At 41.8% G+C, this 52,181-nt stretch overlaps 1 protein-coding gene and 2 long non-coding RNA genes across 6 annotated transcripts; 1 reads left to right on the top strand and 2 right to left on the bottom strand.

Annotated features, from left to right (window-relative positions):
* The first annotated feature begins 1,979 nt into the window (after positions 1 to 1,979).
* On the top strand, positions 1,980 to 7,570 carry LOC122046594 (G-type lectin S-receptor-like serine/threonine-protein kinase B120). Of its 3 annotated transcripts, none has more exons than XM_042607368.1 (9): positions 1,983 to 2,214; positions 2,279 to 2,426; positions 4,608 to 5,777; positions 5,858 to 6,019; positions 6,132 to 6,250; positions 6,331 to 6,541; positions 6,642 to 6,854; positions 6,977 to 7,136; positions 7,223 to 7,569. In XM_042607368.1, the coding sequence occupies exons 2-8, from the start codon at positions 2,342 to 2,344 to the stop codon at positions 7,051 to 7,053; spliced, it is 2,037 nt and encodes a 678-aa protein (XP_042463302.1). In that variant the 5' UTR covers positions 1,983 to 2,214; positions 2,279 to 2,341; the 3' UTR covers positions 7,054 to 7,136; positions 7,223 to 7,569. The 3 variants fall into 3 exon arrangements, with proteins under 3 accessions (XP_042463305.1, XP_042463302.1, XP_042463303.1); XM_042607369.1 differs by having other exon boundaries at positions 2,313 to 2,426; XM_042607371.1 differs by lacking the exons at positions 6,642 to 6,854; positions 6,977 to 7,136 and having other exon boundaries at positions 1,980 to 2,214; positions 7,223 to 7,570.
* A 166-nt stretch (positions 7,571 to 7,736) lies between these two features.
* Positions 7,737 to 8,777, bottom strand: LOC122046601. Its single transcript, XR_006130322.1, has 2 exons — positions 8,687 to 8,777; positions 7,737 to 8,043 (listed from the first exon to the last, which is right to left on the bottom strand). It is a non-coding gene; the product is annotated as an uncharacterized LOC122046601 (long non-coding RNA).
* A 210-nt stretch (positions 8,778 to 8,987) lies between these two features.
* Positions 8,988 to 21,147, bottom strand: LOC122046599. Of its 2 annotated transcripts, none has more exons than XR_006130319.1 (3): positions 21,109 to 21,147; positions 9,255 to 9,373; positions 8,988 to 9,138 (listed from the first exon to the last, which is right to left on the bottom strand). It is a non-coding gene; the product is annotated as an uncharacterized LOC122046599 (long non-coding RNA). The 2 variants fall into 2 exon arrangements; XR_006130318.1 differs by lacking the exon at positions 21,109 to 21,147 and adding an exon at positions 12,254 to 12,281.
* Positions 21,148 to 52,181: the final 31,034 nt, after the last annotated feature.

The raw sequence follows: 52,181 nt of genomic DNA on the forward strand, positions 1-52,181 counted from the left end.
AGCTAAATCCGTATATCATATTGTTACAGGACTATGATTCGAGATTGGGCGTCTCGACATCGGATTGGTTCGATTCGATCTATACCGGAGGCGGGTACCTCTTGACTTATCATTTATGATATTGTCTTTGGATATGCATAGTACTTTATAACTGCAAGCAATGAACATGTTTGTCTTTGGTATGTCACTGTTTGATATCCATAGCATGTTAGGTTTGTCGCCTGTGATGTGTCCATGCTTATATCTCGTGATTTGTTGCCATGAGTATCTTATTGCCATGAGTATCTTAGTTTCTAGAGTGACATACCATGCTTTACTGAGGTTAGGACTAGGTTCTGGACTTTTGGTTTCAGTCATGTGTATCGAGATTATCTGATACTTAGGTTTTATGCCATGACTGGCTTGTGTACCTCTATTTGTATATCATATATGATTCGTGTACCTAGACCTTGATTCTTGATATGTGCATATTGTTGGTACATATGTTATGGAAGGAGATATGTTTAGGATCTAGATTGCTATACCATAGAGGACCTGTATGCCCTAGATCCGTGGATTTGACCTACTGATACTGTGGTACCCATATTATATATATATGGATTTTTCTATGCTGATCAGGTTATACCATATTTGTTATGTTCGGGACATATGTTTTGATATTCTATCTGACCTGTGTACTCTAGATTTGGTATGTGACCATCGCTTTTACAGTACCCATTTTGTATATATGGATATGGTTATGTTGATCAGTTTTTGCTATGCATAGTGACATGCATCATGATTGCATGCTGTGCGATTGTCGGCTCCACTATGGTTGAGCCCATCGCCAGTTACATGTACTGCACACACCCCCACTCATGGTTTAGTGGTATATCAGGCAGGTGTGTGGCGGTTCTGCTGTTTGGCTCCGTTGGTCTGATGACTCAGCGTGGTAGCCGGCAGACAGTTCCGCTCTGTTTGGCTCCGGTGGCAGTGTAGTAGCCGGCAGACGGTGGACTCTGTTTGGCTCCGTTGGTCAGGTGACTCAGCGTGGTAGCCGGCAGAGATTTCCTCCCCGTCATCGTGTACCGGGAGATGAGAGCATTGAGCTCCCCCATTTATGATTTGGGGTCACAGGACAGGAGTACTCCGACAGCATCCCGTCCACTCGGTCACTCATCAGGAGTAGTGACGACAGAGTGCACGGTTGTCACAGCCCTACCCACTCGGTCTCGCCATTTGTTTGTGAGAGGACTGACTGGCGTCAGGGGTGACCAGGACGCATCATTAGCATCATATGCATTGATTGCCTTTATTAGTTTGTGTTTGCTGCACTTATATGCTGCATTTTGGTGGATGCATTTGTTTGACATGCATACAGGAGACATACTGCGTATCGTTTTGATGACCCTTAGATCAGGATAGGAGTTCCTGGTGAGTACAGCTTCCTCAGTTACCTTTCAGTTTTGCATATTCCCTACATATGATTAGGAAGCTGTATTCCATGTTTATTGCTGTTAGATATATCTTACTACTCATGTCTATTGGTATTCGCTGAGTTGTTGAACTCACCCCCGTGGACTCTATATTTTTCAGGTACCAGGTTGTTATGATGTCGCTTGGAGTATCCTGTCTGCTGGTCCCCACGTCACATCAGAAGACTTATCGGTTTCACGTATGTTTTGTTTGTTTATGTATCAGTTTGTTTAGCTCTGTACTCCGATTTTGTTTTTTGAGTGTTGATGTTGTTATGTGGTATTTTGTTATGTTGTTGGTTGTGTAAGCCTAGCCGGCTAGCAGTTATGTATTTTGAATTTCTATCGTTTTTCTGCTGTGTTTTATATTTTGTTCCAGCCGAGTGGGCTGACGATATATATATATAACTGCGTGGTTGTGTGTATATTCCAGCCGCCTGTGGCTGATGTATATTGTGTATGTAGAAAGTTTTCAGATTGTCCGTCGTACAGGGAAGGTGTTGCCGAAATTTCTTCGGACAGGGACTCCTCTGGGGCGTGACACAAATTGTCCCAATGCTCCGTGGCCGTCTTCCAAACAGTGAGAAATCCATTGACTAGAGATTAGAGTCTCTTGTTCTATCATCATCTTCTGTGTTGCAAATGGTGGAATTAGTACTATGCCAATTTGCAGCCACACACTCCTTTGAAGTATTCCAAACAGAGACAAATCAGTTGACTAGAGACTTCCTGCTCTATCATCGTCTTCTAATTTCTAAAGGTGTTTATTTTATTTATTTATTTTTGTCTTCTAAAGGTGTTAAATGTTATAACATAATTTGCAGCAATTCTGCGTAAAGAACAGAACAGTAATTGCAGGTGCAGACAACGCAAATCCTTAAACTTCCATGGGGCGGATGCAGCTCTTTCTTCTACAGTTCCTGGAAATAGTACTAGTAGAGACATTCTTTCTACTTGGTCAATCCTCATCTGGTATGTTTTTGAAAGAAGTTTTAGTCCAGAATTAAATTAAATTATAAAACCGCAGGATTTTTGTCCATTTTTTTATCTGTTTATTTATTTGGCATCGTCAAAGCCTCAGGCTCTATCAATAAGTTTACCATAAAGTAATACTTTAATGTCCTTCATTTCACCTCGTGAATAAAGATTTTAAGCTTACGAGAAGGCACATGGCACCTGAAGCGTAGAGTTATTAGGGTATCTTCAATAGTTGGTTAGAGTTCTAAATAAATTTTTTTCAAGATGTCAATATACCATATCAATAATATGAAAATTTATTGAAATATCCTCAATCTATTAAAGTTCTAAATGAGTTTTTTTTATGATCCAATTCATAATATAAGTTACATAACTTCATGTATATTACATCAAATTCAAGACAAAAAAATAGATTTATATTTTTACTACTATTCTTAAAGTATAAATCTCAAATCTCACTTTTATAATGATTCAAGACTTTTTATTCAACTTTTTAGATTTTAAAAACCTCTCATAAATTTTACATTGAAAATACCCTTAATTGTGCCTGGTTTGTTAGTTAGGACTGATGATACTCCTAGAAGGGGAATAAATAGTGATTCAAAATTTCATCATTCATTGATTGTCGTGCTTGACTACCAAAGAGTTATACGTAGTAGGAAATACAAATCAAATACACAATAAAATAAGCACAAGAAATAAATTATTTTTATGTGGTTCGAAATCTTGGATATATTTACTTTACAGTGTAGTCTAGCCATACTCTATTAACTTTCTCCTTATCATGGAAGGCAAAGAAACATACGTTCTTGTACCAATAATACAAAAAAAAATAAAGAGACAATAGAAAATATAAATAATACAAATGCAATGTTTTACAATAATGAATCTTTGTTTGGATCGTTGTTAGTTGCTTAGGATTGTCTCATGGACAGCAACACTTACTCTTACAAGTTTTTAAGGACTAGCATTGAAATCCTCCACAAAACCCTTCCTTTATAGTTTTTAGGTTGGGATTGATTTTTACCTAATAATTGATTGCTAGAATTCACCAGCCGATTGATTAGTTGAATTCGAATGTTACATTTGTAGAATAGTTCTTTTAACTCGGCTTTGTATTAATCAATAGACTATTCTTGTATTAATCAAATTTCCAACTCAACCTAAAATCATTCTGTTCACTATAATAGTATCAACATTCAACTGTTATTGCTCATCAATCAATTGATCCCAATCAATTGAATTGATCAACTAAGTTTCAAATAATATGTTTGCTATAACAATACCATCAATTGAGTGTTTATAAGTCAATTAATAAAACACATCAATCGACTTATAAAATTGTATCAGCCATGGATTAATCAACAACAAACTTCTTCAAGCCTCGAATTTAGGGTTTAAAGGTTAATTAGTGGATTGATATCTCTGTTTCAACTTTACCATAGTTAAATTCTTGTCTTGCTTAATATCGAGTTGATCCCAATTTACCTAACATTCAATCAACATCTGGTCGACCTTATCTTGTCGGGATTTTATTGTTGCCTAAAATCCAACCAACCTTTCTCGTCTCGTATATGACATCCGATCAACATTAACTTGTCATGACTTTTCTCATTATAAAGTGTTCAATCAACCATGATCCATTCGGACTCCATGTATCATGTCAACTCTTTGTATTTAAGTAGCTGTAACTCACTTTCACTTCTCTTTTGTCAATTCCTTATTGAACTTTTGATTACCTAATATTCAATCAACCTTGATCCACTTATATTTTCAACTCCCTATTAGACTTTTGATTATCAAGTGTTCGGTCAACCGTGATCCACTTAAACTTCTCTATTGTCAAGTATCCAATCAACCTTAATATAATTGACTTAGCACACAACCAATAAAATCAATCTTAATCAACCTGATTCAAGATTGATTGCATCGATAATCTTCCTTTCAACAAACTCTCCTATTACTTGGCATATTGCTCTCGTCAATAAATGTCAATAAATATATTGATTAAACATCGAAACTTAATTCAAACTAACTCGAAGTTGATAAATCGAGCTTGGTATCAATTTAGATCCGAAATATATTGCACCAACATCGTTAAAATAATATTTTTTGCCCAATTAAATAAGTGTACTTCATCGATTTGGAAACCTGATAGATCGTCCTGTTTAATAGGAGAACTTGTAGCACAATTTGATATAATGGCGGGGAATAGCTCACTTATCAATAACCAAACATTGATCTCGGCGGGGAGCATGTTCCAACTCGGCTTCTTCAGTCCAGTTAATAATTCTGCGACTGCATACATAGGAATTTGGTACTACAATCACCCACCAAGAGAAAACAAAGTAGTATGGGTCGCCAATAGGGACAAGTCTGTCGACGCATCCATGGCATCGTTAAACCTGACTTCCGACGGAAATCTAATTTTATTTGAGGAAGGAACAAAGGTTTGGTCGACGGGAACATCTGCAGAACTCAATTCTGCACGCTTGCAGCTTTTAGACTCTGGAAACCTCGCGCTAACTGCAGGCAACTCTAACAGAACTGTATGGCAGAGCTTCGACCATGCGTGTGACACTATTCTCCCTGGCATGAAGCTGGGATTCGACTTCCGGACCAACACTCCGTGGCAGTTCGTGTCATGGATGAGTGCCACGGACCCTTCTCCGGGCAAGTACATCGTCAAGATGGAGACATATAAGGTTCCGGACTTTTTGATACTGAGTGTGAAAGGATCTGCCAAACTCGGCCGCACTGGGCCATGGAATGGGCAATGGTTAGTCGACCTTCCAATGCTGAGGAACGTCCTAAACTTGATATACGTGTCCAACCAGAATGAGACCTACTACATCACTGAATATCAGATTCGATCTCCAGTCTTAGTGCGGATGGTACTGGACGCCAACGGAAAGAGATACCTTTTGATTTTTGACGGGCGAGAGTGGAATTCTTTCTTGTCACTTCCCAGAGACGACTGCGATAACTACAACAGTTGTGGCAACAACAGTGTTTGCACCAAGGGCTACTACTCGATCTCCTGTCGTTGCTTGGAAGGGTTTGTGGAGATCGGAAGTGTCGTCGGGTGCAAGAGGAAGGAACCCTTTCGTTGCTCATCGAACCAGTTTCGGAAGGAGCCGAGCGTCAAGGTGCCCGACACTGAGAACGCAACCTCACGAGGCAAGATTAGTCTGGAAGCGTGCAATAAATTGTGCTTGGATGATTGCTCCTGCGTCGCTTATGCGGTGATCAATGGGCCTTATGGCTGCATAACTTGGCGCGGTGACCTGTTGGATCTCAGAAGTTTTCCCGATGGAGGAGACGATTTGTACATTCGGCTTCAAGGTAGTCGAGTTATGCATGCATGAAATTGGATAATCAGAGTACCATTTATTATATATTTTCATTCGTTTTCTTTCCTGTAGAATCATCAACGTCCAATCGGAAGGAGCTCATGTTGGCGATAGTAGTCATTCTGGTGTTGCTGGGAATTTTTTTGCTGTGTTTTGTAGGTGTACTCGTCCGAAAGTGGAGAAACAGAGCATCAACATGCAGATTGCAATTGCAGTTTCCAAACATGGAGAAAGGTCTTGCACTATGTTTTATATACTGATACTGCTAGTTTTCAAAGTTACTTCCGATTTAAAAAGGATTGAGTCAAATTTATTTAGATTAATCACTCAGTGATCCTTGTGCCAGGTTCGATCAGCGCATTGGATGTACTTCCTTCATATGATTTGCATACTATAAAAATTGCAACAAATGATTTTTCCGAAGAAAACAAACTTGGGGAAGGGGGATTTGGTGCTGTTTACAAGGTAAGAAGACTTTCAGTATCAGAAAAATAAATATAGTCTTTCAAACCTGTAAAATTGAAGGAAATGATAAATTTTGTCAGGGTCAATTGGATGATGGACAGAAGATCGCTGTCAAAAAATTATCAAGATACTCCTCACAAGGTCCAAACGAGTTCCTGAATGAACTCTCCGTGATAGCCAAGTTACAACATACAAACCTGGTGCGTCTTCTAGGCTACTGCATTGAAGGAGATGAGCGAATTATGATACTTGAATACATGGAAAATAAGAGCCTTGATGCCTTTATTTATGGTCAGCATATTTTCTCACGTTTCTTAATTTTATTACCTTCACAAATGGTTAAAAACTAATCACAACACATTTATCTGAACCTGTAAATCTGTTTCTCCAGATAAAGCTAAAAGTTCATTATTAAATTGGCAAAGACGTTTCGATATTATAATTGGAATCGCTCGAGGACTTCTATACTTGCATCAAGACTCTAGATTAAAAGTCATTCATCGTGATCTTAAGCCAAGTAATATTCTCCTTGACAAGGATATGAATCCAAAGATTTCAGATTTTGGCATTGCTAGGATATTTAAAGGAGACCAGTCGGAACCTTGTAAGTCTTTTAGATTGAGTTCACTTGATTTAATTAAATATATAAGGAAAGATTGGGTGGAAAAGTAACAAAGAAATATTAAGTTCTCATTTTTTCTCACCCTATCCTTTTATTTTTTGTAGTGGTTACATGGCACCTGAGTACTTGTCACATGGAATTTTTTCATTCAAGTCAGATATGTTTAGCTTCGGTGTCATAGTACTCGAAATTATAAGTGGAAAGAAGAATAGAGTATTCAGTCAAACTAGTCAAACTGATACAAATTTAAATCTTTTAGGATATGTAAGTATTAATTTCAATATAAATAATCTTTCGTCTCTACATCATACTATCTAAAATTTTAAAGTATGTTTCCTATAATATTGCAGGTGAATAAACTTTGGAAGGAAGGAAGATCTTTAGAGATTGTTGATGATATATTAAATCAATCATATCCAACCGAAGAAGTTCTACGTTGTATCCAAATGAGTCTTCTATGTGTACAAGATAATAGTAACGACAGGCCAACAATGATAAAAGTGATGGCGATGTTAACAAGTGAGGACCAACCCTTTAGTCCGGTTGTGCAATCTGCTATAACATCAACTAACAGTGAAGGTGGTTCCACTACTAACGAAATGAGCTTCACACTTGTAGGTCGATGAAATATGTATTGAGTTCTTATCTTATCAATATTTGGCATCATCAAAGTCCTGGATCACTATGTAAAGTTTACTATAAAACAATACTGAAATGACTAAGTTGCTATATATACATAGTTAGAGAAAAAAGTAGCTATTAACATTTCACCTTGGACAAACCGTCATCAATACAGAAATAATATAAGATGATACTGAATTAAAATTACAGAATGAGAAAACATCAAAATTATAAAAGAAAAGATAACTGAAAATGCTGGTCAATCATTAATATTCAAGATATTCTCTGTGATCGTGATGATTTCTGTAGAAGTTGATTTTTATGAACTTTGACATGACAAAAGTATAATCAATAAGAATCAAAGGAACTCATTTCACCTCATCAGCCTGTCACACAGGGAGACTCATTTCTTCTATAGTTAAATCTCCTTCACTGATAGTTGAGGTTGATGTCATTAATTACAGGTTGCTTTAGCTGGGTTAGAAGTTGATTCTCACTTGCCAACATTATTCATCACCTCTACCGTCGTTGGCATATCTTCACAGTTGCCCTGCACACATAAAAGAGCTATTTGGATGCACCGTAGGATTCCTATTGTTGGGTATAAGCAATCTAAAGAATCATCAAGAATTTTCAAAGATCTACCTTCCTTCCAAAGTTTATATGCCTACAATCAAATAAAAACTAAAATTTGAGCTCTAAGAAATATCTGTATACATAAAGGTTTATATATTTTGAAACTACGCTTACATGTGCTAAAAGATTTAAATTTGTATTTGTTTGACTGAAGACTCTATTCCTCTTACCACTTAAAATTTCTAATACTATTACACTGAAGTTAAAGACATCCGACTTAAATGAAAAATATACATCTGCTAAGACTCAGGTGTCATATATCTGCTGCAATTAAGAACTTAAGGGTGCGTTTGGTTTGTCCCATTTTCATTTCATTTTCTGAAAAATACGCGTTTTTCGTTTTTTAGAAAATGACTTTTCCGCATTTTTCATTTTCTTAGAAAACGCTCTCTCATTTTCTTAAAAATGAACGTGGAAAACGTAAACCAAACACGTTTTCTATTTTCTCATAAAATGAAAACAGAAAACAACATGGAAAATGCAAACCAAACGCCCCCTAAATGTTTCACTATTTTAATTTATATAGTAGTAATAGTATGATCTTGATTTCAACTTACAATGTTCCAATTGTCATGTAGTTGCATTCTCAAGCATTTCATCCACTTCAACTATTCTTGCAATGTCGAAATCTGAGATCTTTGGACGCATGCCCTCGTCGAGGAGGATATTGTTTGGCTTAAGGTTACGATGAATGACTCTTAAGATGGAGTCTTGATGCAAGTATAGAAGGCCTCTCGCAATCCCGATTATGATCCAATTTAGCAATTAGCTTTTGATTTTATCTGGATCAAGTTATGAATAGTTTTTCATAGCATTATCGAACAATATATAAGAATTAATATAAGCAAACCTACTAACCAAAAAGGAAAGCATCTAAGCTCTTATTTTCCATGTATTCCAAGATAATAAGCCACCCATCTCTTTCAATGCAGGAGCCCAACAGACGAACAAGGTTTCTATGTTGTAACTTGGCAATAAGTGAGAGCTCATTATGGAACTCATTTGGGCCCTGTGACAAGTACATGGACAATTTCTTGACGGAAATCTTTGATCCATCTTGCAAACACGATATTATTTCTAACTTTATAGATTTGAAAGATCTTTGGTGATTCCAAAAGCTTTTACCTTGTAAACTACACCAAATCCGCCTTCCCCAAGTTTGTTCTCGTTGGAGAAATCGTTGGTCACCAATTTTATTGTATGCAAATCATAGGAAGACAGTGACCCCAATGCTTAGGTTGAACCTGACGCAGAGATCGTAATAGTAATTAGTATAAAACAATGAACAATCAAGAACAGAGCAAACGAATATAGTCACATGCGAAGCAGTGATGAAGGGAAGAATGAACTAGCTAATTCCTCGGTTATTATGTGAAGCTGAGTGTTCAGAGTCGATCATGATCAATCTTAGCTCTCATGCACCATCATAAACACTATGATCAATCAAGAACAGAGCAAATAAAGATAGTCACATGCAAAGCAGTGAAGGGAAGAATGAACTAGCTAATTCCTCGGTTATTATGTGAAGCTGAGTGTTCAGAGTCGATCATGTTCAATCTTGGCTCTCATGCACCATCATAAGTACTATGATCAACACCTTTAAGGCCTCGGGACATAGCCGAGTTGGTTATCATATGGCAAGTTTGTAAAATTAAGCAAGAGTTGAATCTCAACGAAGACAGAAAAATTACCCCCTCATTTGATGGTTAGTTTTGGTTTCTTGATTTACTTCCTACCAATGGTGTGGGCAATCATAGGGGACCGCCAGGGTGACGGATTTTACCTTTTGCATAAATGATCAACACCTTTGAGTGGGAGAACAAACACCATTATCGACACTATTTTCTCGCAAACAAAAGACAGTCACACACAAAGGATATTCATTAACAAGACTGAAGAAACCAAGATGAAACACACCTCTCGATATCAAGGTCTAATCGCTCATAAGTGAGATGTTCGGTAGTGTTCTGGCCAAATACCATGGATGGTCAAGCCTCCAGTTAATGAATGGGTTGACGTGCTCTTCGGGGGTCTTCTACTAAGAGGATGAGTGAATCTAAGGGACACTCGAAAAGAGGGTTAGACTAGCCCAGGTATGCATCCCGGGGCACTTTGACACTCAGGTTAGAATTTGAGTGAGGTGGTATGTCGAATAGAGAAGGAGAAGAAAGGTAAAACCTCATGGAGTTGAAGAGAAATTGGACCCCCTTTGTCGTTGTCTTTGTGAGTGTCTATATAGTTGTCATGAGAGCATCTCCACATAGAACAAAACATCATCATAGTGTAGGATCGAAAAGCACTAAAGGGGAGTGAATAACATGTGTTTCTTTTTCACAATTTTTTGGAAATTTGAGAAATAGCAGCGGAAAAGGAAAATGAAATCAATATTAACACTGTTTCTTTTTTACTTGGTTCACAACTTATGCTGCTAGTCAAAGGTTTGCTATCGTTGATCGTTTTCGTTGGGCAATCCACTATCAATTCATCAAATACAAGAAATCCAATTCCAATAAGGAAATAGCACAAATTAAATATACAGACAACATCAAGCAAAGTGTAGACTTAGACATTGTTGTTAGAGTTGTGTTACAGTGTCGTAGTCGAATTTCAGAGCAGCCTAGAAGGTGTCTTTTATAGCTCATTCCAGGCGTCTAGACCAGCTTCAGGCACCTCCACTAAGGCCTATCCAATCCACCTTCATCGCTGAGTTATCCAACTTTAGGTGCATGGACCACTCCCAAGCACCTGAATCGCTGACATGGCTGCACTAGAGCAAAGAAAATCGGATAGGCCTCAATCCAAGCGCCTGGTGGTAGTCCAAGCGCCCGAAAGTGCCTATAAAAGGAGCTTCTAACAACAGCCATAAACATCAATTTTCTACTCTCTTCATCGATTGTCCAGCTGCTCCGACTTCATACAAACTACTATGCTACTATCATGCAACTACTCTACTTCATCCAACCGTTGCTGGTAGACCAACACTAACACACGAGCACTTCTACTTTGACATTATCGTGTTTGGCAACGATTTAATTTAAAGTCATTTACTTTATTGCTAAGGAAATGTAGGGTTGTTACACTCTTATTCTTCTCTTTGTACTTGATTACTCTACCGAGAGTTTACTAGTAGAGAATATTAGTGGATTGTCCATCGATAGGTCCAAGAGACTTGGATCTTAGAGTAGGAGTCGCTGAAGGTTCCAAACCAAGTAAAATGACCGTGTCATTGTTTTTGATTTTCCATCTCTATTTTTCTTGTTTTATTGTTTTCTTCCGCTACACACTTGCACTAGTTTTTAAAGTTCAAAAAAGACAAGATTTTTTAAAATCACGTGACTCACCCTACCCCTCTCACATGCATATGATCCTACAACATCAAGCATAGTCTAAGTTAGAGTATCCTACTAAATCAAAGGTGCTTGTTCTAGAGTATTAAATTTTTATATTTAGTATGCCTTTAATATACCTAAATATCCTTTTGTAATTGTTAAGTATGATTCTTTTGCACAAGATTAGTACCTAGCACACATACCAACTGTAAATATAATATTAGGTTGACTTGCAATTAAGTATAACAAGCTATTTATTGCACTCTTATAATATTTTAAGTCTATTGATTTTCCTTCTGAATCATTATCAATTTTTACATTTATTGTCATTGGAGTATTAATTTCTTTAGAATTTTTCATTTCGATTTTTTAAATTAATTCCTTAGTATATTTGTTTTGAAAATCATAATTGTCTTCTTTAGTTTGTTTCATTTGTAAGCATAAGAAGAAGGTTAGTTCACCTATTAGACTCATTTTCCATTAATATAATAAATTCTTTTAGGAAATTTGTCACGCCCCCAGAGGAGACCCTGCCAGACAAAAATCCGGCAGCATCTCCCCTGTACCGGTGACAATATGAAGCATACATACATACATCACACTATATAAACATAAACAACATATTCATCAGCCCACACGGCTGGAACATACATAAAATAGAAACAACATAACCACAAAATGTATCAACTATATGTATATGTCATAGTTTTCATAAACTACAATTACTATACAGATAAACGACATCTGTAACAAAATTGCAAAATGTAAATACAGCGAAACAAAAGTAAAACAAACCAGAAAATCAGCACGTCGAGATCTCTGAACAACTCTATGAAAGTCCAAAATCAACTATAATATCAAAAGGATCCCCGTGTCTGCAAAACTGGAGACCAAGGAATGTAGCAAGTTAGCCAAATGGCTAAGTGGATACTCAAGAAAGATGTGCATGAATTTAATCTTATTGAAGAAGTCAAGGAAGTAGAATAAATCATCATCTTTTGTTACAACTTTAGGATTATTCTTAAAGTTCTACATTTATACATATATATGTATAATCATCTTCTCATTATCTATAATCAGGTAAAATTTTTAGATTAGAGTTTAGGATCTTCACCTTATCATCACTTGTCATCATTAATAAAATCAATTCTTCAATCTTATTATTTAATCACTCAATTATAAGTTATCATGGTAAGATCAACATGAATATCAATAGTCTGAATCTGATAAATCAACTAAAAAGTGAATCACTGGAGCCAATATCATCAGAGTGAAATATCATATGGATAGGCTAAAAGCCTCCTAAGAGTATAAAACTGTCGCATACGTCATCTGACGTACGGGCTATCAGCCCTCACCGGTGGAAGACATACTAAACACTGACCGATGGCTACATCACGCCAACACGCCTCGGGTGTACAGTCAGGTACTCTGGACCGCGGCCGCCGCGCTACCACAATAACATGTGGGCGGTCCAGTACTCTAATATAGAGCTCTGGTATAAAGCTAGGCTCATAGTCTTCACTTTTTAATTCTTCATTTACTATCTTTATTATTTCACCTTTATGATTATATTCATCCATTTATCATGATTATTCTCTTTTCATATTTAATGGTCAATCAAGGTAATATTTTCGTATCAGGTCTGTTAATTTATTATTATGGGGTTCACAGATTAAAAAAAAAAACTACAAGGATCAACATATAGAGTATCAAAAGCATGAAGTATGAAAGGTCAAGCAAGTCAAAAGAGATAAGATATCAACAGAAGAGTAATTCAGAATATTTCTTTAATTTTAAAAACAACCCTTCCCATATTAATCCCAATATGAACCCATATATGAACAAGAAATAATATCACTTATTTACCCTCCAATGATTTAATTATTTAATACTCATTTCACTATTTAAGTATCATTTTAATTCCCATTTTTGAAAACAATGATACAACATATACATAATACAATTTATATATTTATTCATGCACAAGGAAATATACAAGAGTAGATGTATCCACCTTATGTACAGTAAAATCTTTGAGTGTCGGCAGGTCACCGTGCTCCACTCGAGCTCGTATCTACAAAATATAATAACTCAAATAATTAAAAGGATAATAAAATCATAACACAAAATCTGAGCATGATTTACAACTCGAAACCACTAGATCATTATTTTTTTTATCTCGTTATCTCGTACCACTTCGCATTCCTAAATGAAATCGTTGTTCTAATCTAGATAGCCCTCCTAACTACACATCAATTAACACAAAGTATAAAATATACCTTCTAAGGAGTTTGTGTAGCTGCTGGAAATGAGGACAGCAACTAGGGTTATTTTCCCTTCGTCGTTGGCCGCCTCAGCTAGCTCCGGCGAGCTTCGGTGAACTCCGGCGATGCTGCCAAGAAAAGGACAGCAGCTAGGGCTACTGTTGGAGGAAACAAAAGGTGACTAGGGCAGTTAGGGAAGGTTGAAAACAAGGAAAGCTACTGGGATAGTGAAGGGGCAAGGAAAACCTTTTCCCCTCTTTCACCGGTGGTCTCGGCGAGCTCCGGCGAAGGCCACAGTTAGCTCGGATGGCTGTTGTGTTTAGCTAGAAAAGAGAATGACAACTAGGGTTTTGTTTCCCCTCTTCTTCCGGTGGTTTGGCGAGCTCCGACGAACTCCGAGGAGCTCCGACAGTGCTGCCGAGAAGCAAGACAGCAAAGAGGGGAAGCTTGTTGCCCTTGGAGAAGAGAAACGAAGAAGAAGAGAGGGGGAGGGTTTGAGGCTTCGGTGGGGAAGGGAAGAAAAAGGAAGGGGTATGGGGGAGGGTGTGTGCACGTGGATGGGTGTGGCTGTATTTGTTTTTTTTTTTTCATACTTAACATTCTCCCCCACTAAAAGAAATTTGATCCCCAAATTTAAGTAATTGAGACGCATTGATACCTGAGGTAAATAAATGAGGATATCCGATACGCATATCCTCCTCACGCTCCCAAGTTGCTTCTTGATCAGAGTGGTGTTGCCACCCAACCTTTACGAGACGGAGGCATTTGTTCCGCAACCGATGTTCCTTGCGATCCAGTATACGAACAGGGAATTTTTCGTATGTCGCATCAGACTGTAGAGGAACTATAAGATCCTTCAAGACATGTGTCGGATCCGGAACATACTTCCGCAGCATAGAAACATGAAAGACATTATGTACTCCTGCTAAATGTGGGGGTAACGCAAGTCGATATGCAACAGCACCAATTCGCTCAAGAATCTGGAAAGGTCCGATAAATCTGGGTGCTAACTTCCCTTTTAACCCAAATCTCTTAACTCCTTTTATGGGTGAAACACGAAGAAATACGTGATCACCTACTGTGAATTCTAACATTCTTCGTCTTTTATCTGCGTAACTCTTTTGGCGACTCTGAGCAGTCAACAATCTCTGTCTAATAGTTCGTACTAGTTCAGCATCCTGCTGAACACTCTGAGGGCCCAAGAGTTGACGTTCACCGACCTCATCCCATAAGATAGGAGATCTACATGCTCTGCCATAAAGTGCCTCAAACGGTGCCATTTGAATAGCAGAGTGGTAACTGTTATTATAAGCAAACTCTACCAAATGTAGGTGGTCCTCCCAACTACCCCCAAAATCTAGCACACAAGCACGCAACAGATCCTCTAGAGTCTGGATAGTGCGCTCTGACTGCCCATCAGTCTGAGGATGAAAAGATGTGCTAAAACGTAGCTCGGTTCCCAACGCCTTTTGGAAACTTTGCCAGAATCTCGAAGTAAAACGTGGATCTCTATCAGAAATAATACTGAGGGGGATACCATGGAGTTTAATAATCTCTCTGCAATATAACTCTGCTAGACGATCTGGAGATTCTATCTTACGAATCGGTAAGAAATGTGCAGATTTAGTTAACCGATCGACAATCACCCAGATTGAATCATGTTTCCTCTGGGTCCTTGGTAACCCCGTGACAAAATCCATAGTGACATGCTCCCACTTCCACTCCGGCACTGCAATCTTCTGAAGTAACCCGGCCAGTCTCTGGTGTTCTGCCTTAATTTGCTGGCAAACTAGACACCGAGCTACAAAGTCTGCAATATCTCTTTTCATACCTTTCCACCAATATGATCTCTTCAAGTCTTAATACATCCGTGTACCACCAGGATGAACTACAAATCTAGATCGGTGGGCTTCTAGAAGGAGATCCTCCTTAACAGGATGTACCTCTGGGACACATAATCTGCTTCGGAACCGAAGAGATCCATCCATATCACGTGTGAATTCTGGCTTGGGGCCTAACTCCAACTCACTAACTATAGATCTGAGATACTGGTCTTCCATTTGACTTTCCTTAATCCGCTCCACCAATGGGGACTGTGCGATAAAGGAGACCAGTATACCACGCTATGTTTGCCCTACTTCAGTTAAATCTAACTCTGAAAACTGTCTGACTAGATCTGTAACTGCCACCCTGTGAGTTGCCAATACTCCTCTAGACTTCCTGCTCAATGCATCTGCGACTACATTAGCTTTTCCAGAATGGTAGTTGATAGTGCAGTCATAGTCTTTTAGAAACTCCATCCACCTTCTCTGTCGAAGGTTTAACTCTTTCTGAGTGAAAAGATATTTCAGACTCTTGTGATCGGTGAATATCTCAAAGGTAATACCGTAGAGATAATGTCTCCAAATTTTAAGGGCAAAAATGATGGCTGCTAATTCTAAATCATGCACAGGATAATTCTTCTCATGATCTTTTAGCTGACGAGAAGCATAAGCTACTACTCTATCATACTGCATCAAAACTGCCCCTAATTCTTGAATAGATGCATCCGTGTAAAGAATGAATCCATCATCTCCAGAGGGAATAACTAATACTGGAGCACTCACCAATCTCTGCTTGAGCTCTTGGAAGCTTGCTTCACAAGCCTCAGACCAAGTAAACTTGACTCCTTTTCTAGTCAATCAAGTCAAAGGTGCAGCAATACTAGAAAATCCTTCCACGAATCTCCGATAGTACCCAGCTAATCCGAGAAAGCTACGAATTTCCTGCACTGACTTTGGTTGTTCCCATCGGTCAACTGCTTCAATCTTCTGGGGGTCTACTGAAATCCCTTTGCTAGAGATTACATGCCCTAGAAATCCCACAGAACTCAGCCAAAAAGCACATTTACTGAACTTAGCATATAAGCGTTCCTTCCATAAAGTTTCTAGAACTATTCTGAGATGTTGTTCGTGCTCCTCTTCTGATCGCGAATATACCAAAATGTCATCAATAAATACAATAACAAACCGGTCTAAATATTCTAAGAATACCCGGTTCATTAGATCCATAAATGCTGCAGGAGCATTGGTAAGCCCAAACGGCATTACCAAAAACTCATAATATCCATACCGAGTACGGAAGGAAGTCTTCTGAATATCTGTATCTCTAACTCGTAACTGGTGATAGCCTGATCTTAAATCAATTCTTGAGTACACACAGGTACCTTTAAGCTGATCAAACAAAACATCTATTCTAGGTAGAGGATACTTGTTCTTGATAGTTACAGAGTTTAACTGCCTATAATCAATACAGAGCCTCAAGGATCCATCTTTTTTCTTAACAAAGAGCACTGGAGCACCCCAAGGAGAAACACTAGGACGGATAAAACCCTTGTCTAGCAACTCCTGAAGTTGAATCTTTAGTTCCTCGAGTTCTCTTGGTGCCATCCGATATGGAGCTTTCGATATCGAAGTTGTGCCAGGAAGCAACTCAATGGCAAACTCTACCTGTCGCCGAGGTGGCAAGCCAGGAAGTTCTTCAGGAAATATGTCAGGATATTCACGTATTATGTGGACATCAGAAAGCTAGACAGAACTATCCACATTGGAGCTCACTAAAGACAAGAGATACCCCTTGCATCCTCGAGCCAACAACTGCTGAGCCTGGAGAGCTGAGATAATAGATACCCCTCGATCATTTATCCTAATAAATTCCCATGATGATTGATCTAAGGGTTGAAAAGTCACCACTTTGGCTCGACAATCGACAGTGGCATGATGCTCTGACAGCCAATCCATACCCAAAATAATATCGAATTCAGTCATCTCTAGCACTTGTAGATCCACAGTAAGGATATGACTATCAAAAGTTAAAGGACAACTCTTGATCTCTTGATCTGACATCAATACTCCACCTGATGGTGTCAATATTGCTAATCCAGAAGGTCGAAGAGTTGGGATCCTCCCAATTTTACATACAAATTCAGGAGAAATAAAGGAATGCGAGCTACCCGTATCTATCAATATATCCGTAGGAATACTATAAACGGAAATAATACCTCGGATAACAGATCCTCCAGCTCACTGTGCCTCCTCACGGGTCAAAGCATAAACATGTCCCGGCTCAATACCTGATGGCTGACCCCTCTGGATAGAAGAAGAGGGCTGACTCTGATCCTGCGAAGGTTGGTATGACTGGGTCGAAGGCTGATAAGATAATGGTGGCTGATATTGCTGGGGTGGAGGTAGCAAGTACTGCTGGGGTGGAGGTAGCAAGTACTGCTGGGGTGGAGCTACCAAATACTGCTGAGATGGAGCTGGCAAGTACTGCTGAGATGGAGCTGGCAAGTACTGTTGAGATGGAGCTGGCAGATACTGCTGAAGTGGAGGTACTGAGTGATACTCACTCTCCACCTGGGACTGCAAATGATAGAGTTGTGGCTGGTGACCAGACTATGTAGGTGGGGGATTTCGTGGTTGAGACTGCTGAGATCTCTGCGGGCCTTTCTGCTGCCGAGACTGTGGAGGTCGTGAGGTAAGTCGAGTCTGCTGAGACTGTGATCCTCCTGCTTGATGTTGTGCCTTCAAAGTGCAATCTTTCTGCATATGTCCTAGCAGTTTACAATAAAAACATATACTCTTATCCAGTGGACATTCTGATGCCAGGTGATTTGGTGCACCACATTGAAAACACTTCACCAATATCTGGCCCCGCTGTGATGGAACTGGGTGACTAGATCCCTGTGATACTTTGGCCACCTTTCGTGACCGTGAAGATTCTCTAGTCATATCCTGACCACGAGATCGACGACCTCAACTCTGCTGTCTAGAGTGTGAGCTCTGCGAGGTCTGTCGGTTGGCTTCTCTTTCTTGAGAGACTTGCTGCTGAGTCATCTCAATAAATATGGCTCGATCAAGTGCCTCTCGATAAGTAGTAACAGGAAATCCAGACATCCTGATCCGAATATATGCTGCCAGTCCCTATGTAAAGTGAAACATACGGTCTGAGTCCTGAGCAACCATATGTGGGGAAAACTCAGCAAGTCTGCTAAATTCTGCACTATAGTCTAGCACACTTCGGTCACCCTGCTTGAGACTCATGAATTCCTGGCGTCGAGCAACACAAAATGCTGCAGGAAAATACTGTCTATCGAACGCCTCTCGAAAAGACTGCCAAGAGATAATCTGATCCCCAAAGACTGTCTTTTGCATCTTCCACCATGTGGATGCTTGCCCTCGAAAATGATAAGCGGCTAGCTCTACCTTCTCTGTGTTTGAACAGGACATGTATCCAAAAGTGCCCTCAATATCTTCCAACCATGTACGCGCCACCCAAGGATCGGTGCCTCCATGGAACAGTGTAAAACGATCCTTTGCTGAACTAGCAAGCAAAGGAATACGGGTCTTTTCCATAATAAGCGATGCTGTAGGAATGGCTGGTACGGCTACCTGAGCTGCAACAAGATGAGGTTGTCCCTCAGTCTGACAACCGACTCCAATACTGGGACCAACCTGAGCTCCCGGTATCAACTGAGATGGCGAGATAGGAGCCTCATCCAAACCAATATCAGTAGTAGTGGCACGCTGACATGCACGACCACGACCGCGACCACTACCACTGTCGCAACCACGACTGCGACTACGGGCACGACTACTGCCCCAACCGCGACCACGGGCTCGTGGCATTGCCTATAAAATCAGATGAAAATTTTCAATAATCATAATCAAGATAATTAAAACAAAGAATGACCCGTAAATCCTATAGCTCAGAGATACAACTCGACTTGTATAAAAATTCCTTTGCTCGAAAAGTACATAAACTGAAAACCAAAAATCTCGAAATAAAGCCAAAACCCATGAACAGAAAACGGAAACTAAGCTCTGATACCAATAAAATTGTCACGCCCCTAGAGGAGACCCTGCCAGACAAAAATCCGGCAACATCTCCCCTATACCGGTGACAATATGAAGCATACATACATACATCACACTATATAAGCATAAACAACATATTCATCAGCCCACACGGCTGGAACATACATAAAATAGAAACAACATAACCACAAAATGTATCAACTATATGTATATGTCATAGTTTTCATAAACTACAATTACTATACATATAAACGACATCTGTAACAAAATTACAAAATGTAAATACAGCGAAACAAAAGTAAAACAAACCAGAAAATCAGCACATCGAGATCTCTGAGCAACTCTATGAAAGTCCAAAATCAACTATAATATCAAAAGGATCCCCGTGTCTGCAAAACTGGAGACCAAGGAATGTAGCAAGTTAGCCAAATGGCTAAGTGGATACTCAAGAAAGATGTGCATGAATTTAATCTTATTGAAGAAGTCAAGGAAGTAGAATAAATCATCATCTTTTGTTACAACTTTAGGATTATTCTTAAAGTTCTACATTTATACATATATATGTATAATCATCTTCTCATTATCTATAATCAGGTAAAATTTTTAGATTAGAGTTTAGGATCTTCACCTTATCATCACTTGTCATCATTAATAAAATCAATTCTTCAATCTTATTATTTAATCACTCAATTATAAGTTATCATGGTAAGATCAACATGTATATCAATACTCTGAATCTGATAAATCAACTAAAAAGTGAATCACTGGAGCCAATATCATCAGAGTGAAATATCATATGGATAGGCTAAAAGCCTCCTAAGAGTATAAAACTGTCGCATACGTCATCTGACGTACGGGCTATCAGCCCTCACCGGTGGAAGACATACTAAACACTGACCGATGGCTACATCACGCCAACACGCCTCGGGTGTACGGTCAGGTACTCTGGACCGCGGCCGCCGCGCTACCACAATAACATGTGGGCGGTCCAGTACTCTAATATAGAGCTCTGGTATAAAGCTAGGCTCATAGTCTTCACTTTTTAATTCTTCATTTACTATCTTTATTATTTCACCTTTATGATTATATTCATCCATTTATCATGATTATTCTCTTTTCATATTTAATGGTCAATCAAGGTAATATTTTCGTATCAGGTCTGTTAATTTATTATTATAGGGTTCACAGATAAAAAAAAACTACAAGGATCAACATATAGAGTATCAAAAGCATGAAGTATGAAAGGTCAAGCAAGTCAAAAGAGAAAAGGTATCAACAGAAGAGTAATTCAGAATATTTCTTTAATTTTAAAAATAACCCTTCCCATATCAATCCCAATATGAACCCACATATGAACAAGAAATAATATCACTTATTTACCCTCCAATGATTTAATTATTTAATACCCATTTCACTATTTAAGTATCATTTTAATTCCCATTTTTGAAAACAATGATACAACATATACATAATACAATTTATATATTTATTCATGCACAAGGAAATATACAAGAGTAGATGTATCCACCTTATGTACAGCAAAATCTTCGAGTGTCGGCAGGTCACCTTGCTCCACTCGAGCTCGTATCTACAAAATATAATAACTCAAATAATTAAAAGGATAATAAAATCATAACACAAAATCTGAGCATGATTTACAACTCGAAACCACTAGATCATTATTTTTTTTTATCTCGTTATCTCGTACCACTTCGCATTCCTAAATGAAATCGTTGTTCTAATCTAGATAGCCCTCCTAACTACACATCAATTAACACAAAGTATAAAATATACCTTCTAAGGAGTTTGTGTAGCTGCTGGAAATGAGGACAGCAACTAGGGTTATTTTCCCTTCGTCGTTGCCCGCCTCAGCTAGCTCCGGCGAGCTCCGGCAAACTCCGGCGGTGCTGCCAAGAAAAGGACAGCAGCTAGGGCTGCTGTTGGAGGAAACAAAAGGTGACTAGGGCAGTTAGGGAAGGTTGAAAACAAGGAAAGCTACTGGGATAGTGAAGGGGCAAGGAAAACCTTTTCCCCCTCTTTCACCGGTGGTCTCGGCGAGCTCCGGCGAAGGCCATAGTTAGCTCGGATGGCTGCTGTGTTTGGCTAGAAAAGAGAATGACAACTAGGGTTTTGTTTCCCCTCTTCTTCTGGTGGTTTGGCGAGCTCCAGCGAACTCCGAGGAGCTCCGGCAGTGCTGCCGAGAAGCAAGACAGCAAAGAGGGGAAGCTTGTTGCCCTTGGAGAAGAGAAACGAAGAAGAAGAGAGGGGGAGGGTTTGAGGCTTCGGTGGGGAAGGGAAGAAAAAGGAAGGGGTATGGGGGAGGGTGTGTGCACGTGGATGGGTGTGGCTGTATTTGTTTTTTTTTTTTTTTTCATACTTAACAAAATTTATGTTAGTTGACCCAAAGATTATATCATTTACATAGATTTGGGCTATAGAGATATTTTTTTCTAGGATTTTAACAAATAGAGATGAGTCAATTTGCCCTAGGTTAAACCCTATAGATATTAAGTATGTTGACAACTTTTAATACCAGACCCTAGGTAATTGTTTTAGTCCATATAAATCTTTTTTAGTTTACGGACATAGTTTGGGTGGTCAAGATTCTCAAATTCAGATATTTGGCTTAACCTCTTCTTTAATGAACCCATTAAAAAATACGGACTTTATATACATTTGATATAGTGTTATGTGCTGGATAGGCTAGAAGCATCTAGCCCGTGAATAGTTATGTCCATAATAACTTTTGTTAGTTTGTAATTCTGTGTTAGAAGCATCCAGCATCCTAGACATGTTATTGATACCGAAGTATACTTAACCTTCTGCAACTGTTATACTGAAACTGAAAGGTACTGTGAACTTTCAAATGATAACCAATCATCACAGTTTCCCAGACAAAAGCTTCTTTTCTAACATCAGCCAATAGCAGAATGTGTGGGTCTTAAATGCTTTACCTAATTTACCTAGCCTAAATGGTTTTTCCATTGGCAAACCGATGCTGTTATCCTGATTACTGCTTGTAGGCTAATATCTAAGCCTCTGGCAATTGAGAGATTGTGCAGGAACTGAAAGGGAATACTTTGAACTTTCAAAAGATAATCATTAATCAATCACAACAGTTTGAAAAAGCTTCTTTCCATTGATAATACATCAGTCAATAGTAGAATAAGTGCATCTTACAATCCATTACCTATTAACCTAAATACATTTCTCATTGGCATAAAACTTGTGAATTTTCAAAAGTTAACCAATAATAACATTTACAAAGGCAAAACCTTCTTTCATTGACTCTGCATCGGTCTATAGGAAAATGTCTTACAAGCTGTTAACTATTCTGTCTTTAGTAAATTAAAAGGTGTGAAGAAATTACTTTGTATTGGTGGTACCTGTAAATAGATAAAATAATGGATTCTAAAAGAATAGCAGGGTTGTTTGATCTTAATTCCAGAATGTTTATGGTATCAATGTTCTATTCTTTGCATATGTAGCATTTGTAATTGTATTGCCCCTTTCACTTAGATGCTAATGACAAATAAAAAATATTTATCAAAATTTGGCTTTACTTATTTGTAAAATGACTTTCTTTCCTGTTGATTATTATTCAAAGGATCATAAGAAATCAAAAGAGACTGTCACTGAGCTATAAAACTGATATCATTGTATACAAACTATGACTCTTTCTTAAAGGATTTTTGAAGTTGAGTATGCTTAGCAAGGGAGAATATACTATGTATAACCCAATACAGATATAATAAAATCATAAATTCACATATTAGGATTTTAGAATTATGTTTAGAGGCAATAAGGTATACTGATATCAAACATGTTTAGTTGACTAATTTCTTACAGCCTACACATAGAGCACGAATTGAATCCACATTGGAGGCCATTATATTTGTATAGTGTACTTGATTACTTATTATTATTAAATTTTTGGTCATTAGTGGTGGGAATGAGAAGTTCTAATTCAAATGGATTATCACTATGGAGGCTTTCTTAGATGCACTTCATTTAAAATTTTCAGTGGAACTTCTTAGTTCAACTTTGCTTTCTCGCAGGATGAGTCCAACTTAATGTTTGGTTTGCATTAATCTTGTGTCTTAATGAGGCTTTTTCTATAACTTAGTCTTGACTAGGTGTGATATTAGTGAATTACTTTGGTCTTATAGATAAGAGTTTTGTTGTGGGTTTGAGAAGCTTGCCTAAGAGATCCATTGTGGTTTAGTTAGATCGTTGTTCTTCTTATTTTGATAAACAGGTAAAGAGAATGCAGTCACTTTTTGTTCAAGTTCTATGTTTGTGAGTAGTCATACTGAAAGTAAAATAATTTGTCTGATAGTGTAAATATAATGACAAGTCATATCCTTTGTATAGTCAATCAGCTTAGCTTGTCATCTATGTGTTGACCGTCTTGACTTTGACCTCTATCACAGCTACGAGGTAGGGTCCTTCATCATCACCGCATCAATTGTATTATTTAATTAACCCATCACTAATGAGATATTGTCATTCACTGTCTAATAAAACATTGAAAGCTAGGCTTAACCACATTATTCTCAACCATGCACGTTGAAAGCTCCTTTCTCAACCATATTGAAAGTTATCTTGTTTAACGAAGTCCATATATATGCCTAATACCATGTCATCATTATTATTGTATTGCTTAATTAACTCATCACTAACGAGTCGTTAAGGTCAGATATTGTCATTCACCGTCTAATAAAACATTGAAAGCTTGGCTCAACCATGTTGAAAGCTCCTTTCTCAACGAGATTGAAAGTTATACCATGTCATCATAATTATTGTATTGCTTAATTAACTCATCACTAATGAGTCATTAAGGTCAGATATTGTCATTCACTGTCTAATAAATCTTTATTTGATCGTAAGCCCATCATTAATCATTAGCCAAACGAAAATTTAGAACTTCCTGGAGCTTGAAAAGATTGGATTGTTTTGTTACCCACTTCTACCGATCTGATTGATTATTTCAAATTAATATTTTTTTAATCCAGTATTCAATTATTCTAAACCGATTAATTCTGAATATAATCGGTCTGACCTTATGGAAGTTTTCTATCAACCATTTAGGTAAATCAGGCAACGATAATAGAGGTTCATCCAAACTAACAACATTTTTAGGTCCACTTCTCACTGGAGGGAAAATCCTCTACAGTGTGTCACAACTAAAATTCGAATCTTAAATCTCTTAATTATCCATTAAAGGGTCTAACCATCGCACCATTGACCCAGGATCCAATTAACTTGTTAATTGTATATCAAGTGGTATACCGAGATTAATTTGCTTGATAATCCAAGACTCAGGTCTTGTTTCAATTAGTCATTTAAGATTTGATATATATCTCGGATCTTAGTTTCTAAAAAAAAACAAAAGGAAAATATTGAACTTTAGTTTTAATAATAATAATAATAATAATAATAAATCAGGTATAACAGATGTTTTTTTATATTTTATATTTTTCAATCATCCAACCAAACAACTTGATTTAAAGGAATTAAATTACTTAGACAGTAAAAGAAATAGTAGAAAATAATATAAAGTTTTGGGACATAAAGTATCACGGTTCATATAATATAAGTGGACTTAATTAACTGAGAGATGTACGATGATTCCGTGTTTCTATTATTTTTCGATTCTAATGTTGACATACTGTTGAAGAGAGCAGATTTGTGGTTGATAGGATGGATCACTATATTGATTTAACAGATAAGGTCTATCCAAATTAGGTAATCAATTTTTATGATCCATCTTCTAGTCTATAAAACACGGACAAGAGGATTCCACCTGTATTGTTGAAGTAGTGCTCCTTTTCAGTCTTTCAAACAGTGACAAATCCATTCACTAGAGACTTTCCGCTCTATCAACATCATCTTCTAAAGGTGTTAAATATTATAACTTAGTTTGCAGCAACTCGGCTCAAAGAACACAATAATATATTGCAGGTTCAGGCAACGCAAATCCTTAGAATTCCATGGCGAGGATGCAGCTCTTTCTTCTGCACTTCATAGTACTAGCAGAGACATTCTTTCTACTTGGCCGATCATCCTCTGGTATGTCTAAGAAAGAAATCTTAGTCCAAAATTAAATTAAATTATAAAACCGTAGGATTTTTGTCCATGTTATTTTTTTATTTGGCATCGTCAAAGCCATAGGATCTATGGAAAGTTTACCATAAAGCAATACTCTAATATCCATTTCAAAACCAACCTAATGAATAAAAATTTCAGGCTTATTAGAAGACACGTGACAACTGAACCGTAAATATTTTTTGCCCAATGAAATATGTGTACTTCATCGATTTGGAAACCTGATAGATCGTTCTGTTTAAGAGGAGAAATTGTAGCACAATTTGATATAATGACTGGAAATAGCTCACTTGTCAATAACCAGACATTGATCTCGGCCAGGAGCGTGTTCCAACTCGGTTTCTTCAGTCCAGTTAATAATTTGGGACTGCATACATAGGAATTTGGTACTACAATCACCCTCCAAGAGAAAACAAAGTAGTATGGGTCGCCAATGGGAACATTTCTGTCGACACATCTATGGCATCGTTGAACCTGACTTCCGATGGAAATATAATTTCATTTGAGGAAGGAACAAAGGTTTGGTTGACGGAAACATCCACAGAACTCAATTCTGCATGCTTGCAGCTTTTAGACTAGGAAACCTTGTGCTGACTGCTAGCAACTCTAACATGTGGATATGTTCTCTACAAATTTTGATGGTTCATTTCCTTCTATTGTATAGTAGAATCGCACAAAAACGTTGTTGAGTCAATTGATGTTTCATCATTTGCCTACTTGATGGTTAATTATTACACTTCATGCGCTCTGAAGCAACAACGGCCGACACGAGCATCCATGCCTAGCGGCATGGCCCATGTCAGGCTTCCACCTCCTTGCCTATTTAAGCTCCTCATGCCAATTTTGAAGGCTTCCACCTCCTTGCCTATTTAAGCTCCTCATGCCTATTTTGAAGGGCATCCGATCTGGAAACTGTATGAGGGTTTCCATGAGGCTTGGAGAGGAGATCCAGGGAAGAACCATGTCATCTGTGCGAATGAGGAAGGACAAGAGCATCAAAGAAGTGGAATCTTTAAGCTTAAGTTTCTCTCTTTTTATCTATATTGCTGAAATTATAATATGATTTTTGGATTATAATCATGGTTAGGGATTGTAACCCCACATTTATGAGTAAACTCTAGATTCTATGATTAGGAATAGTTTCTCGTGATGTAAATGCTATCTCTTTTTATCTAAGCACGTTTGAATGTTCTTATTCCATAATATGTGATTTGTGTTCCAGATCTACTATGTTATCATGATATCGATGCCAAAAATACGAGAATTGTATCATGCGAGGGATTCGGAGATGAACTGAAAGGAGAATCCTGTTAGATTCAAAAGGAATTTAGATATTTCTATAATAACATAATATTGTACACTTTGGGTCTAAGTCCTCATGATTTTATTTTTGGGCGCTATCCAAAAGACCTTATATCAATGGAGATATCTTTCTCTTATAAGTTTATGATCCTTTCCATGTGCTTTCAATGTGGGATTTTGTTTGCAAGCATTGCAACCCAACAATCTCCCTTCAAACGAAGGATCATCTCCTTAAGCCTATCCACTTGATGTCATTTAATCATTGACCCACCAGAACTTTCCTACCCCTCGGTCCAACTAACTTACTGGGACTTCCTTGTCCCTCGGTCCACCTAACATACTAGGACTTCCTTGCCCCTCAGTCCAACCAACTTTCTAGATCTTCCTTACTTAGCCACAACTAGGACTTCTCTGCCTAGTGTCTGGTCATCTTGATCCAGACATGGGAGCCCCCACTTCCTTCATTAGAGGTCAATATTCCATCCATATGACGCTCTTGTGCACAAATGGCGGTTAGTCCTTTTGGTAGTTTGAGTTCTGATACAAATTGTTAGGTCCAAAATGAATTTAAATATCTCCACAATAACATGGTATTGTCCACTTTGGGTCTGAGCTCTCATGTTTTTATTTTTGGGCTCTACCCAAAAGACCTCATATCAATAGAGATATCTTTCCCTTATAAGTTCATGATCCTTTCCATGTGTTTTTAATGTGAAACTTTGTTTGCAACCATTGCAACCGAATAAATCCGACCCTCCAACCTTTAGAAAATTGAGACGCGGGGAGTCAACTACAGAAGTAGATCGGTAAGCCACAAGGAATCCTAGATTGTCACAAAACTTAATGGATTAATCTTAATTCATCGTCACATAGTAATAGAATGGCATTTAGAAGCCATGGGGTCTCGTGACAGGGCCCTACTTAGGTTATGTTCCCTACTTGGTTCACTCCGAAAGTAGTCGATCATTGATATTAATACGTTCATGTAATTCTAAAAGTTTACACCGGTTACATAAGATAGTCTACCTACATAAATCAACATTGAGGATAGAGATTCAAACTTAGATCAAGTGTTTACTCACATAGAAGTGAAACTGAAATCCTAAAGTCACTTTCTCTCTAATTGATTGAATCCCTTTCTGCCTTGTTATTATTTTTCTGTGGCATTATTATTGATTGAGAGAGTCCTTTCTGGTTGGACCACTACTGCTTTACTGTCTTACTGATCTAGCTGATATTCTCTCTCTTTTCTATTTCCATTTTAGCCGTTGTTATCTAAGTTGCGACACACTTATTTTCTGATTTGGTCTAAACTATTAAATCTATTTAGTAAGATGGTATTCAATCATCAATCCCTGTGGATTTGATCTTTATTACTTGATGACACAACTGTGCACTTACGGTTTGTCCACACCAGCTTCATTTTCCACCAACAGACTAGCATTGAACTTCAGCCTTGACAAGATCTCGGTCATATCCAAATAGACCCGCTCCTACTTGTAGTGGGCCAATAGTGGTTGAGTCGATAGATCATCTCGTTAGACAGTCGACCAAGTATATAGGTGAGGGGGCTTGATGAATATAAAACGGCTCTTCCACCCCTTGTGTGAGGACCGATATTTGCCAAGGAAATTACACCCCGGCTGAGCCGCAAAGTAAAAGACTTCGAGCTTTGTCTGCCGAGGATAAAAGAGATAGTGAAAGGCAATGGAGTCAAGCGAGACTTGGTAAAGTTGAAAGATGATGACTGCACTACATATCAAATAGTAAGAGTTGGGGGTGAACTGGGACAAAGGAATTTGGAAATAGGTGAAAAGTTCTTGAAGGAACAAAGGAATGGGAACCCTTAAACCACTCAATAGTTGGCCTTGGAAATAGATGATGTAACCTAGGGGCAGCTCATGTGGTTGGTACTCCAACATTGGAATTCTGATCTTATCATCAGATGGAATATTGTAGGATATCCAAAGTTGTGCTTCTACGCCTCATGTATATGTAGTCTGCATTGGTCCAAATGGTTGTTGGAATCCATAGGAGAGAAAGGAAGAACACAAAGAGAAGAGAAAGGATTAAAAACGAAGATGAAAGCGGTGATGAACTTACTATATCGTCGGAAGAGAGAAGACGGAGAAGAAGACATGGGCTCGGACATATGTGAATGAAGACATTGTCGCTTTTCGATGACATGATATACTTTGGCAGCAACACAGTAAAGTTAATACAATGGCCTTCTATTGTGTACAACTTGCAAGTGTACAATTGTCGTCAATTAATAAAAAGATATCGAATCCACATGAACTGTAAAGTCTGGTACTAATTAAGTAAGTAAAACAAATTATCTAGAGAATCAAAGGTTGTTTGAGTCTGAGAGAGTTAGAAAGAAGAAGATAGATTTAAGAGAATGTTGAGAGTAAGTCTAGAGTAATCAAATGGTAAAGAGCAAGCGAATAGTTGAAGGAGAAATCTGGATTGGGAAAACAATCCTAGGATTTTGGTTTTACCATGATAATCATTGACATCCTAATTATTATTTACTTTCCTATTTCTATGTCTATTCTCATGTAGGTGGACCTATCCAAGAATACCGATATAAACTTTTGGAATTATATCGACATGCCTACCCAAATGTACGCATACTTTCGAGGCGACATTGCTAATTTGACTGTTTTCTCATCAAGGTCCCTGTCACGTGAACCCCACAATCCCCTAGTTTCCCTCCTTTACTTTATAACTCCGAATTGGGATAAACCCATTATGCTCTATGATAGCCCTTGTTAGGTCATCATTCCCTCATGGCATAGCGATCTATTTTTGAGGCAACATTGCTAGTATGACTGTTTTCCAAAAAGGGTTCTCCCATCACGAATCCCCACGATCCCTTTGGTTATCTCCTTTACTTTGTGACACCGACTCTCTACGTCTTAGACATTTATAGATTAGAGATTTGGGTTCACCTTCCTGTTCTTCCCCTCATCCCATGAGATTATGAAGGTAAAGGCTATGTCACAATAGTGTATGCATAATAAAGTCAGACCCTGAAATAAACATGTCATCCAATAGAAAACTATACAAATACTTGAATTAAAATTAGAAGTCAACAATTAAATCAGGTTACTCCTTAATCTTAGAATCAAGAAGAACTACTCCATGGAGATGGAGTTACAATCCAAAGACATCAAAGACAGTAATCTATAACTCAAAACTGGAAATAGAGATAAGAAAAGGCCTAGCGGGATGGATGTTGGTCTTTGGAAGGAACTTTAAGCTTCAATTGGTGGACCGATCATCATGGTAGCTCTTGGACGACTGCTCTAGGATTACCCTAGAATAGGAAAAGTTAGGAGAGTTCTTGGGCCTTTTATAGCTTTTCCTGTAAAATACCGGAAATAGGCGAATATTAATAAGGAAATTTTTCGGAATTTTTGGAAATTTTTCGGAGCTCGTACGGACAAGTTGACGGGGATATATAAAAAAAAACGGGGCCCGAAAAAACCTGTTTAGGCTACCCCATTTTAATGAGGAAAAGTTGATTTTCCTTTTCCTTTTAAAATTCTTTTTCTTTCTCTTCCTCGCCGAAACCGTCCGCGCGCCCTCTTCCCTTCTCTCACGCCGATTTCCTCTCAGCCTCTTCTTACCCTAACCAGCGCCGCAACAACCGCCGCTGTCGCCTCCCGATTCCCTTTTCCCCTTCTCTGATCCGACGAGCCACCGCCACCCCAAGTCTTCTTCTTCTTCCTCCCTGTCCAAGTGGCGGCGACGCGCGAGCACCAGCCGAACCAAGCCCTCCTTGCCCTAATCGCCGAGCCCTAGGTGCCGGCGACGCCCCCTCCTCACTGCCGCCGTGACGCCAAGCACCACTGCACAGAGCCGACGCCCTTTCCCCTCTTCGGACCTGCACGCCGACGCTGAACCACCGGTCACAGGACCACCAGAGGCGATCGCTCTTCCTCTGGTCGGCACTTGAGCTGTCGCCGGTGCTCTAGCACCCTGGTTGCCGCCGTCCCTCAGTCCGAGCAGAGCCGAACCTTTCCTTCTGCCATAGCCGAGCCTCATCCCTTGCATGAGTTGCTGCCTCGGGTTCTACCGAGCCTTTGGTTTAGGGTAAGTTGTTGGTTTAAAGACTGTGAATTTAATGTTAAGGTTTAATTCACAGAGGTGAATGTATTGACTACAAATTTTGGGTGTTTGATGTATAGGTCAGTGGTTAAATCTAGTACCAGCCATAGTTTTGGCAACGGGTGCATCCTCGACAAATTAACGACAAAGTTTACGGATTTGGGTGAGTTTTGGAATTTGGTAAATTGCAGGCTTGTGATACGTTTTGTGGTGAATTAGGATTTACATGGTTAAATGTTGTTCACCTTGATCGTTAGGGTTAATCTGAACGAAGGAAATATTTAGGGTTTTGCTCTGAATTGTTGTTAAGGATTTTATTTAGCTATTCGTTTGGAGTGTAGCTAAATAAAAAGATTTATTTGTTTGACACAGGACTTTGATTCGAGACGAGTATTTTGATTTGTCGGACTGGACCATTTCGATTGGAGGCGGGTACTTTTGACTTATTGTCCTTGATATGCTTAGTAATGAAATTAACATGTTGCATTAATTGTGTTTCTTATTTGTTCGGTTAATCACTGCCCAATACATGTTACCTGCTTGATTGATTGTTTGTTTGCATCTCGTATTGATACCTATCTGATTTCACATGCTCATGGGTAGTGATATAACTATGTTTTACCATGTCAGGACCTAGGTTTGATACCTTATTTGATCAGTATACCTTGATATGATTTATTTACTTTGGTGCACATTATTATATGTCCAGAGATTGATTTAGCATATTACCATGCTTAGTGACATGCACCATTCGCATGATTGCATGCTGTGTGAGAGATTGCTCCATTATTGTCGAGCACTTTGCCAGTTTTCATCACTGTTCGGTGCTCCATTGTGACGCTCATGGGTACAGCGTGGTAGCACGTCAGTTTGACTCTTCCGGTGCTCCGTTGGTCCGCTCATGGGTAGTGTGACGCAGCGTGTAGCACGTTAGAGATCCCTCCCCGTCATAGCGTACCGGGAGATGAGAGCATTACGCTCCCCCATTTATGATTTGTGGTAGGAGTACGTGTGTACTCCGACAGCATCCCGTCCACTCGGTGACTCATCATGGGTAGTGATGCAGAGTGCACGGTCGTCACAGCCCTACCCACTCGGTCCCACTTTTGTTGTGAGTTGGCTGACTGACGTCAGGGGTGACCATCACATTGGCATCATATGCATGATGCATTTATTGTTTGTGATTGTGTTTGCTGCATTTATATGCTGCATATTGTTTGGATACCTATGTTTGACATGCATACAGGTCTTCTATACCTTTCAGACTGTTTGTCCTTATACCGGGTCTTGGTTAGTACAGATTCTCTCCTACCTACTTCGGTTTGCATTTATCTTTATTTTTATCAGGAGACTGTACGCATGATTAGTGCTAGGTGTTATTTCTTTACTTTGCATATCAATTGTACCTGCTGAGTGTTGGACTCACCCCGCCTCCATTGTTGATATTTTCAGGTTGATGCTGTCAGGAGAGAGTTCCAGTTGCTGGTCCCTGCAGACCTCGAGGATATGATTGGTTTTCTTTTGGTTTCTTTTCTGTTCTAGACTGTTTCGAACTTGTTATGTTTTGGATCATTTTACTTATGAACGTTGTATGGATTTTATTATGTCGATGGATTTGGATTTGGATTTATTCTACTACATGCCTGCCTGGACGGCAGAAGAGGTGAGTTCATCGGATTTGAGCTTTACGAGCGTAGTTGAGTAGGGTTGATTTCGAGTCAGGGTATTACTATTCTGTTTACTTATTATATAAACTGCGTGGAATGTGTGGTTGTATTTTTATTGTTTTTATTATTCCAGCCGCCTGTGGCTGAGGTATGTGAGTATGTAAAAAAGTTTCAGATTGTCCACCGTACAGGGGAGATGTTGTCGAAATTTTCTCGGACAGGGACTCCTCTGGGGCGTGACAATTTAGTGGTATCAGAGCCAAGTTTTGCGATTTTTGTTTTCGTATTTTGGAATAACCTGATACCAATTTATTTGGTATCAAAGCGCCAAGTTTGGCGATACTTGTTTGGTTTCCGTGTGTTGGATTTTGAGATTTATCTGATACCAATTTATTGGTATCAGAGCAAGGTTATGATACCTGCTTTTGGTGTTCTGGAGATTTATCGGATACCTGTTGTTAGTATTCTGGATATTTGGGTTAGCCAGGTTTGCGAGGCAAACTGGGCATTTTTTAGATTTTCGATATGGTTATGTTTCGGATTTATTTGGATTTTCGGCGATATTCTCGTTCGGAATTTTGAGGTCAAAAGTTGGGGACTGGACAACGACAGAACATCTCCAGACAGCAAATATGTATGATGTTTATTTTATGATTTTTATACTTGTAGTAATATCTGTAATTTAATTTAACAGATATGAGACGATCTACTCGTATTGCTGCGAGACGTGGTGCTAGACGACCACGTGCGAGGACCACGAGATCTCTGGATATGCCAGAGATGCCCACTGTTAGTGAGCCTGTCAGTCAGGGACTGAGTCAGCATGCTTCGGGCACGTTGGACTTTCAGACCCCGACGGCTCCTATAGCGGTACCTACCTCGGTTGTGCCGAGCGTACCTATCCCTACAGTAGTTCCGGTACCATCAGGGGTACCATTGGCATACCCGACATCTGCTCCAGCGCAGCCTACAGCGTATTCAGTACCACCGCCACTTGGATCTATAGTGTACACGACACCAGTGGCACCTGTGCCCCCAGTGCCTACAGTAGCAGCAGCTGCACCATATCCGGTACCATTACCTACCGTACCTCCAGCTACGGCCACTTATGCTCACCCGGCAGTACCACCGACGGCTTATGCTTCAGTATATACAGCAGCACCGGGAGTTCCTCCTCCGGTTTATTCCGCAGTACCACCTGTAGTATCAGCTCCAGTGTTTTCGCCAGTTCCTACAGCCGTCCCGACACAGATCACTGATATTATTGCTGCACGAGCTAGGATTCCAGCATTGGTTGAGTCGATGAAGACTCATTTCACTCTTTTCCGCGGAGATCTCGATCCGAGTATGGCTCTGTCATGGATAGAGACTATGGAGCAGACTTTCTTCTATATGGCTTGCTCCGAGTGGGAGAAAGCAGAGCTGGCTGCCTACCATTTACGGGATGAAGCTAATGCCTAGTGGATTACTCAGCGTTCTATTATTGGTGAGCGCAACCTCACGTGGACCAGGTTCAGAGAGGCTTTTGAGAGCCGCTTCTTTCCACTGTCTTATCAGATAGCTCACCGACAGGATTTTATGAGTCTGAGGCAGAACAACCGCTCAGTGACCGAGTATAATACTGAATTCCACCGGTTGGCTAAGTTTTGTCCAGAGTTAGTTGCGGAGGACAGAACTCGCATGATGCAGTTTATTCAGGGACTGGATGGTTATCTGCATGTACGGCTTGCCGGTTTAGGGATCACATCTTATTCTGATGCACTGGATCGAGCTTTGATGATAGAGTTAGCTCAGCAGACAGTTTATCCGGACAGGAAAAGGAAGCATACGGGTCAGACACCAGGGCAGATCCAGCAGACACAGGCGACAGGACAGCATCAGAGTAGTCGCAGACGGTCAGGTCAGAGTTCTTCTGGGGTATCTCGTAGGCACAGAAGTCAGGACAGTCTTCCTCAAGACGTTTCCGGTCTCCTCGGCAGGATCGGAAACAGTCCACCAGCGATATACAGTGTTTCCGATGTGGTTCCAAAGACCACATCACTTCAGCCTGCACTTTGGAACAGTCAGTTTGCTTTTATTGCAAACTGCCTGGGCACCAGAGCCGAGATTGTCAGCTGAAGGCTCAGCACACAGCTTCCGGAGGGTCAGAGCAGAGGGGACAGTCTAGTCAGTCAGTGTCTCGACGAGGAGGGCGGAGATTCTCACCCTCACAGCGTCAGCAGGGAGCAGCTCCCTCAGCAGCAGCATTTGGCATGCTTGGACAGGAGTACTCCAGTGCTTCTGTAGCACCCCAGAGTTTTGTTCCAAGACCTTATTATCCGACTCAGGGGCAGTACCAGACTCAGTCCCAGCCAGCTGCACAGTATCAGTCACCATCCTCTCAGTCTTCTCTGGCACATTGTCCAGCAGCGCCTCAGTGGCAGGCTTCTGCCCAGCCGCAGCAGCCGCTGGCAGCGTTACCACCTCCTCCTCCGCTAGAGACTGGACGTATTCAGCGAGCCGACGGATCCGTTTTCCGCGGTATGATTTCCATTTATGCATTTTCCGCTGATATATTGATTGATACTGGTAGCTCGCACTCTTTTTATATCCCGTACCTTTATGCGGGAGATTGGCAGATTACCTACTGTTAGATTGCAGCGATTGACTGTCTCCCTACCGTCTGGTGATACATTAGACGTCACCCAGGAGGTCAGAGGTTGCCCGTTAGACTTTGGCAACATGACACTTACGGTAGATCTTCTAGTATTGGAGATGATCGAGTTTGATATCATTCTTGGCATGGATTGACTGTCAGTATATCATGCTACCGTTGATTGCCAGACGAGGGTGGTCACCTTCCAGCCTCCGAACCAACCCTCGTGGAGTTTCACTGGCATCAGAGATGACGGCATCTCGATTATTTCGACGATTCAGGCGCAGAAGCTACTGTCTCACGGCTGTCATGGTTTCTTATTATCTCTGATTAGTACTGAGGACAACAGTAGTTCGCAGCTCTCCAACGTTTCTGTAGTCCGAGAGTATCTAGATGTATTCCCTGAGGAGCTTCCTGGTTTTGCCTCCCAGAAGGCCAGTGGAGTTTACTATTGAGCTGATTCCGGGAACCTCACCGACATCGAAAGCTCCGTATCGTATGGCACCAAAAGAGTTGAACGAGCTGAAGGTTCAACTCCAGGAGCTTTTAGACAGGGGATTCATTCACCCTAGTGTTTCCCCATGGGGTTCTCCGGTATTATTTGTCAAGAAAAAGGACGGCACCATGAGGTTATGTATTGACTACAGACAGCTGAATGCAGTGACCGTCAGAAATAAATATCCTTTACCACGGATCGAGGATTTGTTTGATCAGCTCAGAGGTACATCAGTGTATTCTAAGATTGATCTGCGATCCGGATATCATCAGTTGAGGGTCAGAGACTCAGATATTCAGAAGACAGCTTTCCGTACCAGATACGGTCATTATGAGTTTTTGGTAATGCCATTTGGGCTTACCAATGCTCCAGCGGTGTTTATGGACTTGATGAACCGCATTTTTCTTGAGTATCTGGATCAGTTTGTTATCGTTTCCATTGATGACATATTGGTCTACTCGCATTCCGAGGAGGAGCATGCACAGCATCTTCGTATAGTCTTGGAGATTCTTAGACGACATCAGCTGTACGCGAAGTTTAGCAAGTGTGCATTCTGGCTATCCTCAGTCGATTTTCTGGGACACATGGTTTCTAGCAGGGGTATTTCAGTTGATCCTCAGAAGATCGAGGTCACCGCTGGGAGCAAAGTCGCAAGGTGAGATCCGCAGTTCGACTAGAGGATATTACCGACATTTTGTGGAGGGTTTCTCGATTGCTATGCCACCGACACGCCTTACCGGAAAGGCATGAAGTTCATGTGGTCGAGGATTGCTAGACCGCCAGGAGTCAAACGGAGATTAGTGTCGGCCCGCTTTGGTTTTACCTTCCGAGAGGATGGATTTGTACTCTACACCGACGCTTCTCTACAGGGTTTGGGTGCTGTTCTGATGCAGCACGGCAGAGTAGTCTCTTATGCTTCTCGTCAGCTGAAGGAGCATGAGAAGAACTACCCAGTTCATGACCTAGAGTTAGCTGCCATTATCTTTGCTCTGAAGCTTTGGCGGCATCATTTATACGGTATTACATTTGAGATTCTCACTGATCATAAGAGTCTCAACTATATTTTTACTCAGAATGAGCTTAATCTCCGACAGAGGAGATGGATGGAGTTCTTGAAGGATTACGATTGTACTATTAGCTACCACCCGGGTAAAGCTAATGCGGTTGCCGATGCACTCAGCAGGAAGTCCAGAGGGACTTTTGCTTGCCACCGGACTTCAGTCACGGACTTGATTCAGAGTTTTTCTAAGTTAGACCTGGAGGAGCAGGGATCTACAGAGCAGGGTATTCTTGTTACTATGGTTGCTCAGTCGTCGATCAGGACGAAGATCCGAGAGGCACAGGCTGGTGATCAACATTTGCAGTTCATTAGCAGTCAGATAGCTTCCGGGCAGCAGACCGAGTTTACACGAGACGAGGAGGGTATTATATACTTCTGAGGCAGATTATGCGTACCTCAGTCTCATCCGATCTTACAGGAGCTACTCCAGGAGGCACACCGTTCTCGATTTGCGATCCATCCAGGCGGGACCCATATGTATCGAGACTTGAGGCGTTCCTATTGGTGGAACGGCATGAAGAAAGACATCGCGGATTTCGTAGCTAGATGTCTTGTTTGTCAGCAGGTGAAGGCTGAGCACCAGAGACCGGCAGGGTTACTTCAGCGGATTCCTATTCCTGAGTGGAAGTGAGATCACATTATCATGGACTTTGTGGTAGGGTTGCCGAGGACACGACGAGGCCATGACGCGATTTGGGTAATCCTTGATCGATTAACCAAATCCGCGCACTTCTTAGCGATCCAGAGGACTGATTCGCTGGACCGATTGGCAGATCTATATTGCCGAGAGATCATCAGATTACATGGTGTTCTGTTGAGTATCATTTCAGATAGAGATCCACGGTTTACGTCACATTTCTGGCAGCAGCAGGCCTTGGGCACACAGCTCCGTTTCAGTACAGCTTTCCATCCACAGACAGATGGACAGTCAGAGCGGACCATTCAGACTTTAGAGGATCTGCTGAGGTCATGTGTTATGGATTTCAGAGGCAGTTGGGAGGACCACTTGCCGTTGGTAGAGTTTGCCTACAACAACAGCTTTCATTCGGCTATCCAGATGACACCGTTTGAGGCGTTGTATGGTAGACCTTGTCGGACACCCGTCCTTTGGGATGAGGTTGGAGAGGCCCAGTTGTTGGGACCTCATAGAGTTCAGCAGGATGCATAGTTGGTCCGTACTATCAGACGGAGGATGTCAGAGGTGCAGGACCGCCAGAAGAGTTATGCTGATCGGAGACGCAGACCACTAGAGTTCTCTGTTGGCGACCATGTATTTCTGCGAGTTTCACCCACGAAAGGGGTGAAGAGATTTGGCCTCAGAGGTAAGCTAGCTCCGCGGTACATTGGCCCTTTCGAGATCTTGGAGAGGATCGGAGCGGTAGCTTACAGACTGGCACTACCACTGTCCCTGTCAGGCCTTCACGATGTATTCCACGTATCTATGCTGCGGAGATACGTGCCCGACCCGACGCATGTGCTGGCAGATATTCCAGTTCCAGTACAGCCTGACATTACTTATGAGAAGGTTCCGGTACGGATTCTCGACCGGAAAGAGCGTTAGTTGCGGAACAAGACTATCCGGCTGGTTAAAGTCGGATGGCAGCATCATTCGGACGAGGAGGCTACTTGGGAGCTCGAGGATACTATCCGAGCTCGATATCCCCATCTTTTCACCTGAGGTATGTGATTTAGTTTACCGTTCAGCATTTATACTTTTTGTCTGTTATTAGTACTTGCTGATGGTAGATAACGAAATTTGGGGACCAAATTTTTTATTAGTGGGGGAGAATGTAAAATATCGGAAATAGACGAATATTAATAAGGAAATTTTCCGGAATTTTTGGAAATTTTTCGGAGCTCGTACGGACAAGTTGACGGGGATATAAAAAAAAAAACGGGGCCCGGAAAAGCCTGTTTAGGCTACCCCATTTTAATGAGGAAAAGTTGATTTTCCTTTTCCTTTTAAAATTCTTTTTCTTTCTCTTCCTCGCCGAAACCGTCCGCGCGCCTTCTTCCCTTCTCTCACGCCGATTTCCTCTCAGCCTCTTCTTGCCCTAACCAGCGTCGCAACAACCGCCGCTGTCGCCTCCCGATTCCCTTTTCCCCTTCTCTGATCCGACGAGCCACCGCCGCCCCAAGTCTTCTTCTTCTTCCTCCCTGTCCAAGCGGCGGCGACGCGCGAGCACCAACCAAACCAAGCCCTCCTTGCCCTAATCGCCGAGCCCTAGGTGCCGGCGACGCCCCCTCCTCACTGCCGCCGTGACGCCAAGCGCCACTGCACAGAGCCGACGCCCTTTCCCCTCTTCGGACCTGCACGCCGACGCTGAACCACCGGTCACAGGACCACCAGAGGCGATCGCTCTTCCTCTGGTCGGCACTTGAGCCGTCGCCGGTGCTCTAGCACCCTGGTTGCCGCCGTCCCTCAGTCCGAGCAGAGCCGAACCTTTCCTTCTGCCATAGCCGAGCCTCATCCCTTGCATGAGTTGCTGCCTCGGGTTCTACCGAGCCTTTGGTTTAGGGTAAGTTGTTGGTTTAAAGACTGTGAATTTAATGTTAAGGTTTAATTCACAGAGGTGAATGTATTGACTACAAATTTTGGGTGTTTGATGTATAGGTCAGTGGTTAAATCTAGTACCAGCCATAGTTTTGGCAACGGGTGCATCCTCGACAAATTAACACAAAGTTCTGTATTGGGTGAGTTTTGGAATTTGGTAAATCAGGTTTGTGATCTTTGTGGTGAATTAGGATTTACATGGTTAAATGTTGTTCACCTTGATCGTTAGGGTTAATCTGAACGAAGGAAATATTTAGGGTTTTGCTCTGAATTGTTGTTAAGGATTTTATTTAGCTATTCGTTTGGAGTGTAGCTAAATAAAAAGATTTATTTGTTTGACACAGGACTTTGATTCGAGACGAGTATTTTGATTTGTTGGACTGGACCATTTCGATTGGAGGCGGGTACTTTTGACTTATTGTCCTTGATATGCTTAGTAATGAAATTAACATGTTGCATTAATTGTGTTTCTTATTTGTTCGGTTAATCACTGCCCAATACATGTTACCTGCTTGATTGATTGTTTGTTTGCATCTCGTATTGATACCTATCTGATTTCACATGCTCATGGGTAGTGATATAACTATGTTTTACCATGTCAGGACCTAGGTTTGATACCTTATTTGATCAGTATACCTTGATATGATTTATTTACTTTGGTGCACATTATTATATGTCCAGAGATTGATTTAGCATATTACCATGCTTAGTGACATGCACCATTCGCATGATTGCATGCTGTGTGAGAGATTGCTCCATTATTGTCGAGCACTTTGCCAGTTTTCATCACTGTTCGGTGCTCCGTTGTGACGCTCATGGGTAGCGTGACACAGTGGTAGCACGTCCGGTTGACTCTTCCAGGTCTGGTCCGCTCATGGGTAGTGTGACGCAGTGTGGCACGTTAGAGATCCCCCCCCGTAATAGCGTACCGGGAGATGAGAGCATTACGCTCCCCCATTTATGATTTGTGGTAGGAGTACGTGTGTACTCCGACAGCATCCCGTCCACTCGGTGACTCATCATGGGTAGTGATGCAGAGTGCACGGTCGTCACAGCCCTACCCACTCGGTCCCACTTTTGTTGTGAGTTGGCTGACTGACGTCAGGGGTGACCATCACATTGGCATCATATGCATGATGCATTTATTGTTTGTGATTGTGTTTGCTGCATTTATATGCTGCATATTGTTTGGATACCTATGTTTGACATGCATACAGGTCTTCTATACCTTTCAGACTGTTTGTCCTTATACCGGGTCTTGGTTAGTACAGATTCTCTCCTACCTACTTCGGTTTGCATTTATCTTTATTTTTATCAGGAGACTGTACGCATGATTAGTGCTAGGTGTTATTTCTTTACTTTGCATATCAATTGTACCTGCTGAGTGTTGGACTCACCCCGCCTCCATTGTTGATATTTTCAGGTTGATGCTGTCAGGAGAGAGTTCCAGTTGCTGGTCCCTGCAGACCTCGAGGATATGATTGGTTTTCTTTTGGTTTCTTTTCTGTTCTAGACTGTTTCGAACTTGTTATGTTTTGGATCATTTTACTTATGAACGTTGTATGGATTTTATTATGTCGATGGATTTGGATTTGGATTTATTCTACTACATGCCTGCCTGGACGGCAGAAGAGGTGAGTTCATCGGATTTGAGCTTTACGAGCGTAGTTGAGTAGGGTTGATTTCGAGTCAGGGTATTACTATTCTGTTTACTTATTATATAAACTGCGTGGAATGTGTGGTTGTATTTTTATTGTTTTTATTATTCCAGCCGCCTGTGGCTGAGGTATGTGAGTATGTAGAAAAGTTTCAGATTGTCCACCGTACAGGGGAGATGTTGTCGAAATTTTCTCGGACAGGGACTCCTCTGGGGCGTGACAATTTAGTGGTATCAGAGCCAAGTTTTGCGATTTTTGTTTTCGTATTTTGGAATAACCTGATACCAATTTATTTGGTATCAAAGCGCCAAGTTTGGCGATACTTGTTTGGTTTCCGTGTGTTGGATTTTGAGATTTATCTGATACCAATTTATTGGTATCAGAGCAAGGTTATGATACCTGCTTTTGGTGTTCTGGAGATTTATCGGATACCTGTTGTTAGTATTCTGGATATTTGGGTTAGCCAGGTTTGCGAGGCAAACTGGGCATTTTTTAGATTTTCGATATGGTTATGTTTCGGATTTATTTGGATTTTCGGCGATATTCTCGTTCGGAATTTTGAGGTCAAAAGTTGGGGACTGGACAACGACAGAACATCTCCAGACAGCAAATATGTATGATGTTTATTTTATGATTTTTATACTTGTAGTAATATCTGTAATTTAATTTAACAGATATGAGACGATCTACTCGTATTGCTGCGAGACGTGGTGCTAGACGACCACGTGCGAGGACCACGAGATCTCTGGATATGCCAGAGATGCCCACTGTTAGTGAGCCTGTCAGTCAGGGACTGAGTCAGCATGCTTCGGGCACGTTGGACTTTCAGACCCCGACGGCTCCTATAGCGGTACCTACCTCGGTTGTGCCGAGCGTACCTATCCCTACAGTAGTTCCGGTACCATCAGGGGTACCATTGGCATACCCGACATCTGCTCCAGCGCAGCCTACGGCGTATTCAGTACCACCACCACTTGGACCTACAGTGTACCCGACACCAGTGGCACCTATGCCCCCAGTGCCTACAGTAGCAGCAGCTGCACCATATCCGGTACCATTACCTACCGTATCTTCAGCTGCCACCACTTTTATTCCCCAGTCAGTACCACCGACGGCTTATGCTCCGATATATACAGTAGCACCGGGAGTTTCTCCTCCGGTTTATTCCGCGGTACCACCTGTAGTATCAGCTCCAGTGTTTCCGCCAGTTCCTGCAACCGTCCCGACACAGATCACTGATATTGTTGCTGCACGAGCTAGGATTCCAGCATTGGCTGAGTCGATGAAGACTCGTTTCACTCTTTTCCGCGGAGATCTCGATCCGAGTATGGCTCTGTCATGGATAGAGACTATGGAGCAGACTTTCTTCTATATGACTTGCTCCGAGTGGGAGAAAGCAGAGCTGGCTGCCTACCATTTACGGGATGAAGCTAATGCCTAGTGGATTACTCAGCGTTTTATTATTGGTGAGCGCAACGTCACGTGGACCAGGTTCAGAGAGGCTTTTGAGAGCCGCTTCTTTACACTGTCTTATCAGATGGCTCGCCGACAGGATTTTATGAGTCTGAGGCAGAACAATCGCTCAATGACCGAGTATAATACTGAATTCCACCGGTTGTCTAGGTTTTGTCCAGAGTTAGTTGCGGAGGACAGAACTCGCATGATGCAGTTTATTCAGGGACTGGATGGTTATCTGCATGTACGGCTTGCCGGTTTAGGGATCACATCTTATTCGATGCAATCGGATCGAGCTTTGATAGAGTTAGCTCACAGATGCTTATCCGACAGAAAAGGAAGCATACGGTCGACACGTGGCGATCCAGCAGACATAAGCATGTGACAAGATCGTAGTAGTCGCAGACGGCCGTGTCGAGTTCTTCCGGGTATCTCAGAGGCACGTAAGTCGATGCCTTCCTCAAGACGTTTCCTCCTCCTCAGATCACCACCAAATGATATATGAGTTTCCTGGTGTGGTTCCAAAGACCACATCACCTACCCACTTTGCAACCAGTTTGCTTTTATTGCAAACCGCCTGGGCACCAGAGCCGAGATTGTCAGCCGAAGGCTCAACACGGCTTCTGGAGGGTCAGAGGGGACAGTCTAGTCGGTCAGTGTCTCGACGAGGAGGGCGGAGATTCTCACCCTCACAACGTCGGCAGGGGCAGCCTCACCTGCAGCATTTGGCATGCTTGGACAGAGTACTCCATGCTTCAGTAGCACCCGAGTTTTGTTCCAAGACCTTATTATCCGACTCGTGGGCATTGACTCATCCCACCAACAGACAAGACGCTCACCATCCTCTCGCCTTCGCACATTGTCCAAGAATACCAAGGTGTCGCCTAAAGAAATTACCGGCAAATAAGCACCACCTCCTCCTCCGCTAGAGACCGGGCGTATTCATGCGATTACGAGAGAGGATGCACAGCGGTTTCCGCGGTATGATTTCCATTTATGCATTTTCCACGATATATTGATTGACATGGTAGCTCGCACTCTTTTATATCCTGTACCTTTATGCGGAGATTGGCGGATTACCTACTGTTAGATTGCAGCGATTGACTGTCTCCCTACCGTCCGGTGATACATTAGACGTCACCCAGGAGGTCAGAGGTTGCCCGTTAGACTTTGGCAACATGACACTTACGGTAGATCTTCTAGTATTGGAGATGATCGAGTTTGATATCATTCTTGGCATGGATTGACTGTCAGTATATCATGCTACCGTTGATTGCCAGACGAGGGTGGTCACCTTCCAGCCTCCGAACCAACCCTCGTGGAGTTTCACTGGCATCAGAGATGACGGCATCTCGATTATTTCGACGATTCAGGCGCAGAAGCTACTGTCTCACGGCTGTCATGGTTTCTTATTATCTCTGATTAGTACTGAAGACAGCAGTAATTCGCAGCTCTCCGACGTTCTTGTAGTCCGGGAGTACCCAGATGTATTTCAAGAGGAGCTACCTGATTTGCCTCCCAGAAGGCCAGTGTAGTTCGCTATTGAGCTGATTCCGGGAACCGCGCCGACATCGAAAGCTCCTTATCTTATGGCACCAAAAGAGTTGAACGAGCTGAAGGTTCAACTCCAGGAGCTTTTAGACAGGGGATTCATTCACCCTAGTGTTTCTCCATGGGGTTCTCCGGTACTATTTGTCAAGAAAAAGGACGGCACCATGAGGTTATGTATTGACTACAGACAGCTGAATGCAGTGACCGTCAGAAATAAATATCCTTTACCATGGATCGAGGATTTATTTGATCAGCTCAGAGGTACATCAGTGTATTCTAAGATTGATCTGCGGTCTGGATATCATCAGTTGAGGGTCAGAGACTCAGATATCCAGAAGACAGCTTTCCGTACCAGATATGGTCATTATGAGTTTTTGGTAATGCCATTTGGGCTTACCAATGCTCCAGCGGTGTTTATGGACTTGATGAACCGCATTTTTCTTGAGTATCTGGATCAGTTTGTTATCGTTTCCATTGATGACATATTGGTCTACTCGCATTCCGAGGAGGAGCATGCACAGCATCTTCGTATAGTCTTGGAGATTCTTAGACGACATCAGCTGTACGCGAAGTTTAGCAAGTGTGCATTCTGGCTATCCTCAGTCGATTTTCTGGGACACATGGTTTCTAGCAGGGGTATTTCAGTTGATCCTCAGAAGATCGAGGCTGTCACCAGTTGGGAGCAGCCGAAGTCAGTGCAGGAGATCCGCAGTTTTCTGGGACTAGCAGGATATTACCGACATTTTGTGGAGGGTTTCTCGCGTATTGCTATGCCGCTGACACGCCTTACCAGGAAAGGCATGAAGTTCATGTGGTCAGAGGATTGCTAGACCAGCCGTGAGTCGAAACGGAGATTAGTGTCGGCTCAGCTTTGGTTTTACCTTCGGAGAGGATGGATTGTACTCACACCGACGCTTCTCTGTGGTTTGGGTGTGCTCGATGCAAGACCACAGAGTAGTCTCTTATGCTTCTCGTCATGAAGGAGCATGAGAAGAACTACCCACTTCATGACCTAGAGTTAGCGCCATTTTTGCTCTAACTTGGCGTTATACAGATTACATTTGAGATTCTCACCGATCATAAGAGTCTCAACTATATTTTTACTCAGAATGAGCTTAATCTCCGACGGAGGAGATGGATGGAGTTCTTGAAGGATTACGATTGTACTATTAGCTACCACCCGGTAAAGGTTGCCGATGCACTCAGCAGAAGTCCAGAGGGACTTTGCTTCCACCGACTTCGATACGGACTTGATTGAGTTTTTCAAGTTAGACCTGGAGGAGCAGGATCTCAGCAGGGTATTCTTGTTACTATGGTTGCTCACCGTCGATCGTGACGAAGATCCGAGAGGCACAGTCAGTGATCAACATTTGCGCTCATTAGCAATGATAGCTTCCAGCAGACCGAGTTTACACGAGACGGAGGGTATTATATACTGAGGCAGATTATGCGTACCTCGGTCTCATCCGATCTTACAGGAGCTACTCCAGGAGGCACACCGTTCTCGATTTGCGATCCATCCAGGCGGGACCCATATGTATCGAGACTTGAGGCGTTCCTATTGGTGGAACGGCATGAAGAAAGACATCATGGATTTCGTAGCTAGATGTCTTGTTTGTCGGCAGGTGAAGGCTGAGCCCTGCGAGGTTACTTGATGATTCCTATTCACGAGTGGAAGTGAGATCACATTATCATGGACTTTGTGGTAGGTTGCCGAGGACACGACGAGGCCATGACGCGATTTGGGTAATCCTTGATCGATTAACCAAATCGCACTTCTTAGCGATCGAGGACTGATTCGCTGGACCGATTAACAGATCTATATTGCCGAGAGATCATCGATTACATGGTGTTCTCGCTGAGTATCATTTCATAGAGATCCACGGTTACGTCACATTTCCGCAAGCAGCAGTCTGGGCACACAATTGCTTTCAAGACATTTCCATCCATGCATGATGGATAATGAGCGGACCATCTGGACTTTAGAGGACCTGCTGAGGTCATGTGTTATGGATTTCGGAGGCAGTTCGGAGGACCATCTGCCGTTGGTAGAGTTTTCTTACAACAACAGCTTTCATTCGGCTATCCAGATGGCACCGTTTGAGGCGTTGTATGGTAGACCTTGTCGGACACCCGTCCTCTGGGATGAGGTTGGAGAGGCCCAGATGTTGGGACCTCATAGAGCTCAGCAGGATGCAGAGTTGGTCCGTAATATCAGACGGAGGATATCAGAGGCGCAGAACCGCCAGAAGAGTTACGCTGATCGGAGATACAGACCACTAGAGTTCTCTGTTGGCGACCATGTATTTCTGCGAGTTTCACCCACGAAAGGGGTGAAGAGATTTAGCCTTAGAGGTAAGCTGGCTCCGCGGTATATTGGCCCTTTCGAGATCTTGGAGAGGATCGGAACGGTAGCTTACCGGCTGGCACTACCACCGTCCCTGGCAGGCGTCCACGATGTATTCCACGTATCTATGCTGCGGAGATACGTGCCCGACCCGACGCATGTGCTGGCAGATATTCCAGTTCCAGTTCAGCCTGACATTACATATGAGGAGGTTCCGATACGGATTCTTGACCGGAAAGAGCGTCAGTTGCGGAACAAGACTATCCGACTGGTAAAAGTCGGATGGCAGCATCATTCGGACGAGGAGGCTACTTGGGAGCTCGAGGATATGATCCGAGCTCGATATCCCCATCTTTTCACTTGAGGTATGTGATTTAGTTTACCGTTCAGCATTTATACTTTTTGTCTGTTATTAGTACTTGCTGATGGTAGATAACGAAATTTGGGGACCAAATTTTTTATTAGTGGGGGAGAATGTAAAATATCGGAAATAGACAAATATTAATAAGGAAATTTTCCGGAATTTTTGGAAATTTTTCGGAGCTCGTACGGACAAGTTGACGGGGATATATAAAAAAAAACGGGGCCCGGAAAAGCCTGTTTAGGCTACCCCATTTTAATGAGGAAAAGTTGATTTTCCTTTTCCTTTTAAAATTCTTTTTCTTTCTCTTCCTCGCCGAAACCGTCCGCGCGCCTTCTTCCCTTCTCTCACGCCGATTTCCTCTCAGCCTCTTCTTGCCCTAACCAGCGCCGCAACAACCGCCGCTGTCGCCTCCCGATTCCCTTTTCCCCTTCTCTGATCCGACGAGCCACCGCCGCCCCAAGTCTTCTTCTTCTTCCTCCCTGTCCAAGCGGCGGCGACGCGCGAGCACCAACCAAACCAAGCCCTCCTTGCCCTAATCGCCGAGCCCTAGGTGCCGGCGACGCCCCCTCCTCACTGCCGCCGTGACGCCAAGCGCCACTGCACAGAGCCGACGCCCTTTCCCCTCTTCGGACCTGCACGCCGACGCTGAACCACCGGTCACAGGACCACCAGAGGCGATCGCTCTTCCTCTGGTCGGCACTTGAGCCGTCGCCGGTGCTCTAGCACCCTGGTTGCCGCCGTCCCTCAGTCCGAGCAGAGCCGAACCTTTCCTTCTGCCATAGCCGAGCCTCATCCCTTGCATGAGTTGCTGCCTCGGGTTCTACCGAGCCTTTGGTTTAGGGTAAGTTGTTGGTTTAAAGACTATGAATTTAATGTTAAGGTTTAATTCACAGAGGTGAATGTATTGACTACAAATTTTGGGTGTTTGATGTATAGGTCAGTGGTTAAATCTAGTACCAGCCATAGTTTTGGCAACGAGTGCATCCTCGACAAATTAACGACAAAGTTTACGGATTTGGGTGAGTTTTGGAATTTGGTAAATTGCAGGCTTGTGATACGTTTTGTGGTGAATTAGGATTTACATGGTTAAATGTTGTTCACCTTGATCGTTAGGGTTAATCTGAACGAAGGAAATATTTAGGGTTTTGCTCTGAATTGTTGTTAAGGATTTTATTTAGCTATTCGTTTGGAGTGTAGCTAAATAAAAAGATTTATTTGTTTGACACAGGACTTTGATTCGAGACGAGTATTTTGATTTGTCGGATTGGACCATTTCGATTGGAGGCGGGTACTTTTGACTTATTGTCCTTGATATGCTTAGTAATGAAATTAACATGTTGCATTAATTGTGTTTCTTATTTGTTCGGTTAATCACTGCCCAATACATGTTACCTGCTTGATTGATTGTTTGTTTGCATCTCGTATTGATACCTATCTGATTTCACATGCTCATGGGTAGTGATATAACTATGTTTTACCATGTCAGGACCTAGGTTTGATACCTTATTTGATCAGTATACCTTGATATGATTTATTTACTTTGGTGCACATTATTATATGTCCAGAGATTGATTTAGCATATTACCATGCTTAGTGACATGCACCATTCGCATGATTGCATGCTGTGTGAGAGATTGCTCCATTATTGTCGAGCACTTTGCCAGTTTTCATCACTGTTCGGTGCTCCGTTGTGACGCTCATGGGTAGCGTGACACAGCGTGGTAGCACGTCAGTTTGACTCCTCATGGGTAGTGTGACGCAGCGTGTAGCACGTTAGAGATCCCTCCCCGTCATAGCGTACCGGGAGATGAGAGCATTACGCTCCCCCATTTATGATTTGTGGTAGGAGTACGTGTGTACTCCGACAGCATCCCGTCCACTCGGTGACTCATCATGGGTAGTGATGCAGAGTGCACGGTCGTCACAGCCCTACCCACTCGGTCCCACTTTTGTTGTGAGTTGGCTGACTGACGTCAGGGGTGACCATCACATTGGCATCATATGCATGATGCATTTATTGTTTGTGATTGTGTTTGCTGCATTTATATGCTGCATATTGTTTGGATACCTATGTTTGACATGCATACAGGTCTTCTATACCTTTCAGACTGTTTGTCCTTATACCGGGTCTTGGTTAGTACAGATTCTCTCCTACCTACTTCGGTTTGCATTTATCTTTATTTTTATCAGGAGACTGTACGCATGATTAGTGTTAGGTGTTATTTCTTTACTTTGCATATCAATTGTACCTGCTGAGTGTTGGACTCACCCCGCTTCCATTGTTGATATTTTCATGTTGATGCTGTCAGGAGAGAGTTCCAGTTGCTGGTCCCTGCAGACCTCGAGGATATGATTGATTTTCTTTTGGTTTCTTTTCTGTTATAGACTGTTTCGAACTTGTTATGTTTTGGATCATTTTACTTATGGACGTTGTATGGATTTTATTATGTCGATGGATTTGGATTTGGATTTGGATTTATTCTACTACATGCCTGCCTGGACGGCAGAAGAGGTGAGTTCATCGGATTTGAGCTTTACGAGCGTAGTTGAGTAGGGTTGATTTCGAGTCAGGGCATTACTATTCTGTTTACTTATTATATAAACTGCGTGGAATGTGTGGTTGTATTTTTATTGTTTTTATTATTCCAGCCGCCTGTGGCTGAGGTATGTGAGTATGTAGAAAAGTTTCAGATTATCCACCGTACAGGGGAGATGCTGCCGAAATTTTCTCGGACAGGGACTCCTCTAGGGCGTGACATTTCCAACGTCAAAAAATGATTGGAAAACACTCAACCATCAGTGTTGATTCATCGCGGCACAACTGTGTCTGACTAGTGCAGTGTCAAAAGGCATGGCATGCCTACATCCTGTTTTGCGACAAAAAACATGGATGTACCTAATGTTAGGATCCTTCGTACTCGGCTAGAGAGGGGGGGTGTGAATAGCCGCCCCAAATCGATCGCGTTTCTTCCTACGATTAGGTTAGTGCAGCGGAAATACAAATAGAAACGAAAACAGGAGAAGAAATCAAACCTCAACGCAAGGATGTAACGAGGTTCGGAGATTAGGGCTCCTACTCCTCGGCGTGTCCGTAAGGTGGACGAGTCCAGTCAATCCGTCGGTGGATGAGTCCCCGGAGAACCGGCTAATACAATATACTCCTTGTGGGTGGAGAAACCTCGCCACAAACGTTTGCAACAGCAAACAAAGAGTACAAGTACAAAGAATAAGCAAGAAATACAAATAAGAATACTCAAGCACTCTACCAATCTTGCTTTCTCGCCGATTGAGTCCGGATGAAGCGAGCTTAAAACTCTAACATGAAGCATTGTTCCAGCTGGGAAGCTCACGCTAAGCTTGGACGAGCTCAACAAGGCTCAAGCACAAGAGACTTAGCAAGGAAGGAGGAAGAAGTGTTTTCACGGAAGATGCGCCGATCCTTTTATACCGCGAAGAAGAACAGAAGAAACTAGCCGGCCGCGCCGAACGGTTAGAACTCCGATCGTCACCGCACCGCATCGTACCAGGCGATAATTTCAGCTACATTGACCGGTCCCCGCACCGATCGGTGTCGCGATCGATCAACCACTGACCCGCACGCCGGACCGGCCCCGGCCGGTCCGGCCCCGCATCGATCCCGCCTCGCGCCCGGCGCATGAGAATCACACTCGTCTCCGATCGGGTCGGGGACCGATCAGCATACACTGATCGTCCTCGACCGATCGGAGCTTTTCTCCGCTTGTCGGCTCGATCGGTCCGTGGACCGATCAGTAACCCACACAGATGCTACCGAGGAACTGATCGGTCACCGACCGATCAGAAACATCAGTATCACCGGATCGTCCGAGATCGCAGCTTGGTTTTTGCCCAACCAAGTCCAAACCAATATCCGGTCAACCTTGACCTATTGGTTCATCATGCTTAGCATCCGGTCACCTTGACCTGCTAAGACTCCCACCAAGTGTCCGTCAATCCTTTGACCTACTTGGACTTTTCCACACAGACGTCCGATCATCCACGATCCATCTGGATTTTCCTCTTCGTGCCAAGTATCCGATCACCCTTGACCTACTTGGACTTTCCAACACCAAGTCCGATCATCTCTGATCCATCCGGATTTTCCAACACCAAGTCCGATCATCCCCGATCCATCCGGATTTCCCTTGCCTGGTTTCACTCACCGGACTTTCCAACCGCCTAACATCCCGCTTAGACTTTTCCACCGCCCGGCTTCACTCACGTGACTTTCCACTGCCTAACATCCCGCTTAGGACTTTCTCATTGCCTAACATCCCGCTTAGGACTTTTCCACCGCCTCGGCTTTACTCACGGGACTTTCCACACCGCCTAACATCCAGCTTAGGACTTTTCCTCGTGCAAGCCCCGCTGACTTCTCCTGCCAAGTCTCCATACTTGGACTTTTCTCGCCAAGTCTCCATACTTTGACTTTTCGCGTGCCAAGCTCCCCGCTTGGACTTTTCCATGCCAAGTCTCCATACTTGGACCTTTTCAATCAGTCAACCGGTCAACCTTGACCTACGGCTGCACCAATAATCTCCCAAACATCTATTCTTGTCCCATATCAAGAATAGAATTCTCTCTCACGAGTGTCAAACATCAACATGCAACTCAACTAGGTCAACCTTGACCTAAGGTTGCACCGACAATCTTCCCAAGTCAAACATCAAAATACAACTCGAGTCAAGTCACCTCGAGTCGGGTCAACCAGGTCAACCTTGACCTAAGGTTGCACCAACAATCTCCCCCTTTTTGATGTTTGACAAAACCCATAATCAAGTTAGGTTAACCCGATAACCTAACTTAGGTTTTCCAACTTTCTTCCAATGTCCAATGTTCTTTCCTTGAACATTCTCTGGACATTCTCCCCTTAGGTTAACCCGATAACCTAACTTGAGTTCTCCAATAATTCTCCCCTTTTGACACACATCAAAAGTATGTCCAATGTTCTTTCCTTGAACATTCTCTGGACATTCTCCCCTTAGGTTAACCCGATAACCTAACTTGAGTTCTCCAATAATTCTCCCCCTCTTTGACACACATCAAAAAGAAAAAGGAGAGTATCAAGGTCAAGAGTTTCTTCCTAATGAAAGCCCCATACCTTTCATTGAAACTCTTAATTTCCCCCTTGATACTAAACTCAACAATCAACTTAGTGATAATCCCATATAACTAATCCTCAAAAGTCTTAAGGAGTAAAAACTCCCCTAAGAGTCAACTCCCCTTGACAATTAGGTAAAAACTCCCCCTAAAGGTCCCTTGACAATTGC

Source organism: Zingiber officinale, chromosome 2B (assembly GCF_018446385.1).
Source record: "Zingiber officinale cultivar Zhangliang chromosome 2B, Zo_v1.1, whole genome shotgun sequence".
Classification (NCBI taxonomy): Eukaryota; Viridiplantae; Streptophyta; class Magnoliopsida; order Zingiberales; family Zingiberaceae; genus Zingiber; species Zingiber officinale.

Bases quoted from the DNA above. Each gene is read 5' to 3' on its own strand.
- LOC122046594 (XM_042607368.1), top strand. From the start codon at position 2,342: ATGGGGCGGATGCAGCTCTTTCTTCTACAGTTCCTGGAAATAGTACTA. The intron at 2,427-4,607 runs GTATGTTTTTGA...CCTGTTTAATAG, and splicing joins ACTTGGTCAATCCTCATCTG to GAGAACTTGTAGCACAATTT. The intron at 5,778-5,857 runs GTAGTCGAGTTA...TCTTTCCTGTAG, and splicing joins TTTGTACATTCGGCTTCAAG to AATCATCAACGTCCAATCGG.